Source organism: Cyprinodon tularosa, unplaced genomic scaffold (assembly GCF_016077235.1).
Source record: "Cyprinodon tularosa strain WSP-4 unplaced genomic scaffold, ASM1607723v1 ctg1710, whole genome shotgun sequence".
Classification (NCBI taxonomy): domain Eukaryota; kingdom Metazoa; phylum Chordata; class Actinopteri; order Cyprinodontiformes; family Cyprinodontidae; genus Cyprinodon; species Cyprinodon tularosa.
In genome coordinates this window covers 1-61,446 of record NW_024038542.1, presented here as the reverse complement: position 1 = coordinate 61,446, position 61,446 = coordinate 1, and the positions used below count along the sequence as shown (strand labels likewise).

General features: G+C 45.1%; 1 protein-coding gene across 6 annotated transcripts; it reads left to right on the top strand.

Moving 5' to 3' along the window:
* Positions 1–26,899: 26,899 nt before the first annotated feature.
* Positions 26,900–59,941, top strand: LOC119781130 (protein NLRC3-like). Of its 6 annotated transcripts, none has more exons than XM_038281517.1 (9): positions 26,900–27,028; positions 28,912–29,067; positions 31,634–31,789; positions 34,356–34,511; positions 37,071–37,226; positions 48,936–49,171; positions 49,359–49,381; positions 49,415–51,138; positions 59,723–59,941. In XM_038281517.1, exons 1-9 carry the CDS (start codon positions 26,940–26,942, stop codon positions 59,907–59,909), a joined length of 2,883 nt encoding a protein of 960 aa, XP_038137445.1. In that variant the 5' UTR covers positions 26,900–26,939; the 3' UTR covers positions 59,910–59,941. The 6 variants fall into 6 exon arrangements, with proteins under 6 accessions (XP_038137445.1, XP_038137444.1, XP_038137443.1 ...); XM_038281516.1 differs by having other exon boundaries at positions 49,356–49,381; XM_038281515.1 differs by having other exon boundaries at positions 49,359–51,138.
* The last annotated feature ends 1,505 nt before the right edge of the window (positions 59,942–61,446 follow it).

The window sequence follows — 61,446 nt, the reverse complement described above, 5'->3', positions numbered from 1 at the left end:
CAACTTATTTCATTCCAAACATACTTTCAGGACATAATCAGTGTTTTGCATGAATGCGTTCAATGAGCAGCGTTCACTGAATATGTTCATATTTTTATTGAACGCTGAACTGAACGGATCAGTTTTGAAGTAATTAACGTGAACGAGAGCGACGATCACTCTGAGAATAATGAGCGACACACACAGCTCACGTTGGCGTTCAGTTAATAACGAGACTTTTCATTGGATAACGTCAGGTTTTACGGCACTTATTACGGTAAACGGCCTGACAGAGCAGCATGTCTGCTGCTAGTACCAGTCTGCTCCATTCAGACTCATCTGCTGGGATTTCTGATGCAGAAAACTTCATCAACTAACAAGTCTGTACGTCAGTCACCTCCACCTCACATTTAAAGTGACACATGGAGTTAAAGCATCCAAGCTTTCTAGGGAAATATCTGCTACTGAATGAGGAACAGAAGAAATCTTTTTGATTCAGATATTTTCAGCAGAAGCTGAATGTTCCTGAATGTTCCTGAAGTTCTGAGTCATTCGGCTAAATAAAGGCTTCACTGCACATCCAGTAAACCTGGACTGCATCCAGGATTTTCCATTTCTTTCTATATATTATGATCACACATTTAAAGGGGGAAATATGAGCTTCTATTGTGGAGGATGGTGGCTTCATTTACCAAATAAACTTTAATTAGTTCATTTAGAGGTTTGAGAACTTGGTTCATTTTTTGAAAAACTGAACTATGAACTTTGAGCTCGTTCTTTTTAATTATGATCTGGAACAACCTTGAATATGCTGTGATTTCTCAGCTGATAAATGATGTGGGTCTACAGTACGTCTGCATAACTTTCCAGGCTGCTATTGAAGGTTCTCTACTGGAGAGCTGCTGTGATCGTCCCATCTTCTTTTACTCGCTGCTTCTGCCTCAGAACTTTACCTCAGTGTTCAAAGAAAGTTTTAAAATATAGTTTATTTGCTCATTAATATTTTAATTTTGTAGGAATATGTTAAAATAAAACCTGAACTCTCTACATTTTTCAACATCACTTTAAAAAGAAAACAAAAGACGAATAGATTTATCTCCTCATTCTGTAGGATAGTTTTATTTCTGTCGGGGTCAAAATTTGGTGTCTGGAGGGAAAAGGTGACCTCAGGGTCAGAGGTCAGCCTCTACCTTGGGTCGGGGGGGATGTAGGGAGAGCAGGATGGGCTGACTGAAGCGCGTTTATAAGGATTCTGGTGTTTCTCTGCTCTGTTGGGTTGGAAATCGTCCCTGCTGCTACATTCATGATCCAACCCTGACCTACAGCAATGAACCACCAGAATCAGATCCAAGTACATGAAATGGACATTTTCAAGACGTGTCCTGCTGGTAGGAGACCCTAAAGGTGACGTCTATCAATGTAAACAAATTCTCACAGTCTAGTTCCAGTTAAATCAGCCTTCATTGGTCTGTCTGCTGTTTCTAGCTGAAGAGTCTCACCTAACTTTGGCTCCACATCTCCCCTTTATCCAGAACCATCAGCGTAGTGCTACAGGGCAGCGACTGGAAGAACTCCTCCGAGTCCACCACAGTGCCGTCCTCCTCCAGGACCAGAGTCAGGAGGTTACAGCAAGACAGCATGAAGACCCTCGCTGCCTGGGACACGCCACCATGGAAGAACCCAGTAAAGCGGAGCGTTTAAAGGGGGAACATCCCAGAGGAACCTCCATGTTCACCTGCTCCAGCAGCTCAGGAAGCGTAGACGCCACCAGGCTCCTGCGCCGCCGCCGGCTGTGGGTGCAGACTTTATAGCAGCGAGGCTGAGGGGATGGCAGGATGTGGAGAGAGATGGTGGTGTGATGGATGTCAGGTGGAGAAGTTCATCTGAAACGAGGACGACTGAGAACTTCTTTAGAGAAGTGCATAAAAAAACTTCTTCCTGTCCTGAACTATAACCATTGTTCTTCATCATAGAGGAAGACTTTATCTGGAGCACAGCTGGTTATCTGGAAACGTTTCAACAATAATGAATCCATCACAGATCTGCATCAGATGCATTCAGGAAAATAGATGATAAACATTCATTCTGTCCTGAACAGAAGCAGCAGAACCGTTGATCATATCAAAGGTTAGTCCAGATTTCACAGAGAGGTTCTTCAGTCCATTTCCTGGTCTGAGCCAAAGAGGCTTTAATGAGCTGAAAGCTGCTGCAACAATGGCTGCATTTCCACACAGTTTAAGAAAAGGCTCAGTGGGTTGAAAAGGTCGCTGCTGCTGCAGGAGCAGACCTGAGGTCAGCTGCTCACATATAATGCAGATGTCAGCGAGTCATTTGGACTCTTTTCTGCAGGAGTTCTGGTCCGTTTATAGCGTTTTAAACTGGAAACCTTTGAGGGAAATATTCAGATTAATCCAGATCTGATCAGATCAGAACTCCATCGCTCTGATGGACCAAAACCAGTAGAGTTCATTATTCTCTGATTAACTATTTCATCTTTATAAAAACATGTTTAAAAAAAAAAATCTTCAAATCTCTTTGAGTGATCCGGTTTTGAACCAGAGCAGAGACCTGAATGTTTACTGGAAGAATTCTGGGTGGATCATCTCTGAGCTCCAGTCTGCATGTCTGCAGAGTCCAGGAATAATGATGCTTATCAAACTTTCCCCTGGAGAATAAAATCAAGCTGCAGTTTCATTAAGTCTAACTTTGAAACAGACTTTAGAAAACTTTCTGAACAAACTACAAATAATTTGGAAGCTTCTTAGTTAAAACAGCTTTAACTTTTAAAACAAAGACTCTAAATCTCCTTTCATATAAAGTTTTATTCTTTCTTTATTTTCAGACAAATACAGTAAAATATTCTATTTAACATCTTTAACTATTGACCCTTTAATGTTTACTTGCTGCTCTGTTAAAATTATTTACACCATCAGCAGATTTATAGCTGTCATTTATTTTGACCAATGTTCTTCTGCCTGGAAATAATGTTAATGTTTTAGATTAGGGTGATGGTCAGGAGGCCTTCCAGATTTAAAGCTAAAGAAAATTAATCAAAATGCCAGAATGGTCAGAAACCAAATATTTGCTGATCATAATATTTAATCTAGAACAAAACTTTTAGTAGAAAGAAAAGAAAAACAACCAGGGGTGTGAATAGTTTTAATCAAGCCTTCAGAAACGATGAGATGGTGCTGAATTATGAAGAGATTTGATTGGAAAGAATGAAATATTTTTATTATTTGGGGAGAAAACGACATTCTGCAAGATTTCAAACAAACCAAACTACATTTAAGCACAGCTGATTTAAGCTAAAATATTCTCAAAATACCAACCAAGCTTTCAAACTAAAATCTTCCCTCTCTGTTTCTGGGTGAAACATTTCTCAGCCCTTTACCCTCCTCATCTCTTCAGAGTTTCTGGCAGCAGCGTTTTGGCGTAATTCAGCCCAGACTGGATGGAGAGAGGAGCTAGCCTAGTGAACTAGCCCCACCCGCCAGCGGCCTAAATCATTTTTCTCTGTGAGTGGTCTAGCCTCGATCAATGCCCCAGGCCCTAGAACTGGTGGGCCAATCACAATCTCACATTTAGTCTGGTTTATCAGGCTAGAGAGGAGCCATCATGAAGTCTGCGGGTCAAAGAATTGGAAAAATGAGCAGCTCCAAACCAGGAGGTAGGTTCAAACACTGAGTGTCACCTTCTGAGGAAAACAAGCAGACCATTTAACAACAGTGGTGGCCTCTGATTGGCCAGCAATCAGCTCAGAAACCTGTCCATATGCTACCTGACCAGTGATCACCCACACAGTTCAAGAAGCTATTACTGAATCAGAGAATAATTCATCAAAATGTAAACATGAAGGAAAACAGAAAACCTAGAGATCAGTATTGTTTGATGAGAAAGAAAATCAAAATGAAAAAATAAAACCTCAAACCTTAATAATAAAATCTTTGCTGATAATATAGCAGATTTTTAAAGATACAGGGTGTAAAAATTACGTGGATTTACTGACACAATTGGTATATATAACCTATATGAGCCAGAGTTCTGAAGAAAATTAAAAAGAGAGATCATATCTCGCCTATCCTGGCTTCTCTTCATTGGCTTCCTGTTAAATCCAGAATAGAATTTAAAATCCTCCTTCTCACATATAAAGCCTTAAATGGCCAAGCTCCATCTGATATCAGAGATCTGATTGTTCCTTATGTTCCTAACAGAGCACTTCGATCTCAATCTGCAGGTTTACTAGTGGTTCCTAGAATTTCTAAAAGTAGAATGGGAGGCAGATCTTTTAGTTCTCAGGCTCCTCTCCTGTGGAACCAACTACCAGTTTTAGTCCGTGAGGCAGACACCCTGTCTACTTTTAAGGCTAGGCTTAAAACTTTCCTTTTTGATAAAGCTTCTAGTTAGAGTGGCTCAGGTTATCCTGATCTATCTCTATAGTTCTGCTGCTATAGGCTTAGACTGCTGGAGGACATAGGGACCCCTTTTTCATCATTCTGCTTCATTCTATCTCTATTCTCCCACTCTGCAGAATCTGTTAGTTCAATCTCTAACGTTCTGCTCTCTCTGCTTTTTCTCATAGTAGCTTCATCTGGTCTGTTCCTGTTTGGCTGTGACTCCATCCTGGAGAGAAATATCAGCTGTGCTGCTGCCATCAACACCTTTGTTTCTAGATGTTGGAGCTTGGCCTGTTTTCCAGTGTAGTTCTGTTTCTCTGACTGTGACTAACTGGATGTGCTCTCTTCATCCTCTGACATGGGAGCTGGTTTAGAGATGTTATCTACAGTAATTCATAGTCAAACATCCTTTTTGATTAATGATCAGAATGTTGAGATTAATTCTATTTTCTGTTAATATTGAATCTATTCCCTCACATAATAAGTTAGAAAGGTGAAAATAAAGTGCTGCAATCCCGTTACTTTGGTGAACTCAATGACAGTGTGTCTTTCCTGAATAAGTAAAATAAATATGTTTATTTTCTATGAATGACCTCTGCGATGTCTCACAGGTACTGTAGTTCGTTCTCTTTGCAGATGATACTAATTTCTTTCTGCCAGATGGGAAATTATTATCAGTAATAAAATCTGTTGATCAAGAAATTATGCTTTTATTAAATGGCTTTAAAGTTTGGAAATTGTCAGAATTTATTTTTTTAGGAGAACTCATGGAGGAGACTTTGAAATGGAAGTCACATGTTAAAAACTAAATGTGTTAAAAAATTCCCTTTCTGAGAAAATCCAAACATATTTTAAATGATCAGAGAAATCTTTACTGTTTGCTGATTTTGCCATATTTGATGTAATGATTGGAGGCGTGGGGCAGTAAATAGGCAATTAGTTCTTGTTGCCCATGTCTTTATTTACTGTAAAAAAGAGGGGAAGAAGAATTATTAATTGGTCTGCTCCAAAAGAGCATCAGGACTGTTGATGAAATCAAAGCGATTGAAGGACCTGATCGTTCTACAAACACCATGAGTTTAGCAGAGAGCAAAGTTTGGCCTCTGACCAGCTGGTCTGCAAACATTTTTCCCTGGAAACTGAGAAACTAGCAGAGACAATAATGACTTTAAATATATTTTTGTAAAAAAACAAACTCAAATGTGATTCTGTGGATGAAGTGAAAAACTTGCCAGATGTCTTTCAGAGGGATGCAGCAGTTTGGAAATTGCCAAGCTTTTGAAGCGGGATCATCGCACAATCAAGCGGTTCATGGCAAATAGCCAACAGGGGGGCAAGAAGCGTGTTGAAAAAAGAAGACGTGAAATAACTCCCCATGAAGTCAGAAGGATCGAGCGTGAAGCTGCCAGGAAGCCATTAGCCACCAGTTGGGCCATAGAAGCACAAGGTGCTCAATACTGAGGGACCTGGCCAAGGTAAGGAAAGCTGAAAAAAGGCCACCTTTGAACAAGACAGATGAGACAAAACGTCAAGATTGGGCCAAGAAATCTCTGCAGACTGATTCCTCCAAGGTGTTTTGGTCTGATGGAATGAGAGTCTAGATGGGCCAGATGGATGGATGGGCACCAGGCTGGATCAGTAAAGGGCAGCAAGTTCCTTATCCACTCAGACACCAGCAAGGTGGAGGTGGGGTAATGCTATGGGCTGCTATCATCAAAGATGAGCTTGTGGGACCTTTTCAGGTTGATGATGGAGTCAAGATCAACTCCCAGACCTACTGCCAGTTTCTGGAAGACACCTTCTTCAAACAGCGGAACAAGAAGAAGTCGCCATCATTCCAGAAAAACCTGATATTCCTGCAGGACGATGCTCCGTCACACGCATCAGAATACACCACAGCGTGGCGGCCAGAAAAAGGCTAAAAGGAGAGAAAATAATGACATGGCCTCCTTGGTCACCTGATCTGAACCCCATGGAGAACCTGTGGTCCTTCATGAAAGGTGAGATCTACAGGGAGGGAAAACAGGGAGGCTGTGGAGGCTGCTGCACGCCATGAGGATCAAAAACAGATCAAGACTCTGACAGAATCTATGGATGGAGGATTTAGAGCGTCATGGTGGAGAAAGGAGGCTATATTGGTCACTGATTTGCTTTGTTTTTTTATGTCGCAAATGTTTATTTATACATTTTGAGTTGTTATGCTGGTTTACCTGGTGAAAATAAACAAGTGAGATGGGTATATATTTGTTGTTTATTATTACGTTGCCTAATAATTCTGCACAGTAATATTTACCTGCTCACACAGACATCCTCATTAAATGGCTAAATGTAAAAACATTACATATGAAACTCTGATATTAAGGAGTCTTTTGGAAATGATCATCAAATACAACTCAACTAATAATCCTACAAACAGTGTATTCTCTATCCAGAACTCCTCAAGTGGAAAAGTTTTAGTTTCACCTGGTTTGATTTCACAATAATCTTCTTCAATGAACCTTTGGCTGTCACATTATTGATTGATTAATTGAAAAACTAATCTACAGATTAATTAATGTGTAAAATAATGGTTAGTTTCTGCCCTAGTTTAAAGTGATGTTTAAATATTCTTCAGCTTAATTAAAAATACAAACAAATCTTTTACATTTTATAAAAATTAGCTGTAAAAATCTAAAAGTAAAAAGGAGAGAAAAAAGAGAAGAAAGGAAAAGGGAATAAAAAAGAAAAACTGAGGATAATGTAGGAAAATATTGAGAACATTGTGTTTATATGTATATTTTCAAAGACAGAAAATTTGGATTTATAGATTTTAAAACATGAATGAGGCTGAAGTCAGTGAGAATTGTTCTTTTGTTGCATTAAATGTTTTATTGTCATTGTGTTTAAAGATTGTGAAACATATAACATTACTTTGGAAAAACTATAAAGAATAGATTTAATTAAATGAAAATAATAATTCTTTGTCTTATATCTTTAGTGATGAATGAACCGTTTGCAGCTGCTGCTTCAGACCTCTGAGTGATTTATTGGAGATTTTAAAAACAACTTTTAGTTGCAAAGTTGTTTCTTTCCTCTAAGAGCCACACCTGAAAAAAGGTGACTCACCTGTAGAAAGCTGCGCATGCGCACAGCGATGCGCAAACAACAGCTAATCGTGTGATCAGGTGAAACTGAAAGTATTTAAGTTTATTTCCTTCAGACTCCATTTTGACTGACGGACATCCAGCAGGGTGAGTCCTGACACTTTCTACTAAACACATTCTGAACTAATAAACAGAGAGGTGGGGGGAAGAAGGGAACTCTGTGGATGAGGAAGGATCCAGCAGGACAGAACCAGAACCCTATAGAGCGACATTTGGACCTTCTGTCTCACTGCGCTCAGGAACCAAACCGAGCGCAGTGAGACAACATGGCGCGCGCTGAAAAACTCTTTTCTCCAACCGCTGTCCTCGCGCTCACTTCCACCTCTGATCTCTATTTATTCACTGATTGTTAAAAAGTGAATCCACCTGCTCTATCTGCGCTTCATAGCCGTTTGCTCTGCTCATATAGAAGCCAGCATAACTGCCAGCACTTCCGGTGTCTGGTCGGCCTGACAGCTTATTACTGGATGGCAGGATGTATTACTGGCAGCAGCCACTAGGCTGACAGTCTGCCTCATCAGCTCCACGCTCACTGACAGCATTACTGCTGCTGCAGAAGCTGATTTTAGACACATAACTTATTTATAGGAGCTCTAAGTAGATTATTGTTTTAATGTTGGGCTTTTATTCTTTAATAAACTGTATTAAAACTTTTATAAAGAAACACTTACTTTATGGAATGAAGTAGTTTATCTGCCAATAAGAGGCCTCTGCTGGCACCTGCCACTACGCAGCCACTGTGATATAGATATATATGTTATTTGTCATTTTGTTTACACAAGTGTAAAACAAAAATTAAGCTCTCTGGGCAATTTTATCTTTTTTTAAAAGTGCAGCCTTGGAAAAAAAAAAAAAATTATATATATATATATATATATATATATATGTATATATATACATATATATATATATATATATATATATGTATATATATATATATATATGTATATATATACATATATATATATATATATATGTATATATATATATATATGTGTATATATATATATACATATATATATATACATATATATATATATGTATATATATATATATGTATATATATATACATATATATATATATATATATATACAAAAACGGTAATATAAACGTATGAATGTAAATTTACAATTCTAACGTTTTTTTTTTTGTTTTTATATATAGTTATAAAATATAATAAAAATAATAAAATACAATAACCCATTTTACACATCAGTTCCTCAGTGTGATGGCGGTGGGGAAGAAGCTGCTGCAGAACCTGCTGGTCCTGCATTGAATGCTGTGAAGCCTCTTCCCAGAGGGCAACAGGGAGAACAGTCCATGGTGGGGGGGTGAGGGGTCATTGATGATGTCAATGTGCACGGTTTGGGAAGCTTTTTGACCTGTAGGCTTATCCTCTCTGCTGGTGCTGCAGAATTTTGGTTGCATATCTGCTAATGTGATTGGAGAGACTCTACTCCTCTGGCCTGCTGCATGTTGAGCAGCATCGGTCATGATCTGACTTCCTCCTCTGGCCGAGTTATTTTGAGCAACATCAGCCTGTGGCTGACACCCTCCTGTGTCATGGAAAGAATGATTTTGAGCATTAGTGTGCTCTTTAACGTTGCACACTGCAGTAGCACGTGGTAAGTTTTGAAAATAATCGCCTTGTTCAGCAGCTGCGTCTCTTTGGCTGCAATCATCATTTCTGTATCCAAAGTCACCTACTATATTTAGCGTCCCAGTCAGCGATGGATGTATGCCAGAATATTTTAGCTCGTCTCCCTTTTCCTCTGATTGCCTTTTTATTTCCATGAGTTGTTTCTTTAACATACTCCTGTATTGTTTTCCCTAATCTCTGAAGAAATCTAAAATCTTTAGCTCAAGCTCTCGTTTTTCTCGTCTTTTCTTTGATTTATCTTTTGCCTTGTAGTCCGAAAACCTTATTTCCATTTCATCACACAGATGTGGATCAAAACTACCGTTTTCTGGCCAGGGTTGTGAGAGATGTTTGGTACGATTGTGCGATTTCTGAGACATTTTTGGAATTTGTGAGAAATATTCTGGATGCTTCAATCCAATAATCACTGTCGGCAGATTAGACATTTTGTTTTATTTTATTTATTTATTTATCGTTCTGTTTTACTTCAAAGGGTTTAAAGGTCCAAAAGTTGTAAGGGTTTAGTGATATCAATAGCCTTTTATTGTATAAACGCTAGGTTAAACTGTCATGCAGTACTTTAATGTTGCTACACGAGCCCTTTAATGTTCTAACTTAAACCTGTATTATAGATAAGGCCTTAGGAATGTGTAGTTATATACTAATTTTTGAAGTTCACAGTTAAAATAGGAATCACAGAAAATGAAACGATCACCCAGACATCGAGCCAACAATGAAAGCTTGCAATTAAAATGAAAAAAATCTTTGTCTGCAATTTAGGTTCACACGATGGAGCGCTGTGTTCAAAAGTTATTTACCACACACAATATCTTTATAAGGTTAAAAAAAAAAGAAGGATCCCAGCAAGCTTCTGTATTTGAGAAGGGAGGGGGAGAGAGATGATAACCTGAAACTTAGAGGTGGGAGGCGGGTAAAAGAGGAGTGGTGAGGTAGGGGAGGAGAAAGAGACAGAGAGACTGGGAGGAGAAAAGGTGGGTAGAGCGAGAGAGAGAGAGAGAGAGAGAGAAAGTGGGAGGAGAAAGGGAGGAGAAAAGGTGGGTAGAGCGAGAGAGAGAGAGAGAGAGAGAGAAAGTGGGAGGAGAAAGGGAGGAGAAAAGGTGGGTATAGCGAGAGAGAGGGAGGAGAAAAGGTGGGTATAGCGAGAGAGAGGGAGGAGAAAAGGTGGGTATAGCGAGAGAGAGGGAGGAGAAAAGGTGGGTATAGCGAGAGAGAGGGAGGAGAAAAGGTGGGTAGAGCGAGAGAGAGAGAGAAAGGAAGGAGAAAAAGGTGGGTGACTGTTAAAAAAAAGAAAAACTTATGATTCTTCGCTGTAACTTAAAAGAACCAACTTTGTTATATCCACAGCGTATGTGGGAATTCGCTTTCTAATATTTGACAACTGTTCAACCCAAAATGTTTAAACATAGTTAACCCTTAGTTGGAACGAGCAAATGCACACCCCCTTTTTCACAGCAGTCAGGCACATACAAATTTAGAAAATGTGACGCAGTAGCCAATACAAGGTGAAGCAGACGTCTTTTGCAAATATAATAGTGATCACTTTATTTCTTAGTTTAATCTTAAATGTTTTTTAGATTTATTTATCCAATTCTTTTCTCTGTTTACTTTATTTCCTTATATTTTAGACTCTTGAATACCAACCTTCATGTCCTCGGGACACTTTTTTCAGACGGATTAAATTACAGTGAGTGATTGATCAGATCCGATAACAGATCTGATAGAAGTTTTAAATTTGAGCAGATGTTTTAGTGCGCATTTAGATTTCTTATCACCAAACACTCTTGCAAACAGCACCGGTCATACAGAGTCACACGTTCACCTCAGAGCTCTTTAGACATTCATACCATTAAATGCCATGGCAATTAGTTATTTGTGCACATAATTCTTTATCTTCATAGACCCAAGCAGCCAATTTAAACTAATTTGCATGCACTTTTTTTAACTCTTCTTTATCAACTTTTTTGGTCTGACAACATCAACACAGAGCCAAGCTGCCCGGTTGTTTATTTCCCCGGAGATGTCAACTTCAACAACTGAGATCTCAATACAGTCCCTCTAGACTCAGGCTTTTTTTCAACAACACAGCCCTTCAGGCTCAGTCGAACTGCATCTCGGAGACATATTCTCGGAAAAATGAATTTCCTCACTACAGTAAGATATCAATTATAGTCGCATCATTCATAATGATATATCAATTATAATCCGTGACCGCTAGTTTCCACCAATTTCTAACGTTATGGTGCAATTTCGCTTCAGCAGATTACTGTTAATGATTAAATAATCCGAGCCAGTTCTTGACAGCTGCTTTTTATCTCAAGATGCAAATTTATGCTGCAGCAAACATCTAGTGGCAAACAGATAATCGTCTGAAATAGTTAAGTATGGGTAGTTTCCAGACAGCTTAGGTGATCTGCTTATATCAGTCATTAAAATAGGAGCACAAGATTTAACCGTCTCCTGATGACTGCCCCGCAGCTCACTCCTGCTGGCCAGAAGCCTCCACACGGTAATGGTCCCGGTTCTTTTTTCAACTCGGCCGAATGCACCAAGTGTGGTGGCTTTGAATGGTAGAATCTCAAAAATCAGGACACCTTCAGTCGATCATCTGATTGCCCCAGGACGGGAGAAGAAGCATTTATTTTATGTATCAAATTGACATGCTGTCCTCAGTACACGTATCACAGTGCTGAACATTTCATCAGAACATATCTGCTGCATTTCTCAACCCACATTCCATTCCACTCCGTCTTATAGTCTCAGTTTCGCACTGTGTGTATGCACATGCACAACGGAATATTGTGTCGACATCTTACTCGAATTCACGTGTGCTGATCTGCGTCAAAGTCACCTTGACCCTCGAATGTTTATACAGATGTTCTCTGTTTTGCCAAACCCCCTCATACATCATCTAATTGCGTACGAAGCAGCCTTAGAGACCATAATGTTACCAAGACTCACACTTGACCTTTAAGTTTTGTTGCTAAGAAAGTGTACGACCATGCAACAAGTCAATATAAGGCGATAGCCTGCTTCAACAGTGGCTGCATAGTGGCAGGTGCCAGCAGAGACTGTCAGCCTAGTGGCTGCATAGAGGCAGGTGCCAGCAGAGACTGTCAGCCTAGTGGCTGCATAGTGGCAGGTGCCAGCAGAGACTGTCAGCCTAGTGGCTGCGTAGCGGCAGGTGCCAGCAGAGACTGTCAGCCTAGTGGCTGCATAGTGGCAGGTGCCAGCAGAGACTGTCAGCCTAGTGGCTGCGTAGTGGCAGGTGCCAGCAGAGACTGTCAGCCTAGTGGCTGCGTAGCGGCAGGTGCCAGCAGAGACTGTCAGCCTAGTGGCTGCGTAGCGGCAGGTGCCAGCAGAGACTGTCAGCCTAGTGGCTGCGTAGCGGCAGGTGCCAGCAGAGACTGTCAGCCTAGTGGCTGCGTAGCGGCAGGTGCCAGCAGAGACTGTCAGCCTAGTGGCTGCGTAGCGGCAGGTGCCAGCAGAGACTGTCAGCCTAGTGGCCGCGTAGCGGCAGGTGCCAGCAGAGACTGTCAGCCTAGTGGCCGCGTAGTGGCAGGTGCCAGCAGACTGTCAGCCTAGTGGCCGCGTAGTGGCAGGTGCCAGCAGACTGTCAGCCTAGTGGCCGCGTAGTGGCAGGTGCCAGCAGACTGTCAGCCTAGTGGCCGCGTAGTGGCAGGTGCCAGCAGACTGTCAGCCTAGTGGCCGCGTAGTGGCAGGTGCCAGCAGACTGTCAGCCTAGTGGCTGCGTAGTGGCAGGTGCCAGCAGACTGTCAGCCTAGTGGCCGCGTAGTGGCAGGTGCCAGCAGACTGTCAGCCTAGTGGCCGCGTAGTGGCAGGTGCCAGCAGAGACTGTCAGCCTAGTGGCTGCGTAGTGGCAGGTGCCAGCAGAGACTGGCTGCATAGTGGCAGGTGCCAGCAGAGACTGTCAGCCTAGTGGCTGCGTAGCGGCAGGTGCCAGCAGAGACTGTCAGCCTAGTGGCCGCGTAGCGGCAGGTGCCAGAAGAGACTGTCAGCCTAGTGGCCGCATAGCGGCAGGTGCCAGCAGAGACTGTCAGCCTAGTGGCCAAGGGCGGATCCAGGATTTTTCAAAGGGGGGTGCGCACCTAACGGTCATGGGGTCACGGGGTCAAGGGTCACGGGGTCACAGGTCAAGACAATGTGAGGCTAAAAGACCAAAGAATACCATCTTCACTCTTTCACACTACCCTAATTATTCATCCAAGGGTTTTTAATTGATCATTTTAATGGATGAACATAAGTAGAATTAGCATGATTACATTATTGTATTTAAAAAAGGATCTCTCGGTTTTTAAAGCATGCAAAAGGTTAAAAGGTAGTTTGAAGAAAAGAATGATCCTTGTCAACAATTAATCAAACAAGGAGTTTCTTTATTTCCAGAAATGATATTTACACAGAACATGAAATAAAAAAACCGAAGGACTTGGGTTCAAGTATGGTTCAAGTAAGACAAAGGAGTTTTGAATATATTTTTAACAAGATGAACTGTTGAAAAACAAAAAAAAACAAAGTTAAACCACACAAAGAATATTGTTCTCTACTACAAACTTTATGATGATGATAATGGGTTTACAAATGTCAACCTTCTGGGATGCTTCTGGGCAAATATGTGTATGATTTTGTTGATGTCTAACTGAATGTCCTTGTGCTCATACAAAAGTAGCAAAGCCACAAACCTTTCCTGTACCATTGTTGACCTCAGCAAAGTTTTCACTGCTTTAAGACCCGAGTTACCACTTTCTACAGAAGCACTGGTAACAGGTATGACTGACAGAAGGTGAAGAATCATATAAATATTTGGGTAGCACTTCATATTTGTTATCTTTAGAATTTCAGGGAGAGAGCTGGGTTTTTCCACTGAGGATGACCACTTTGTGTGCCACAACTTCACTTCCTGCCTGAATGTTGATCCAGACGGTAGATCATCTTTATATGATGTAAAAATGATAAAAAAGTCATACTTGTCCAGCCAGTCCCTCTGGCATGTTCTTTTGGTCACCCCACTGGCTCTTCGGTTGTCTTTAAATTCTCTGGCAGGGAAATTGAAAGATTTAGGTGGTTTTCTGGTCTGAAGAAGTTCCAGAGTCGTCCATTTCACTAATCCGGTCCTTGGCCCTTTGATATATCTGTAATAAGATTGATATTTACATTGTCAATTTTGTATGGGTGCTGTTGAAGTTGTAAATCTGCCTACATGAAGCTTTTGTATAGTCTTGCTTTATCATGAAATAATTATTATGAAGTCAATCGTGTAAAACAAAAACAAAATTAGTTGTTTTGACATTGAAAAAAATACAACTATTACTAACCTATGTCATAAGTTGTTTGGGGCAAAGGCGCTTGGTTGAGCGCCGGCTCTTCAGTTGTCTTTACATCGAAACACATCGAAAAGAAAATAATTGATCAGGTGAACCTTGTAATCTCAGGAGGAGCCACAAAACAATTTAATGTTGTGTTTTATCGTAAATTATTAAATTCACTGAACACCTTTCACCAGGTGCACAAAACTTAATTTACTTAAAAGTAAATTGTATTTTTATTGTAAAATATTAAATGCACTGAAAACAAATAACACCAGATTTGTAGTTATCATATCACAATGCTAACAAGACTCCCTTAGACTCCAAGCATGTGCTTAGAGCATTCATTGATTTGGATCCTTACCCATTTATAAAAGATAAGATAAGATAATCCTTTATTCGTCCCACAGTGGGGAAATTGCAGCGTTGCATCACAGTACAGTAGGAAAAAAGAAGAATACAGAGAATAAAAAATATTTAAAAATATATAAAAAATATATACATTAAGTATATACAGACAAGGCAACACTGGTATAAAGTGACAACAGTAAAGTTCTGTGCAAATGATTGATTGTATTAAATTATTGCAGAGTTAGATAGGTATGAGTGAAGTATACAATAGATATGCAATAATAACAGGTAAAGTGACTGTGGACATATGGTTGATACGGAGCTAGCATTGTTGGTTGTACAGTCTGACAGCAGCAGGAAGAAAGGATCTGCGGAATCTCTCCTTTATACAGCGAGGGTGTATCAGTCTTTCACTGAAGCTGCTCTCCAGAGCAGAGAGAGTGTCCTTAAGGGGGTGGTCCTCATGGTCCAGCATAGACATGAGTTTGGACAGGGCCCTCCTGTCCCCCACCTGCTGTACAGAGACCAGAGGACAGCCCAGGACTGAGCTGGACCTCTTGATGATCTTGTCCAGTATTTTCCTGTCCCTCTCCGTGATGCTGTTGCCCCAGCAGGCCACACTGTACAGGATGGCTGATGCCACCACAGAGTCGTAGAAGTACTTCAGGAGTGGCCCTCTCACCCCAAAAGACCTGAGCTTCCTCAAGAGGTAGAGCCGGCTCTGGCCCTTCCTTTACAGAGCCTCCGTGTTGTGAGTCCAGTCCAGTTTGTTGTTGAGATGAACACCCAGGTACTTGTAAGTGTCCACCCTCTCAATGTCCTTTCCCTGGATGTTCACTGGGGGAGGGACGGTGGGACGGCGTCTGAAGTCCACCACCATATCCTTGGTCTTTCCCGCGTTTATGAGGAGGTGGTTCAGCTGACACCAGTCCACAAAGTCCTGAATAAGTCCTCTGTACTCCGCGTTGTCATCATCTGTGATGAGGCCAATGAGGGCGGAGTCGTCGGAGAACTTCTGCAGGACGCAGCTGTCCGTGTTGTGTCTGAAGTCTGCAGTGTAGAGGGTGAAAAGGAAGGGCGCTAAGACCGTTCCCTGGGGGGGCCCCCACACTGCAGGTCCTGATGTCAGACACACAGTCTCTCGTATTCACAAACTGGGGCCGGTTTGTGAGATAGTCCAGGATCCAGTCGGCCAGGTCACAGTCCACTCCTGCAGTCTCCAGCTTGTCTCTCAGGAGTCTCGGCTGGATGGTGTTGAAGGCGCTGGAGAAGTCAAAGAAGAGAATCCTCACAGCGCTGCCGGGGCTCTCCAGGTGGGACAGAGAGCGATGCAGGATGGAGATGATGGCGTCCTCCACACCAATGCCAGGTCGGTAAGCAAACTGCATGGGGTCCATAGCAGAGCTTACTGTGGTGCGGAGGTGACTGAGGACGAGCCGCTCCAGGGTCTTCATCAGATGAGACGTAAGGGCCACTGGTCTGAAGCTGTTGAGGTCACTGGCGTGCGGTGTTTTTGGCACAGCAACCACACATGAGGTCTTCCACAGCGCAGGGACGACACTTTGCTCCAGACTCAGGTTGAAGACTTCATGTATGACTCCACACAGCTCATCTGCACAGGACTTGAGGAGGCGCGGGCTGATGTTGTCTGGTCCTGCTGCCTTCATCTGTCTAAGGCGCCTGAGTTGCTCTCTAACCTGGTCTGTTGTGAGAGAGATGGAGGAGGATGATTCCCCGGACGAGTTGTGGGGAGGAGGTAGGTGAGAGGTGGGGGTGGTGGGCTCAGGCACAGGCTGCTGAGCAGGGGGAGTGGTGGGGGGATGTGGTGGTGTCACCTCAAATCTCAGGAAGTGTGAGTTGAGGTCGTTGGCTCTCTGTATATTGCCCTCTGACTGTGTCCTGGGGGGGTTGAAGCCAGACACAGTCTTCATTGCATTCCACACCCCACGGATGTTTTGCCTTTGGAGCTGTTGTTCTATCCGCTTCTTGTAGGCAGCTTGGGCCCTCCTGATATTTCTCCTCAGCTTCCTCTGTGCCTCCTTCAGAGCCTGTTTGCTCCCTGACCTAAAGGCTCTCTTCTTCTCCTTCAGCAGAGCCTTTATGTCCCGGTTGATCCACGGCTTGTTGTTAGGAAAACACCGTACCGTTTGAGTGGGTACAATGTTTTCGTAGCAGTTAGTAATGTTTTCATAAAGGATACCATTCTTATTTTTAACAGTACAACACATGTGGTACAGGTTTAGACCCAAAAATACACACTACAAAATAACAACTTGTATGCATGTCAATGGCAACTAATGTTGCTTATTTTTGTTAATTGTACATTCTTTTTATTACTTATCAAACACTGCAATTTTTATAACTTTCCCGTTACTGGTTAAAGTATTCCTACAATTGCATTACTTTGCAACTTTAAACGACTTGTTTATCAACAATCAACAATGTTGATAATGTTTTCTCATTATCAACATTTTCTAGCAATCATCATACCTTTTATCTGTGTGTCTCCAATATCTGAACGTTCATACAGGTCAACGCTGTGGTCATTTTCTGTAGTTATGCCAGGTCCACTGAAGAATAGAAAACAAGATATAAACATTTCAATCTGTGTTATTTAGATTATAGACATAAGCCTATAGAAAATAAAGTGATAAAGTTGGTTTCTACTTACCCTTCTGTTGGATTGGACCAGAATCTAAAAAGAGATGGTTGTCTGGTTTTCTTGTTTGGCCCTAAATCTTCCAGGTCTCCTCGTGCTCACAACGACGGCATTGTAGTATGGCAAGCCGATTGGACCAATAATCGTCCGTACAATAACGCACAGTTCCAACCCGTATTTTACGCGAGTGCGCCTTTTTTACGTCACCGCACGTTCTGGCTGGAAACGCGCGGTGACGTAAAAAATGCACGCTCGCGTAAAATAGGGGTTGGAACTGCGTGTTATTGTACGGACGATTATTGGCCCAATTAGCTTGCCATATCCCAAAGGGGGGTGCGCGCGCCCCGCACGCCCCCGCCTGAATCTGCGCCTGGTGGCTGCATAGTGGCAGGTGCCAGCAGAGACTGTCAGCCTAGTGGCAGGTGCCAGCAGAGACTATCAGCCTGGTGGCAGCGTAGTTGCGGGTGCCAGCAGAGACTGTCAGCCTAGTGGCTGTGTAGTGGCAGGTGCCAGCAGAGACTGTCACCCTAGTGGCTGTGTAGTGGCAGGTGCCAGCAGAGACTGTCAGCCTAGTGGCTGTGTAGTGGCAGGTGCCAGCAGAGACTGTCACCCCAGTGGCAGGTGCAAGCAGAGACTATCAGCCTGGTGGCAGCATAGTTGCGGGTGCCAGCAGAGACTGTCAGCCTAGTGGCTGTGTAGTGGCAGGTGCCAGCAGACACTGTCACCCCAGTGGCAGGTGCCAGCAGAGACTGTCAGCCTAGTAGCTGCGTAGCGGCAGGTGCCAGCAGAGACTGTCAGCCTAGTAGCTGCGTAGCGGCAGGTGCCAGCAGAGACTGTCAGCCTAGTGGCTGTGTAGTGGCAGGTGCCAGCAGAGACTGTCACCCCAGTGGCAGGTGCAAGCAGAGACTATCAGCCTGGTGGCAGCATAGTTGCGGGTGCCAGCAGAGACTGTCAGCCTAGTGGCTGTGTAGTGGCAGGTGCCAGCAGACACTGTCACCCCAGTGGCAGGTGCCAGCAGAGACTGTCAGCCTAGTAGCTGCGTAGCGGCAGGTGCCAGCAGAGACTGTCAGCCTAGTGGCTGCGTAGCGGCAGGTGCCAGCAGAGACTGTCAGCCTAGTGGCTGTGTAGCGGCAGGTGCCAGCAGAGACTGTCAGCCTAGTGGCCGCCTAGCGGCAGGTGCCAGCGGAGACTGTCACCCTAGTGGCAGGTGCCAGCAGAGACTATCAGCCTGGTGGAAGCATAGTTGCAGGTGCCAGCAGAGACTGTCAGCCTAGTGGCTGTGTAGCGGCAGGTGCCAGCAGAGACTGTCAGCCTTGTGGCTGTGTAGCGGCAGGTGCCAGCAGAGACTGTCAGCCTAGTGGCTGCGTAGCGGCAGGTGCCAGCAGAGACTGTCAGCCTAGTGGCTGCGTAGCGGCAGGTGCCAGCAGAGACTGTCACCCTAGTGGCAGGTGCCAGCAGAGACTGTCAGCCTAGTAGCTGCGTAGCGGCAGGTGCCAGCAGAGACTGTCAGCCTAGTGGCTGTGTAGCGGCAGGTGCCAGCAGAGACTGTCAGCCTAGTGGCTGCGTAGCGGCAGGTGCCAGCAGAGACTGTCACCCCAGTGGCAGGTGCCAGCAGAGACTATCAGCCTAGTGGCTGCGTAGCGGCAGGTGCCAGCAGAGACTGTCAGCCTAGTAGCTGCGTAGCGGCAGGTGCCAGCAGAGACTGTCAGCCTAGGGGCTGCGTAGCGGCAGGTGCCAGCAGAGACTGTCACCCTAGTGGCTGCGTAGCGGCAGGTGCCAGCAGAGACTGTCAGCCTAGTGGCTGCGTAGCGGCAGGTGCCAGCAGAGACTGTCAGCCTAGTGGCTGCGTAGCGGCAGGTGCCAGCAGAGACTGTCAGCCTAGGGGCTGCGTAGCGGCAGGTGCCAGCAGAGACTGTCAGCCTAGTGGCTGCGTAGCGGCAGGTGCCAGCAGAGACTGTCAGCCTAGTGGCTGCGTAGCGGCAGGTGCCAGCAGAGACTTTCACCCTAGTGGCAGGTGCCAGCAGAGACTATCAGCCTGGTGGAAGCGTAGTTGCGGGTGCCAGCAGAGACTGTCAGCCTAGTGGCTGCGTAGTTGCGGGTGCCACTGGCCTTATTGGCAGACGAGCTACTTCATTCCATAAAGTAAATGGAACTTTATAAGAGTTTGAATGCAGTTTATTAAGCAATAACAGCACAATATGAAAACAACATTTAGAAATCAACAATTAGAGGTACTATGAATAAGTTATTTGCTGAAAACGGCAAGAAAAAATGAAATGAATAAATGATTTGTTTGGGGGGCTGAATAAACCTGTAACTTTTCTGCATTTGGCCACGTCCTCCAGTGCCTCTGTTTTTTTGTCTGTCTCTGCGCCGCATTTCCTATTCCCTTTAATGCGTTCTAAGACCGAGTCCATCGCTTCTTATCCTTACTTGCACCGCTCACTAGCTACGATGGAGGAGGATGATTCCCCGGACGAGTTGTGGGGAGGAGGTAGGTGAGAGGTGGGGGTGGTGGGCTCAGGCACAGGCTGCTGAGCAGGGGGAGTGGTGGGGGGATGTGGTGGTGTCACCTCAAATCTCAGGAAGTGTGAGTTGAGGTCGTTGGCTCTCTGTATATTGCCCTCTGACTGTGTCCTGGGGGGGTTGAAGCCAGACACAGTCTTCATTGCATTCCACACCCCACGGATGTTTTGCCTTTGGAGCTGTTGTTCTATCCGCTTCTTGTAGGCAGCTTGGGCCCTCCTGATATTTCTCCTCAGCTTCCTCTGTGCCTCCTTCAGAGCCTGTTTGCTCCCTGACCTAAAGGCTCTCTTCTTCTCCTTCAGCAGAGCCTTTATGTCCCGGTTGATCCACGGCTTGTTGTTAGGAAAACACCGTACCGTTTGAGTGGGTACAATGTTTTCGTAGCAGTTAGTAATGTTTTCATAAAGGATACCATTCTTATTTTTAACAGTACAACACATGTGGTACAGGTTTAGACCCAAAAATACACACTACAAAATAACAACTTGTATGCATGTCAATGGCAACTAATGTTGCTTATTTTTGTTAATTGTACATTCTTTTTATTACTTATCAAACACTGCAATTTTTATAACTTTCCCGTTACTGGTTAAAGTATTCCTACAATTGCATTACTTTGCAACTTTAAACGACTTGTTTATCAACAATCAACAATGTTGATAATGTTTTCTCATTATCAACATTTTCTAGCAATCATCATACCTTTTATCTGTGTGTCTCCAATATCTGAACGTTCATACAGGTCAACGCTGTGGTCATTTTCTGTAGTTATGCCAGGTCCACTGAAGAATAGAAAACAAGATATAAACATTTCAATCTGTGTTATTTAGATTATAGACATAAGCCTATAGAAAATAAAGTGATAAAGTTGGTTTTTTACTTACCCTTCTGTTGGATTGGACCAGAATCTAAAAAGAGATGGTTGTCTGGTTTTCTTGTTTGGCCCTAAATCTTCCAGGTCTCCTCGTGCTCACAACGACGGCATTGTAGTATGGCAAGCCGATTGGACCAATAATCGTCCGTACAATAACGCACAGTTCCAACCCGTATTTTACGCGAGTGCGCGTTTTTTACGTCACCGCACGTTCTGGCTGGAAACGCGCGGTGACGTAAAAAATGCACGCTCGCGTAAAATAGGGGTTGGAACTGCGTGTTATTGTACGGACGATTATTGGCCCAATTAGCTTGCCATATCCCAAAGGGGGGTGCGCGCGCCCCGCACGCCCCCGCCTGAATCTGCGCCTGGTGGCTGCATAGTGGCAGGTGCCAGCAGAGACTGTCAGCCTAGTGGCAGGTGCCAGCAGAGACTATCAGCCTGGTGGCAGCGTAGTTGCGGGTGCCAGCAGAGACTGTCAGCCTAGTGGCTGTGTAGTGGCAGGTGCCAGCAGAGACTGTCACCCTAGTGGCTGTGTAGTGGCAGGTGCCAGCAGAGACTGTCAGCCTAGTGGCTGTGTAGTGGCAGGTGCCAGCAGAGACTGTCAGCCTAGTGGCAGGTGCCAGCAGAGACTATCAGCCTGGTGGCAGCGTAGTTGCGGGTGCCAGCAGAGACTGTCAGCCTAGTGGCTGTGTAGTGGCAGGTGCCAGCAGAGACTGTCACCCTAGTGGCTGTGTAGTGGCAGGTGCCAGCAGAGACTGTCAGCCTAGTGGCTGTGTAGTGGCAGGTGCCAGCAGAGACTGTCAGCCTAGTGGCAGGTGCCAGCAGAGACTATCAGCCTGGTGGCAGCGTAGTTGCGGGTGCCAGCAGAGACTGTCAGCCTAGTGGCTGTGTAGTGGCAGGTGCCAGCAGAGACTGTCAGCCTAGTGGCAGGTGCCAGCAGAGACTATCAGCCTGGTGGCTGCATAGTGGCAGGTGCCAGCAGAGACTGTCAGCCTAGTGGCAGGTGCCAGCAGAGACTATCAGCCTGGTGGCAGCGTAGTTGCGGGTGCCAGCAGAGACTGTCAGCCTAGTGGCTGTGTAGTGGCAGGTGCCAGCAGAGACTGTCACCCTAGTGGCTGTGTAGTGGCAGGTGCCAGCAGAGACTGTCAGCCTAGTGGCTGTGTAGTGGCAGGTGCCAGCAGAGACTGTCACCCCAGTGGCAGGTGCAAGCAGAGACTATCAGCCTGGTGGCAGCATAGTTGCGGGTGCCAGCAGAGACTGTCAGCCTAGTGGCTGTGTAGTGGCAGGTGCCAGCAGACACTGTCACCCCAGTGGCAGGTGCCAGCAGAGACTGTCAGCCTAGTAGCTGCGTAGCGGCAGGTGCCAGCAGAGACTGTCAGCCTAGTAGCTGCGTAGCGGCAGGTGCCAGCAGAGACTGTCAGCCTAGTGGCTGTGTAGTGGCAGGTGCCAGCAGAGACTGTCACCCCAGTGGCAGGTGCAAGCAGAGACTATCAGCCTGGTGGCAGCATAGTTGCGGGTGCCAGCAGAGACTGTCAGCCTAGTGGCTGTGTAGTGGCAGGTGCCAGCAGACACTGTCACCCCAGTGGCAGGTGCCAGCAGAGACTGTCAGCCTAGTAGCTGCGTAGCGGCAGGTGCCAGCAGAGACTGTCAGCCTAGTGGCTGCGTAGCGGCAGGTGCCAGCAGAGACTGTCAGCCTAGTGGCTGTGTAGCGGCAGGTGCCAGCAGAGACTGTCAGCCTAGTGGCCGCCTAGCGGCAGGTGCCAGCGGAGACTGTCACCCTAGTGGCAGGTGCCAGCAGAGACTATCAGCCTGGTGGAAGCATAGTTGCAGGTGCCAGCAGAGACTGTCAGCCTAGTGGCTGTGTAGCGGCAGGTGCCAGCAGAGACTGTCAGCCTTGTGGCTGTGTAGCGGCAGGTGCCAGCAGAGACTGTCAGCCTAGTGGCTGCGTAGCGGCAGGTGCCAGCAGAGACTGTCAGCCTAGTGGCTGCGTAGCGGCAGGTGCCAGCAGAGACTGTCACCCTAGTGGCAGGTGCCAGCAGAGACTGTCAGCCTAGTAGCTGCGTAGCGGCAGGTGCCAGCAGAGACTGTCAGCCTAGTGGCTGTGTAGCGGCAGGTGCCAGCAGAGACTGTCAGCCTAGTGGCTGCGTAGCGGCAGGTGCCAGCAGAGACTGTCACCCCAGTGGCAGGTGGCAGCAGAGACTATCAGCCTAGTGGCTGCGTAGCGGCAGGTGCCAGCAGAGACTGTCAGCCTAGTAGCTGCGTAGCGGCAGGTGCCAGCAGAGACTGTCAGCCTAGGGGCTGCGTAGCGGCAGGTGCCAGCAGAGACTGTCACCCTAGTGGCTGCGTAGCGGCAGGTGCCAGCAGAGACTGTCAGCCTAGTGGCTGCGTAGCGGCAGGTGCCAGCAGAGACTGTCAGCCTAGTGGCTGCGTAGCGGCAGGTGCCAGCAGAGACTGTCAGCCTAGTGGCAGGTGCCAGCAGAGACTATCAGCCTGGTGGAAGCGTAGTTGCGGGTGCCAGCAGAGACTGTCAGCCTAGTGGCTGCGTAGTTGCGGGTGCCACTGGCCTTATTGGCAGACGAGCTACTTCATTCCATAAAGTAAATGGAACTTTATAAGAGTTTGAATGCAGTTTATTAAGCAATAACAGCACAATATGAAAACAACATTTAGAAATCAACAATTAGAGGTACTATGAATAAGTTATTTGCTGAAAACGGCAAGAAAAAATGAAATGAATAAATGATTTGTTTGGGGGGCTGAATAAACCTGTAACTTTTCTGCATTTGGCCACGTCCTCCAGTGCCTCTGTTTTTTTGTCTGTCTCTGCGCCGCATTTCCTATTCCCTTTAATGCGTTCTAAGACCGAGTCCATCGCTTCTTATCCTTACTTGCACCGCTCACTAGCTACACACACCACACCCCTTCCTCCACACACTGCTGTCTGTGTGACTGATACGGACTGTTTGGGCCGGTGTTAATTGAAACAAACGATTCGTCTTTCCCATCTGGCCTTAGTGGCCTGGCCTGCCTCTCTGACAGGCTGCTGCATTGACATATTTTTTTTTTAAAGAAGAGAGAGACCCGGGCTGGCGCTTTAGGAATACTCCCAGTTCTCCCTATGGCCAGTACGGGTATGGAAGTTGAAATCCTACTGCTCAAAAACACTTTGGTAGGAGTTAGAGGATCAACTTAAATGTTGTACTAAAGTATAAGTGTCTAAAACTACCACTTTTAAAACTACCTAAATGATAAAAGAAAAAGTGATGCATCAAAAACATGTTAAGAACAGAAGCTTTAAACCTCACACAGGTTACTGCAATACTACTGCTGCACAATTGACCATTTTTCTACAATTCTGGATGATAACTTTCTTAGACTTCATTTTCTTAGTTTTAAACTAATGGTAACAGTGTCACACTTAACTTTGCATCATCTTGAAAACTACTTATTTTGGTTTGTGGTGAACAACAAGGTGGGGCGGCACAGAGTCCAACCACAGAGAATTTAATTGTCTGGATGAAACTAATTATTTTGATGGTTTTTATTCTTTTAAATACCAACAGACCATAATGAAAATTAGCTTAAATGAAACAAAATAAACCATTCTATTTTAAAGGAAAAGGCTGGTCAGCAAGGAATAATCAATGAATCATTATTTATATCTAAAACTAGTAAATTTGCGGTGATTTAACTAATTTAGCTGTAATTGGTAAAAAAAATGTTCATTGCGATCACCAAGTCTGGAAGCGGCCATTTTTGCCCAAATATAGTAACCCCTCCCTCCTGCCATCTTCCAGCAGTGACGTCACGGTGCGGTAAGCCTAGCGCCATTCTCCCCGCTTTACAAGCTAAATCAATGGGAACTACTAGACACATCTGCAATCAACAACAATTATTGAAGATTTCCAGAGGACTTCACCATTGAAATTCACCAGAGCTATAGTGAAACTGACAATGCCCACGTGCATGGCAGCTGGATGCTGGAATACATCGGGTTCTTCTGAACTGCTGCATCAGCAACATCACATAGAACTAAATTTTCTAGAGCTTTCTTCTTTGCTGTTCATTAGTGGGGAAAAAAGCAACATCCTTGCTGACATATAGCACCTGCGCCCTCTAGTGGAGAAATTCTTCTACAGTTAAACTAGTATAATGGCAAAATTTAGCATGTAAAACAAATCTACTTTGGGTTCAAATAATAATTTAACTGTAATTGTATTATATTTATTTGACTGTCTAATTTATTCAATTCTGTTTGTTTAACTTATGAACTTATTTTTCTGTGAACCATATTGTAAGAACATTCCACAGTGTCTCATCTCTACAGAAGATTGAATATAAACAGTCAGATTTACTGAGATTAGAATCAGATTCCTGCTCTACAGGACAGACCAGTGGTTGCTAACAATTTAAAGTGCATTAATGCCACCTGCTGGTAAGGATTGTGTAACAAAATGACAGTTTACTAACAACTAAATGTAGCTACTTTATATCAATAAGATAATAACTCATATCCTCCATCATCATCTGATATAGTTATTATTTACAATATCTTATGTTCCAGATGCTCCTGTCTTATGCTTGGCTTGGTGCAGCTGATGACAGGCTATGAATCAAATGAGTTTCTCTACTGTTGGAATGAAGTTTTCTTCTCTTTCTTCTTCCTTTTGCTTTTGTTCCTGATTCTGAGCCTGATTCATTTCTCCTTCCTTTGTCCTTGAACTCTCCTCTCTGCTTCTGCAAACCTTATATTTTTTGTTGATTTAGGCCCCGTCCACACGAAGTCAAAACGAACACGAAACGCTAATATTTTCCAAAACGTTTGTCGTAAAGACGGAGACGTAAAATAAATGTGATCGTCCACACGAATGCATGAAAACGCTGCAAAATGTATGCCAGGCCTGTAAGTGGCGCTGTGGTGCCAAAGCAAAAAAAGACGACGAAATGTTGGGCATGCGCACTGATATTTATACATGGTTGCCCTGCTGGTCCATTTTCGTGGTTCAGTCAAATTCAGGTGCTGAACTATGTGGTCGATATTGCTCTGTTCTTCCTGGAGATATTCCAGAAGAAGAAGATTCTGTTGTAAGCCCGACAGCAGGGTGAGTAGCATGAGCAGCAACCATTCAACACAGTACGGCGCCATTGTTGTTGTGATACTGTGTCGCGCATGTGTGTTTAGAGGCGACGCTATGACGCATGCGTGTAAGAAAAAAAATGTGGTTAGAGCTTAAAGATGGAAACGCGAAAACGGCGTTTCAAAATCTTCCCACTCTGAAGGCTGAATAAAAAAAAGATCGTTTACAGACCCCCGAAACGCCGTTTTCGTATGGATGAGAGGCTGGTTTGGTGAAAAATTTGTGCGTTTAGGCCAGGGTTTGGCTTCGTGTGGACGGGGCCTTAACGTGTTGTATTTCCACTGTTTCCTTTCTCTCCTCATCCTCCATAGTTAACTCAGTGCTGGCCTCCACAGCTGCAGCACCTTTCTCCATCTTCTTCCCTGCTCTCCTCCATTCTGGGTTCTTCTCTGCATTTTGAACATCTTTGCTTTCCCCTACAAACTGCTGCCATGTGTCTGTAGCTCTGACACCTGTAGCACCTGAGAGGAGGGGAAGGAACAGCCTCACTGGGAAACTCATAAAACCATTTTGACTGGTAAATGACTCTGGTTCTTGGGTTTTCTAGTTGATCAGTTCTAGACTTTGGATTTTGTCCTTTTATTTCTTCATTAAATTTTGCATTAACTAATTTCTGCCTCTTCAGTTCTGCATTTAGGTCCTGAACAACATCCACCCACCCTGACACAATCCTAGAAACTCAGACAGACTTTCTGTTGCTCTGATTCGTCTGTTCAGACTCTGTTATGTTCCTCAGAGTCTATACTGTATAGAATCAGCATCCTGCTCTACAGGACAGGCCAGAGAGCAGCTAACTGGGAACACTGGGACTGAACCACATGTTAACTGAAAGTCTCTGTTTTCCTCTCAGATTGACTTCGTGTCTGCAGAGAACAACAGTGATAGTTATGAACACAGAGGAGAACAGAGCAGAGTCTTCGTCACCCAGCTGTTCTCCTGAAGGCTTCAGTAAAGATCCTGGACCCTCAGAGCAAAGGTGAGGCATAGGGGAGTTTCCTGGACCTGGGAACATTGGGGGCGGAGCTTACCCCCTTTTTTGGGGGAATCTCTGGGAATTTACCAGGGAAAAGGGGCCTTTTATAGCATCTTGCACCTTGTCTGAAGCCAAATGCTGTAATATGTACATTCTGCTGTATATAAACCTCTACAGGTTTATATACACTGATACACCTGTTTGAGGTCATTAGCTGCTTAAAGACACCTGTCCACCCATACAATCAGTGAGAATCCAACTACTAACATGGCCAAGACCAAAGAGCTGTCCATAGACACTAGAGACTAAACTGTAAACCTCCACATGGCTGGAAAGGGCTACGGGGAAATTACCAAGCAGCTTGGAGAGAAAAGGTCCACTGTAGGAGCAATCATTAGAAAATGGAAGAAGCTAAACATGACTGTCAATCTCCCTCAGAATGGGGCTCCATGCAGGATCTCACCTGGTGGGGCCTCAGTGATCCTTAGAAAGGTGAGAAATCAGCCCAGAACTACATGGAAGGAGCTGGTCAATGACCTGAAAAGAGCTGGGACCACCGTTTCCATGGTTACTGTTGGTAATACACCCAGACGTCATGGTTTGAAATCATGCATGGTAGGAAGGTTCCCCTGCTTAAACCAGCACTGGTCAAGGCCCGTCTTCAGTTTGCCAAGGACCATCTGGATGATCCAGAGGAGTCATGGGAGAAAGTCATGTGGTCAGATGAGACCAAAATAGAACCTTTGGTCATAATTCCACTAACCGTGTTTGGAGGAAGAAGAATGATGAGAACCATCCCAAGAACACCATCCCTACTGTGAAGCATGGTGGTGGCAGCGTCATGCTTTCAGGGTGTCTTTCTGCACATGGGACAGGGTGACTGCACTGTATTAAGGAGAGGACGACCAGGGCAATAAATTGTCCCGTATAGATTAGATTTTGGGGAATAACCTCCTTCCCTCAGTTTGACCATTGAAGAATGGTGGAGGCTGGGTCTTCCAGCATCACAATGACTTGAAGCACACAGCCTGGATAACCAAGGAGCAGCTCTAGAAGAATCATATCAAGGTTCTGGTGTGATCTATCCAGTCTCCAGACCTAAACCCAGTAGAGAATCTCTGTAGGGAGACAAACTCTGTGTTTCTCAGCAAAAGCCCAGAAATCTGAGTGATCTAGAGAAGATCTGTGTGGAGGAGTGGGCCAAAATCCCTCCTGCAGTGTGTTCAAACCTGGTGAGAAACTACAGGAAACATCTGACCTCTGGAATTGCAAACAAAGGCTACTGTAGCAAATATAAACATTGATTTTCTCAGGTCTTCACATATTTATTAGCAGCTGTTTCATAAAAATAAATAGGTAAAAAATTAGATATTGTAATTTCTGGATTTATTTTTTCCATTATATCTCACACAGTGGGCATGCACCTATGATGACAATTTCAGATTCTTCCGTGGATTCTCATTGGGAGAACTTGCACAATAGCAGGGTGTTCAATACTAATTTTCTTCACTGTATATTAAACACCTGCTAAAGGGGGAATAGATGGAGAATGTCCTGCTTCCCAGAATCTGATCCATCATCTGCAGTGTTTTCCAGCCTCCTGTCTTCATCCATGTCTCTATCAGGGCTTTTCCTCTTCTTCCTCTTTACACTTATGACTGCCATTATCCTGTCCCTCTGCATCAGCTCCATGACCAGGACTGACTTTCTGATTTACTGATGTTCAGACACTGTTTGCTATCAGCTGAGGAACAAACAAAACATGTTTCCCAGAGTTTTACACAGAATAGGATCAGCTTCCAGCTTTACAGGACAGATCAGAGAGCAGCTAACTGGGAACACTGGAGCTGAATCATGTTAACTAAGCGTCTTTGTTTCCTTCTTAGATGGGCTTCAGGCTGGAACACACAGAGGAACATCTGGAGGAACACAGAGGAGAACAGAGCAGAGTCTCCATCACCCAGCTGTGTTTCTATGAAGAGTGACTGGTCCAAAGGTGTTCCTCCTGTATTCAGTAATGATCCTGGAGCAGCAGATCCAAGGTGAGTCATCTGTTACTAGCTGCTATAATCATGTTTAAACATCATCAATCTCTGATAGATGGAAACTAAGTCGGACTGAACTTTAAGCTGAGAAGTTCAGCTGCAGAAAAGAAGCTTCAGGACGTCCAACCAGCTCCAGGAACGTTCTCTGATGAGAGGGAAGCTGCAGCATCATGCTGCCACCAGTGCAGAGCTTGATCAGCTATCAGAGCTGTTAAAAATACTGATTGATCTCCTCTAATTGAGTACGACTAAAACATACATGTTCTAGATTGAGGTTAAGTACAAGAGTAAAATCATTTTTGTCCTTAAATGAAATAAAATAACTTAGACAACTCTATCTTTTCAGATCTAGCCACAGATAATGAGTTGGTTTTTCTCCTTTTCTCACTGTGTTGATTGAGAAGCAATGAAATAAACTGACTCTGTCTAGTTTTGTTCTGAATTATAATTCCAGACAGGATGATAGAAACTAAACTGAACCTCAGTCCTTGATGAACATCTGAATACTTTTAGAGCTCTGATATTTACAGCATTAAAGCTGCAAATAGAATTAAAATGAAAATAGAAATTTAAAGATAATCATTACGTACAATGAGGACAATAAGTATTTGAGCATCCTGGTATTTTGTGCCTTCTTCCACTTAGAAATCATGAAGGGTTTTGAAATTGTCATCGTAGGTGCATGTCCACTGTTTGAGGCAAAATCTTAAAAAAATTCAATCAAAATAAAGGATTTTTTAACTATTTATTTGTATGATACAGCTACACATAAGTATCTGAACATCTATCAGCTAGAATTCTGACCCTCAAAGACCTGTTAGTCTGCCTTCAAAATGTCCACCTCCACTCCATTTATTATCCTGCACTGATGCACCTGTTTGAGGTCATTAGGTGCTTAAAGACACCTGTCCACCCATACAATCAGTGAGAATCCAACTACTAACATGGCCAAGACCAAAGAGATGTCCATAGACACTAGAGACTAAACTGTAAACCTCCACATGGCTGGAAAGGGCTACGGGGAAATTACCAAGCAGCTTGGAGAGAAAAGGTCCACTGTAGGAGCAATCATTAGAAAATGGAAGAAGCTAAACATGACTGTCAATCTCCCTCAGAATGGGGCTCCATGCAGGATCTCACCTGGTGGGGCCTCAGTGATCCTTAGAAAGGTGAGAAATCAGCCCAGAACTGCATGGAAGGAGCTGATCAATGACCTGACAAGAGCTGGGACCACCGTTGCCATGGTTACTGTTGGTAATGCACCAAGACGTCATGGTTTGAAATCATGCATGATAGGAAGGTTCCCCTGCTTAAACCAGCACTGGTCAAGGCCCATCTTCAGTTTGCCAAGGACCATCTGGATGATCCAGAGGAGTCATGGGAGAAAGTCACGTGGTCAGATGAGACCAAAATAGAACCTTTGGTCATAATTCCACTAACCGTGTTTGGAGGAAGAGGAATGATGAGAACCATCCCAAGAACACCATCCCTACTGTGAAGCATGGTGGTGGCAGCATCATGCTTTCAGGGTGTCTTTCTGCACATGGGACTGGGTGACTGCACTGTATTAAGGAGACGACGACCAGGGCAATAAATTGTCCCGTATAGATTAGATTTTGGTGAACCATCTCCTTCCATCAGTTTGACCATTGAAGAATGGTGGAGGCTGGGTCTTCCAGCATCACAATGACCTGAAGCACACAGCCTGGATAACCAAGGAGCAGCTCTAGAAGAATCATATCAAGGTTCTAGTGTGGCCTATCCAGTCTCCAGACCTAAACCCAGTAGAGAATCTTTGGAGGGAGACAAACTCTGTGTTTCTCAGCAAAAGCCCAGAAATCTGAGTGATCTAGAGAAGATCTGTGTGGAGGACTGGGCCAAAATCCCTCCTGCAGTGTGTTCAAACCTGGTGAGAAACTACAGGAAACATCTGACCTCTGGAATTGCAAACAAAGGCTACTGTACCAAATATAAACATTGATTTCCTCAGGTGTTCACATATTTATTAGCAGCTGTTTCATAAAAATAAATAGGTAAAAAATTAGATATTGTAATTTCTGGATTTATTTTTTCCATTATATCTCACACAGTGGGCATGCACCTATGATGACAATTTCAGATTCTTCCGTGGATTCTCATTGGGAGAACTTGCACAATAGCAGGGTGTTCAATACTAATTTTCTTCACTGTATATTAAACACCTGCTAAAGGGGGAATAGATGGAGAATGTCCTGCTTCCCAGAATCTGATCCATCATCTGCAGTGTTTTCCAGCCTCCTGTCTTCATCCATGTCTCTATCAGGGCTTTTCCTCTTCTTCCTCTTTACACTTATGACTGCCATTATCCTGTCCCTCTGCATCAGCTCCATGACCAGGACTGACTTTCTGATTTACTGATGTTCAGACACTGTTTGCTATCAGCTGAGGAACAAACAAAACATGTTTCCCAGAGTTTTACACAGAATAGGATCAGCTTCCAGCTTTACAGGACAGATCAGAGAGCAGCTAACTGGGAACACTGGAGCTGAATCATGTTAACTAAGCGTCTTTGTTTCCTTCTTAGATGGGCTTCAGGCTGGAACACACAGAGGAACATCTGGAGGAACACAGAGGAGAACAGAGCAGAGTCTCCATCACCCAGCTGTGTTTCTATGAAGAGTGACTGGTCCAAAGGTGTTCCTCCTGTATTCAGTAATGATCCTGGAGCAGCAGATCCAAGGTGAGTCATCTGTTACTAGCTGCTATAATCATGTTTAAACATCATCAATCTCTGATAGATGGAAACTAAGTCAGACTGAACTTTAAGCTGAGAAGTTCAGCTGCAGAAAAGAAGCTTCAGGACGTCCAACCAGCTCCAGGAACGTTCTCTGATGAGAGGGAAGCTGCAGCATCATGCTGCCACCAGTGCAGAGCTTGATCAGCTATCAGAGCTGTTAAAAATACTGATTGATCTCCTCTAATTGAGTACGACTAAAACATACATGTTCTAGATTGAGGTTAAGTACAAGAGTAAAATCATTTTTGTCCTTAAATGAAATAAAATAACTTAGACAACTCTATCTTTTCAGATCTAGCCACAGATAATGAGTTGGTTTTTCTCCTTTTCTCACTGTGTTGATTGAGAAGCAATGAAATAAACTGACTCTATCTAGTTTTGTTCTGAATTATAATTCCAGACAGGATGATAGAAACTAAACTGAACCTCAGTCCTTGATGAACATCTGAATACTTTTAGAGCTCTGATATTTACATCATTAAAGCTGCAAATAGAATTAAAATGAAAATAGAAATTTAAAGATAATCATTACGTACAATGAGGACAATAAGTATTTGAGCATCCTGGTATTTTGTGCCTTCTTCCACTTAGAAATCATGAAGGGTTTTGAAATTGTCATCGTAGGTGCATGTCCACTGTTTGAGGCAAAATCTTAAAAAAATCCAGTCAAAATAAAGGATTTTTTAACTATTTATTTGTATGATACAGCTACACATAAGTATCTGAACATCTATCAGCTAGAATTCTGACCCTCAAAGACCTGTTAGTCTGCCTTCAAAATGTCCACCTCCACTCCATTTATTATCCTGCACTGATGCACCTGTTTGAGGTCATTAGGTGCTTAAAGACACCTGTCCACCCATACAATCAGTGAGAATCCAACTACTAACATGGCCAAGACCAAAGAGCTGTCCATAGACACTAGAGACTAAACTGTAAACCTCCACATGGCTGGAAAGGGCTACGGGGAAATTACCAAGCAGCTTGGAGAGAAAAGGTCCACTGTAGGAGCAATCATTAGAAAATGGAAGAAGCTAAACATGACTGTCAATCTCCCTCAGAATGGGGCTCCATGCAGGATCTCACCTGGTGGGGCCTCAGTGATCCTTAGAAAGGTGAGAAATCAGCCCAGAACTGCATGGAAGGAGCTGATCAATGACCTGGAAAGAGCTGGGACCACCGTTTCCATGGTTACTGTTGGTAATGCACCAAGACTTCATGGTTTGAAATCATGCATGATAGGAAGGTTCCCCTGCTTAAACCAGCACTGGTCAAGGCCCGTCTTCAGTTTGCCAAGGACCATCTGGATGATCCAGAGGAGTCATGGGAGAAAGTCATGTGGTCAGATGAGACCAAAATAGAACCTTTGGTCATAATTCCACTAACCGTGTTTGGAGGAAGAAGAATGATGAGAACCATCCCAAGAACACCATCCCTACTGTGAAGCATGGGGGTGGCAGCATCATGCTTTCAGGGTGTCTTTCTGCACATGGGACAGGATGACTGCACTCTATTAAGGAGACGACGACCAGGGCAATAAATTGTCCCGTATAGATTAGATTTTGGTGAACCATCTCCTTCCATCAGTTTGACCATTGAAGAATGGTGGAGGCTGGGTCTTCCAGCATCACAATGACCTGAAGCACACAGCCTGGATAACCAAGGAGCAGCTCTAGAAGAATCATATCAAGGTTCTAGTGTGGCCTATCCAGTCTCCAGACCTAAACCCAGTAGAGAATCTTTGGAGGGAGACAAACTCTGTGTTTCTCAGCAAAAGCCCAGAAATCTGAGTGATCTAGAGAAGATCTGTGTGGAGGACTGGGCCAAAATCCCTCCTGCAGTGTGTTCAAACCTGGTGAGAAACTACAGGAAACATCTGACCTCTGGAATTGCAAACAAAGGCTACTGTACCAAATATAAACATTGATTTCCTCAGGTGTTCACATATTTATTAGCAGCTGTTTCATAAAAATAAATAGGTAAAAAATTAGATATTGTAATTTCTGGATTTATTTTTTCCATTATATCTCACACAGTGGGCATGCACCTATGATGACAATTTCAGATTCTTCCGTGGATTCTCATTGGGAGAACTTGCACAATAGCAGGGTGTTCAATACTAATTTTCTTCACTGTATATTAAACACCTGCTAAAGGGGGAATAGATGGAGAATGTCCTGCTTCCCAGAATCTGATCCATCATCTGCAGTGTTTTCCAGCCTCCTGTCTTCATCCATGTCTCTATCAGGGCTTTTCCTCTTCTTCCTCTTTACACTTATGACTGCCATTATCCTGTCCCTCTGCATCAGCTCCATGACCAGGACTGACTTTCTGATTTACTGATGTTCAGACACTGTTTGCTATCAGCTGAGGAACAAACAAAACATGTTTCCCAGAGTTTTACACAGAATAGGATCAGCTTCCAGCTTTACAGGACAGATCAGAGAGCAGCTAACTGGGAACACTGGAGCTGAATCATGTTAACTAAGCGTCTTTGTTTCCTTCTTAGATGGGCTTCAGGCTGGAACACACAGAGGAACATCTGGAGGAACACAGAGGAGAACAGAGCAGAGTCTCCATCACCCAGCTGTGTTTCTATGAAGAGTGACTGGTCCAAAGGTGTTCCTCCTGTATTCAGTAATGATCCTGGAGCAGCAGATCCAAGGTGAGTCATCTGTTACTAGCTGCTATAATCATGTTTAAACATCATCAATCTCTGATAGATGGAAACTAAGTCAGACTGAACTTTAAGCTGAGAAGTTCAGCTGCAGAAAAGAAGCTTCAGGACGTCCAACCAGCTCCAGGAACGTTCTCTGATGAGAGGGAAGCTGCAGCATCATGCTGCCACCAGTGCAGAGCTTGATCAGCTATCAGAGCTGTTAAAAATACTGATTGATCTCCTCTAATTGAGTACGACTAAAACATACATGTTCTAGATTGAGGTTAAGTACAAGAGTAAAATCATTTTTGTCCTTAAATGAAATAAAATAACTTAGACAACTCTATCTTTTCAGATCTAGCCACAGATAATGAGTTGGTTTTTCTCCTTTTCTCACTGTGTTGATTGAGAAGCAATGAAATAAACTGACTCTATCTAGTTTTGTTCTGAATTATAATTCCAGACAGGATGATAGAAACTAAACTGAACCTCAGTCCTTGATGAACATCTGAATACTTTTAGAGCTCTGATATTTACATCATTAAAGCTGCAAATAGAATTAAAATGAAAATAGAAATTTAAAGATAATCATTACGTACAATGAGGACAATAAGTATTTGAGCATCCTGGTATTTTGTGCCTTCTTCCACTTAGAAATCATGAAGGGTTTTGAAATTGTCATCGTAGGTGCATGTCCACTGTTTGAGGCAAAATCTTAAAAAAATCCAGTCAAAATAAAGGATTTTTTAACTATTTATTTGTATGATACAGCTACACATAAGTATCTGAACATCTATCAGCTAGAATTCTGACCCTCAAAGACCTGTTAGTCTGCCTTCAAAATGTCCACCTCCACTCCATTTATTATCCTGCACTGATGCACCTGTTTGAGGTCATTAGGTGCTTAAAGACACCTGTCCACCCATACAATCAGTGAGAATCCAACTACTAACATGGCCAAGACCAAAGAGCTGTCCATAGACACTAGAGACTAAACTGTAAACCTCCACATGGCTGGAAAGGGCTACGGGGAAATTACCAAGCAGCTTGGAGAGAAAAGGTCCACTGTAGGAGCAATCATTAGAAAATGGAAGAAGCTAAACATGACTGTCAATCTCCCTCAGAATGGGGCTCCATGCAGGATCTCACCTGGTGGGGCCTCAGTGATCCTTAGAAAGGTGAGAAATCAGCCCAGAACTGCATGGAAGGAGCTGATCAATGACCTGGAAAGAGCTGGGACCACCGTTTCCATGGTTACTGTTGGTAATGCACCAAGACTTCATGGTTTGAAATCATGCATGATAGGAAGGTTCCCCTGCTTAAACCAGCACTGGTCAAGGCCCGTCTTCAGTTTGCCAAGGACCATCTGGATGATCCAGAGGAGTCATGGGAGAAAGTCATGTGGTCAGATGAGACCAAAATAGAACCTTTGGTCATAATTCCACTAACCGTGTTTGGAGGAAGAAGAATGATGAGAACCATCCCAAGAACACCATCCCTACTGTGAAGCATGGGGGTGGCAGCATCATGCTTTCAGGGTGTCTTTCTGCACATGGGACAGGATGACTGCACTCTATTAAGGAGACGACGACCAGGGCAATAAATTGTCCCGTATAGATTAGATTTTGGTGAACCATCTCCTTCCATCAGTTTGACCATTGAAGAATGGTGGAGGCTGGGTCTTCCAGCATCACAATGACTTGAAGCACACAGCCAGGATAACCAAGGAGCAGCTCTGGAAGAATCATATCAAGGTTCTAGTGTGATCTATCCAGTCTCCAGACCTAAACCCAGTAGAGAATCTTTGGAGGGAGACAAACTCTGTGTTTCTCAGCAAAAGCCCAGAAATCTGAGTGATCTAGAGAAGATCTGTGTGGAGGAGTGGGCCAAAATCCCTCCTGCAGTGTGTTCAAACCTGGTGAGAAACTACAGGAAACATCTGACCTCTGGAATTGCAAACAAAGGCTACTGTACCAAATATTAACATGGATTTTCTCAGGTGTTCACATATTTATTTGCAGCTGTTTCATACAAATAAATAGGTAAAAAGTTAGATATTGTAATTTCTGGATTTATTTTTTCCATTATATCTCACACAGTGACCTATGATGACAGTTTCAGATTCTTCCATGGTTTCTAATTGGGAGAACTTGCACAATAGCAGGGTGTTCAATACTAATTTTCTTCACTGTATATTAAACACCTGCTAAAGGGGGAATAGATGGAGAATGTCCTGCTTCCCAGAATCTGATCCATCATCTGCAGTGTTTTCCAGCCTCCTGTCTTCATCCATGTCTCTATCAGGGCTTTTCCTCTTCTTCCTCTTTACACTTATGACTGCCATTATCCTGTCCCTCTGCATCAGCTCCATGACCAGGACTGACTTTCTGATTTACTGATGTTCAGACACTGTTTGCTATCAGCTGAGGAACAAACAAAACATGTTTCCCAGAGTTTTACACAGAATAGGATCAGCTTCCAGCTTTACAGGACAGATCAGAGAGCAGCTAACTGGGAACACTGGAGCTGAATCATGTTAACTAAGCGTCTTTGTTTCCTTCTTAGATGGGCTTCAGGCTGGAACACACAGAGGAACATCTGGAGGAACACAGAGGAGAACAGAGCAGAGTCTCCATCACCCAGCTGTGTTTCTATGAAGAGTGACTGGTCCAAAGGTGTTCCTCCTGTATTCAGTAATGATCCTGGAGCAGCAGATTCAAGGTGAGTCATCTGTTACTAGCTGCTATAATCATGTTTAAACATCATCAATCTCTGATAGATGGAAACTAAGTCAGACTGAACTTTAAGCTGAGAAGTTCAGCTGCAGAAAAGAAGCTTCAGGACGTCCAACCAGCTCCAGGAACGTTCTCTGATGAGAGGGAAGCTGCAGCATCATGCTGCCACCAGTGCAGAGCTTGATCAGCTATCAGAGCTGTTAAAAATACTGATTGATCTCCTCTAATTGAGTACGACTAAAACATACATGTTCTAGATTGAGGTTAAGTACAAGAGTAAAATCATTTTTGTCCTTAAATGAAATAAAATAACTTAGACAACTCTATCTTTTCAGATCTAGCCACAGATAATGAGTTGGTTTTTCTCCTTTTCTCACTGTGTTGATTGAGAAGCAATGAAATAAACTGACTCTATCTAGTTTTGTTCTGAATTATAATTCCAGACAGGATGATAGAAACTGAACCTCATTCCTTGATGAACATCTGAATACTTTTAGACCTCTGATATTTACAGCATTAAAGCTGCAAATAGAATTAAAATGAAAATAGAAATTTAAAGATAATCATTACGTACAATGAGGACAATAAGTATTTGAGCATCCTGGTATTTTGTGCCTTCTTCCACTTAGAAATCATGAAGGGTTTTGAAATTGTCATCGTAGGTGCATGTCCACTGTTTGAGGCAAAATCTTAAAAAAATCCAGTCAAAATAAAGGATTTTTTAACTATTTATTTGTATGATACAGCTACACATAAGTATCTGAACATCTATCAGCTAGAATTCTGACCCTCAAAGACCTGTTAGTCTGCCTTCAAAATGTCCACCTCCACTCCATTTATTATCCTGCACTGATGCACCTGTTTGAGGTCATTAGGTGCTTAAAGACACCTGTCCACCCATACAATCAGTGAGAATCCAACTACTAACATGGCCAAGACCAAAGAGCTGTCCATAGACACTAGAGACTAAACTGTAAACCTCCACATGGCTGGAAAGGGCTACGGGGAAATTACCAAGCAGCTTGGAGAGAAAAGGTCCACTGTAGGAGCAATCATTAGAAAATGGAAGAAGCTAAACATGACTGTCAATCTCCCTCAGAATGGGGCTCCATGCAGGATCTCACCTGGTGGGGCCTCAGTGATCCTTAGAAAGGTGAGAAATCAGCCCAGAACTGCATGGAAGGAGCTGATCAATGACCTGACAAGAGCTGGGACCACCGTTTCCATGGTTACTGTTGGTAATACACCCAGACATCATGGTTTGAAATCATGCATGATAGGAAGGTTCCCCTGCTTAAACCAGCACTGGTCAAGGCCCATCTTCAGTTTGCCAAGGACCATCTGGATGATCCAGAGGAGTCATGGGAGAAAGTCACGTGGTCAGATGAGACCAAAATAGAACCTTTGGTCATAATTCCACTAACCGTGTTTGGAGGAAGAAGAATGATGAGAACCATCCCAAGAACACCATCCCTACTGTGAAGCATGGGGGTGGCAGCGTCATGCTTTCAGGGTGTCTTTCTGCACATGGGACTGGGTGACTGCACTGTATCAAGGAGACAACGACCAGGGCAATAAATTGTCCCTTATAGATTAGATTTTGGTGAACCATCTCCTTCCATCAGTTTGACCATTGAAGAATGGTGGAGGCTGGGTCTTCCAGCATCACAATGACCTGAAGCACACAGCCAGGATAACCAAGGAGCAGCTCTGGAAGAATCATATCAGGGTTCTAGTGTGGCCTATCCAGTCTCCAGACCTAAACCCAGTAGAGAATCTTTGGAGGGAGACAAACTCTGTGTTTCTCAGCAAAAGCCCAGAAATCTGAGTGATCTAGAGAAGATCTGTGTGGAGGACTGGGCCAAAATCCCTCCTGCAGTGTGTTCAAACCTGGTGAAAAACGAAAGTTACGTATGTAACTACGGTTCTATGAATCCCGGATGACCGCCAGAGGGCGGTGCTGAAAGCACTGAATGTTCCCTTCGGGCATGCGCAGTTCGAGTAATTATACCAACAGAGTCACACCTGTGACACCGGATGACCACTCAGAAGCTATATAGCCTGGTGTCATCCTTTGCTCTGCTCCTACAGAATCTTCTCGCAAAAGCAAGGATTCTGAGCGTCTCAGATTGGCGGTGGCTGCAATGTATGCCTCCAACGCTCTTACTGGGCACAACAACTCAGACTCATTCTCAGTTGTACCAGATTGAGGCTGAAATCGAGCCAGCCGCAATGGCTGGCTACGGTGAAAAGGAGACAACACCTTAGGCACAAACGCAGTATTAGGCCACAGGGTAACACCAGAGCCATCTGGATTCCACCTGATACACCTAGGGCTGACAGAAAGAGCATGTAGCTCGCTGACCCTCTTAGCTGAGATGATAGCCATCAGGAAAGCAGTCTTGCAGGAAAGCCACTTGAGTTCTGCTTGTGCCAAAGGCTCGAATGGAGGGTGGCACAGAGCTGTGAGAACCAACGGCAGATCCCAATCTGGGGCTCGTGGAGCGGGCCGCTGGCACAACCTACGAGCACCACGCAGAAAAAGTGAAACCAGTTCATGGCGCCCCACTGTACGGTTGTCAACAGATTGGTGAAGACATGAAATTGCTGCAACATACACTTTAAGGGTCGAAGGAGAGCGGCCCTTATCAAGGAGAGACTGGAGGAACTCCAAGATAGTGGGCTCCGAGCAGGAAACCGGGTTCTCATTGTGGGCAGAGCACCACTGAGAAAAGAGGCACCATCTGTTAGCATACTGCAGCCGAGTGGAGGAAGCCCTAGCACTCAATATGGTGTGTCTCACAGTGTCTGAACACCCAGTCAGCCTCCCAGGGGCCATGCCCACAGCTGGAGACGTTGAGGGTTGGGGTGCCATATCTGTCCCCCCAACTGAGACAGCAGATCCCTCCTTGCTGGAAGACGCCATGGAGTACCGTGACACAGACTCCAAAGCAGCGGGAACCACGGCCGCGCTGGCCAGAACGGAGCTACCAGCAACACTCTGTGGCCCTGCTCGAGAACCCTCCGTAGAGTCGGCCAAATCAGTGAGAGGGGTGGAAAGGCATACAGGAGAACCTGCGGCCATGGATGAGCCAGTGCGTCCTGGCCCAGTGCGCCCGCCACCCCGGTTAGGGAATACCATAGGGGGCAATGGGTCGACTCCTCTGTGGCGAACAGATCTACCTCTGCCTGCCCAAAGAGGTTCCAGATTATGCGCACTACGTCGCGGTGAAGAGACCACTCTCCCGGAGCAGGTGCCTGGCGGGATAGAGAGTCCGCAACCTGGTTCAGCCGTCCTGGCAGATACGCTGCAGGCAGGGTACAAAGACGGGGAAACGCCCATTCCAGGAGATCCCTTGACACCTTCAAGAGACGCGCTGACCTGGTGCCCCCTTGGTGGTTTATATGATATACAACAGAGGTGTTGTCTGTCCGAATCAGCACATGCCTTCCCTCTAGGTGGGGCAAAAGGCACCGGAGGGCCATGTGCACAGCCCGCAGCTCCAGCACATTTATGTGTTCGGTGCGCTCCCTTGGGTCCCAGAGACCCCGAACAGCTCTGTGTTGCCACACGGCACCCCAGCCCATGAGGCTGGCATCCGTGGTGACCACCTCCCTTCGACACACTACTAGCCCCATTGGAACACCACTGGACAAAAGGGTCCCCTCTCGCCAAGGAGCTAGGGCATGGAGGCAGCTCCTGGTCACCATCAGCCTGCGATGCCTATGCAGCCTGGCGTCTAGGCGAAAGCTGTTGAGCCATCGCTGCAAAGGACGCAGAAGGAGAAGCCCTAAGGGCACGACACGAGTGACTGATGTCAGTTTGCCCAGCATTCGCAGGAAGATTATGTCCAGTCTGAATCGACGGACAAGCTGGAGTATGTCGTCCACCCTGTGAACAGATGGACGGGCCATCATGGTAGCGGAGTCCAGATGCATCCCAAGAAAGGTGGTTGTCTGAGATGGAACCAGACAACTCTTTGCCAAGTTGACTTTGAGGCCTAACAGTGACACGTGAAGTAGAAGCTGGGACGTATCCCGAGAGGCAGCTACCTGAGAGGGAGCACAAAGAAGCCAATCGTCCAGGTATGGCAGAATCCTGACTCCAGAGGCCTGTAGAGGAGAGAGGGCTGCTTTCACGCATCGAGTAAACACCCTCAGGGAAAGGGAGAGCCCGAATGGGAGCACCCGGAATTGCCAATGGCGCCCCCGATAGGCGAACCTGAGAAAACGGCGATGTTCTGCCGCAATAGGCACGTGAAAGTAGGCGTCTGTCAGATCTATTGATGTAAACCAATCTCCCGCCACAATGGTCTGAAGGACCTCTGTTATGGTGAGCATGTGGAAGGGAAGGACCTTCAGGTACCGATTCAGTCCCCTTAGATCTAAAATGGGGCGAAAACCACCGGTCTTCTTGGCCACAAGGAAGTATGTTGAGTAGTAGCCTCTGGGTTGCCACAGAGGATCTACAGACTCGATTGCCCCCTTGCCCAGGAGGGCAGAAAGCTCCTGGTCTAGTGCCTGAGATTTCACCGGGTCTGTGATGACAGTCATTTTGACCCGGTGTGAGAGGGGGGGCCGCCGTCAGAACTGGAGCCTGTAGCCATTGGTTAAGGTGGCAACTACCCATGGATCTACGGCATGAGCAGCCCAGAAATTCAGCTGCTGATGGGAAAAATGTCAGACGGCTGGCCCGTTGGCATCATCATCTATCCCCACGGCCCCTGGGGGCTCTGGGGGGAGGGCGTCCAGGATTTGAGGCCCGGGTCTGTCTAACAGGGCGGCAGACTGGCTCACGAAAGTCCCTTCTCGGTCTCTGCCGCACATCATGGGGATAGGAACCAACAGGTCTGCTACCAGTCTGAGGTCGGGGCTGAAGGCTGGTGGTAGTGACAGGGCGGCCCAAACGCTGGGGAAAGGCAGGTATGCTCCTGCGAAGGCCGGAAAGCTGCTGGCTAGTCTGACGTGCCTGAGCAGTCCGTTCCAGCGCCTCCAAGGCAGCTGATCCAAACAGCTCCCCTGGTACGACCGGGACACCCCTGAGGGTCCTACGGCATGCTTCAGTCAGAGGAGACTGTGCCAACCAGACCTGTCTACGAGCTTGGACAAGGAAAGACATGACCCGTCCAAGCTCTCTGGTCATCAGCGCGAAGGCCTGCAGCGCTGCGTCACTATAACCAACCGCCGCACTTGCACCACCAGTGTCCTGAACAGATGCAGAGAGGGCAAACATGAGGTGCGCCAGGGAATTGCCAAGGCGGCCAGCACGCGCTCCTGCATTGTACGCCTTACAGAGGAGGTCATCTGTAACCCGACATTGAGTCTGCAGGCACCGGACATCAGGACGCAGGGCTTCATCTGGTGACACAATCAGTGAAGCAACAGCAGGTTCAATTGCTGGCATACGGTCCAGGCCGGCCTTCACCGACTCATGCATGGCAGCTAATACGCGACCATCCGAGGAGAGACGCGACAGCGCTCTCGGTTCCCGCCAACAGGCGTGTAACTCCTTCAGGTACTCCTCTGATGGAGGTACAGAAAAGGGAGTAGGAGCCCTTCCACGTCTGAAAAAAGCACTCCCGGAGCTGGATGCCTCTCCTTGTGGGAGTTCCAGCTGCAGCTGCTTCAGGGCCATAGACATGACCTCCCGCATGGAACCGTCGCCGGCCTCTCCAACCGCACTCTGAGATGAAAATGAACCAGCCTCAGAGGCTTGAGAGGACCCTGCCTCCTCCTCATCTCTAAAATGGGAAGCGGAAGCAGCCAGAGAGATAACGTCATCCTCTACAACCAGCTCGGGCATTGGTGGGGAAGACAGCCCAACCACTGGGAGCGAGGGATCAGATTGCCGTGTCTGCAACAAGGACTTCATCTCTGCCAGCTCTGCTGACAACTGCTCCACCCTTGTGGACAGGCCCTGGTCAGGTTTGGCCCGCTTCGTCCGGGGGAGGGGCACAAATGCTGTGGTCCCACCACGGCGCTTAGAACGCTTGGGGGGAACCACCTGCCCAGAGGGCGGAAGGTCCGAGCCCTCCTGGGGGCACAACTGGGCCAACCGAGCCACCCTCACTGCATGGGGCATAAAGCTGCAGTTCATGCAGGGGTTCTCAGACAGCGCCTCCAAAAGGTGCTCATGTCCAAGGCAGGTAGGGCACAGGTCGTGGCCATCCTCTGCCTGCAGGGCAGCCCCACAATCCATGCAGCTGTGAGAGCCATCCATGTCTAAGGCCGACAAGGCTCAAAGAACAGAAAGTATCGAAAATCGGGAGAGGGGGCGCAAACGCAGCCGTCACCAATTACAGCAGAGAAACGAAAGAGGCTGCGAGCACAAGGCAGCCGATACTGGGAGAGGGGGCGAGAACCGCTACCGTCACCAGGTATATGACCAATATACCAAAACAGCTAACAACGTTAGCTGTATGGAAACTTAAGTTGGGAGTAGGAGCGAACAACGCTGCCGTCACCAATTATAGCGGATAAAACAAGAGAGGCTGCGAGCACAAGGCAGCCGATACTGGGAGAGGGGGCAAGAACCGCTACCGTCACCAGGAATAAAACCAATAAACCAAAAAAGCTAACAACGTTAGCTGTATGGAAGCTTAAGTTGAGAGTAGGAGCGAACAACGCTGCCGTCACCAATTATAGCGGATAAAACAAGAGAGGCTACGAGCACAAGGCAGCCGATACTGGGAGAGGGGGCGAGAACCGCTACCGTCACCAGGAATAAAACCAATAAACCAAAAAAGCTAACAACGTTAGCTGTATGGCAAGTTAAGTTGGGAGTAGGAGCGATAAACGCTGCCGTCACCAATTAAGAGAGCAGACCAAGGAAAAGACTGCCAAAAAGGTCGATATTGGGAGAGGGGGTGAAAAACGCTGCCGTCACCATTTATAACAAAGCAGACGATGAAGAAGGCTGCAAAAGTAGGAAATATACTGGGAGAGGGGGCGAAAACCGCTGCCGTCACCAGGTATAACACCAACAAACTAAAGAAGCTAACTACGTTAGCCGTATATACTTCGGCAGTGAAGTTATTCACACTGGGAGTAGGGGCGAAATCGCTGCCGTCACCAGTTCGAAACAAAACAGCACGAAGCTGTAGGTAAAAAGCTAAAGCCGTGAGCCGGGAGAGGGGGCGCGGACGCTACCATCACCAGCAAACAACTCACTTACCTTCCGTAATCCTCAGAATCGACCCGTTGCAGCCCTGGGAGGGCGGAGAATAACTGCAACTCCAGTCAAGAGACAGGGGCTTCAGACAACGGGGAAGTTAGCGAACCGCTTGCGAGAAGAAAAAAGGAGCAGAGCAAAGGATGACACCAGGCTATATAGCTTCTGAGTGGTCATCCGGTGTCACAGGTGTGACTCTGTTGGTATAATTACTCGAACTGCGCATGCCCGAAGGGAACATTCAGTGCTTTCAGCACCGCCCTCTGGCGGTCAGTAGGGATGAAATAGAACTACAGGAAACGTCTGACCTCTGTAATTGCAAACAAAGGCTACTGTACCAAATATTAACATTGATTTTCTCAGGTGTTCACATATTTATTTGCAGCTGTATCATACAAATAAATAGGTAAAAAGTTAGATATTGTAATTTCTGGATTTATTTTTTCCATTATATCTCACACAGTAAACAAAGGTGTCAAGTAACAAAGTACAAATACTTTGTTAAAGTACTTAAGTAAACTTTCTGATATCTATATTTTACTCCATTACTTTGTTTTCTTCCTTCCTCTGACTTCTACTCATTACATTTTCACACAAGTATCTTTACTTTCTATTCCTCACATTTTTAAAACAAACGTTAGTCATTACTCTTGGCTTCGGTTTAATGCAGAGGTCAGGGATTAGCCGTCTCCGCCGCTTCCCCTGTTACCCTGAAATCCCTCATCCTCCATCTCCGCTCCGCAGCATCCAGACCTCCTGCTCAAAGCAAAGCCTACAGCCTCCGCTGTTCCTCCCATATTGCTGAGCTCCGACTTATCCTCAGAGCTCGAGGAGAGCATGCATGATATTACCATTAAATTCATAGGAGCAAAACATGCTAAAATTAATGCTTAATTTAGTATGAAATATTTAAAAAATCCCCATCAGCATCCAGCAGATGTGCAGTTTCTGATGAGAAATCTGCTTCCTGGTCTGTTGAAGGACCAATAGTTTGCATCCAGTATTTTAAATAAACGGTGTTAGTTTTTTTGAAATATATAACAATCAAGCTCTAATTTGTAATTACTGATCTGTTACCGGATCTTCTTGGTGTTCTTTTTCCTGTTTGGTGCGATTGCAATAGCGGATCTTGACCTGGCCGGGCCGGACCATGCTTGCCATTCTCAAGCATGGGGAAAAAGCCATGCTTGAGAATGGCTTAGTCTCCATTTAAACCCAGGTTTAAAGCCTTGCAGGGCAGCCTAAAGCCCACTGCCAACATTAAGACAGAAAAAATAAGGAAAATAACAAATGATCAGTTCAGGTGTCTGAGAAAATATGGGAATCAGGAAATTGTCTATAAACCAAACTGAACGATTGTTGTTCTCTACTTCAAAAAACACTTTAGATTTTAATATGGAAATATTTTCTTTTTTTTTTATATTTCTGTATTTAAAAGTTCAATGTATAACATGGATGCATAAACACCTAATTTTATTTCATTGTTAAATTCTGTTTGATTTAATTAATTAAAAATGTCTCCAGACCTTTACTGGTTGATGATTTTCTTTTTTCGGACCCAACTGGTTTTTAATTGGTTCCCCCTGTTTTAATGTTTCTAAATCTTTATTTCCCGTTATGTGCTCCATCCAATGCAGATCATTGGCTCCACCCACATCTAGTGAAAACTAGTGTGATTGGATGAGTCATAGAACGCAAACACTCATTGGTTAGCTAAAGGAAACCATCAGAAGCCAGCAGGTGTTCTTCAAACTGCTAACGTGAATTGTCTATGCCATGCTACAATGTGGGATTCAGAAAAAGATGCTGAAATGTCTGAAAGGTCGGACACAGGCGAGAGCGTATCGGGAGACGGAGACCAACCAGACCTCCCTCATCCTTGGCCCTATCTCAGAGAATTTATAGACATAGTCCAAAAATTGAGCTTTCAGTTCATATAGTGGCATCTGGCTGTTTTCTAAAGCTTACTTTTATTCTTTAAGTAGATTTTAGAGTACATAGATTTTGCACTTTTACTTGAGTAAAGAGGTCAAGTTGATACTTCAACTTTTACCAGAGTGTTTTTAAACTGCAGGATCTATACTTCTACTGAGGTAACTAATGTGTGAACTTTAGACACCACTGAAACTAAGTCAGACTGAACTTTAAGCTGAGAAGTTCAGCTGCAGAAAAGAAGCTTCAGGACGTCCAACCAGCTCCAGGAACGTTCTCTGATGAGAGGGAAGCTGCAGCATCATGCTGCCACCAGTGCAGAGCTTGATCAGCAATCAGAGCTGTTAAAACTACTGATTGAACTCCTTTAATTAAGTACAACTAAAAAGTACAGTTACTACATTGTAGTTAAGTAGAAGAGTAAAATCATTTTTTTCCTTAAATGAAACAAAATAACTTAGAAAACTCTACTTTTCAATTCTAGGAACAGATATGAGTTCATTATCCTCCTTTTCTCCCTGTGTTGGTAGAGAAGCAATGAAATAATCTGACTCAGTCAAGTTTTGTTCTAAATTATAATTTCAGACAGGATGATAGAAACTGAACCTCAGTCCTTGATGAACAGCTGAATACTTTTAGAGATCTGACATTTTCAGCATTAAAGCTACAAATAGCATTAAAACAAAAATAAAACTTGAAACATAATCAATACGTATATTAAACACCTGCTAAAGGGGGAATAGATGGAGAATGTCCTGCTTCCCAGAATCTGATCCATCATCTGCAGTGTTTTCCAGCCTCCTGTCTTCATCCATGTCTCTATCAGGGCTTTTCTATAACTGGGATCCAGTTGGACAGATTCTCTTCTTTTTTTCCTGCATGACGAAACACTCTGGAGATAATGAGGGAAATGTTCAGTTATTTTTGTTCAAATGCAGCGAGTAAAAGAGAAAAGTCCACAAATAAATAAATACTCAACTAAAGTACAGATATTGGAAAAGCTACTTGCGTACAGCAACAAACTATTTACACTTAGTTACCTCACACCTCTGTCAACAATACCAGCAGGCAGCTGTTAGTGCATCTGCCACACAGCTGGTCGCAGACTTTGAGATAGCTTTATCATCGACAGGGTGTCTGCAGACATTTGATTTTTAATATAAAAAAATTGCATGTCTTATTTATAATTTCTTACTTTCTTACTTATAATTCTTACTTATAATTTCTCAAACCTTGCAAGAGAGAACATACAGTCTTGCCATTGCTCCTTTCTGTTCTGGTCACACAGGATTTTACAAACTACTTAAAGCCTGCAAAAAGCTGTGAAGGTTTTTCACGTACAGTTAATCAAAAACAAGTTACAGACAGCAGAAGAAAACAATGACATGTTGAATAAACCTTGAGAGGAAGGAGTCTGGCCAGAATCCTCACCCATCTGATTTGCAGGGTACATATTCCACCTAGAGCCTTTGTTATAGATCCATAGGGACTATCATTTGAGGAATAAAAGTACCAGAAACATCAAACAAACCCCTAATGACTTTTCTAAAGCCATTATATCATTTCAAGGCACAAGTGAAGAAGCAGAAAGGTGTTTAGGAATTCCTTGTAAAAGCTGTCAATGACATTAGGGACAACTTTCTAATTTAATTTAGCTAATTGTGAAGGAGGATGATCAGTGATGCAGCTTAAAGGGAAGCCATGCATGGATGGATGGATGGAGCTGAAGTTGTGTCCATTCTAGGGATGCAGGATATATTGATGTTGGCATTGGCTGTTATTCATCATTTTTATACATTAATGTTTTATGAGCCCTTTATAGAATAATGCACTAAAGGCAGGCATCTGTCTATAACTATAAATACCACACATGTACTGTGGTACTATTGTGTTCTCAACAATAGTAAAGCATTCAATAAATATATGTTTGAGCTCATTTTTGGAAAATATAAACCCTATTGAAAGCGTTCAGGTTGAGTAGCTGTAGGTCCATCAGCCCCCACCCTTAGAGCGCCCCCACCAACTTTTATTGTAAAGTTACACCCTTGGATTTGGGCCAAACTGACATAGGCATGGTGACGGTGGTGCGTGGGTCCAGCTGTCTCAATACGCCAAGCGATGCTGAGCTGCAAAGGCTGTCCAAGGCTCCTTGTGGCTTTAATTTCATATCATCATTTTACAGGGTTTTTTTTTTTTTTAGATTCTATTCAATGTTTTAAAATGCATATTAGCATGAAAGCTTTGTTGTAATGCCTGTGAGCGTGCAATGTGACTTATTTAGAGTATTTATTTTGTCCATCTCATGATATAAACATTTACCTTTTTTCCATGAACAAAAAACAAAACAGAAGAAATAATCTTATAGTACCTGTAGTTATTATAAAAACAAGACAATGTACTTAAAACCCAGACAGCATCAATGATCTGAGGTTCCATTGTGATCCAGCTTCTGATACTTTTTCTGTGATGGGCCTTCATTAACATCTGTAGTAGGACAGAACCCCCCCGACCCCCCCCCCCCCCCACACACACACACACCCACCCTCCCTGTTGGTAGTGAACTATTTCAGTGATGAACAAATGTCTCCACAGACGGAGGAAGAGGAAAAGTGTTAGTGAAGAGGAGCAGCCGTCCTGCTGTGCTCTGTGTCAAAACCTGCTGATGGATCCTGTCTCTACCAGCTGTGGACACTGGTTCTGCAGACAGTGCATTGGGTCTCACTGGGCCCAGTCTACTTCATCAGAACCCTCCTCCTGCCCCCAGTGTGGAAAAAGACCTAGAACTGGAGATGGATCTCTGACAGCCAATCAGAGCAGCTTTGCAACAGGTAAGATTGACCATCTCCAATCAGAGCTTCCTTCTATCGTCCCTGTTCAACCAATTCTGTCTTTAGTTGGATTTGAAGTTTCAAGCTTTTCAAAGTCTTTCTGAGATCAAATATTCTAAATAAATTTCTGCATTTTAATCTGGGAAATCACAAATCTTCAGTCGTCTTTTCTTCTGTGTTTCAGCAGATGTTGGTCTGCAGGAGGTTCTAGATGAACATAAGATCAGTCTGAGGAGGAGATGTGAATGTGTGACTGAAGGAAGCGATCAAACAGGAAGTAGAACCCTCCTCAACAGGATCTACACTGATCTCTACATCACAGAGGGACAGAGTGAAGAGTTTAATACCCAACATGAGGTGAAGCAGCTGGAGAGAGCTTCAATGATCCAGAACCTCCATGATTCTCCAATCAGGTGCCACGACATCTTCAAAGCCTTCCCTGACCAACATGGAGCCATCAGAGTGGTTCTGACCAACGGCGTCGCTGGTGTTGGAAAAACCTTCTCAGTGCAGAAGTTCACTCTGGACTGGGCAGAGGGCTTGGAGAACCAAGATGTCAGTGTGGTGGTTCTGCTTTCCTTCAGGGAGCTGAACCTGATCAGAGATCAGCAGCACAGTCTTCTCACGCTGCTCCATGTTTTCCATCCAACCCTCCAGAAGCTCCCAGCAGAGAATCTGGCTGATTTGAAGCTTCTCTTCATCTTTGACGGCCTGGATGAAAGCAGACTTTCTCTGGACTTCAACAACAGTCCGCTTGTTTCTGACGTCACACAGAAGTCATCAGTCAACGTTCTGCTGATGAACCTCATCAAGGGGAACCTGCTTCCCTCGGCTCTGGTCTGGATAACTTCCAGACCTGCAGCGGCCAATCAGATCCCTCCTTCCTGTGTTTCCAGGGTAACAGAAGTACGAGGCTTCACTGACGCCCAGAAGGAGGAGTACTTCAGGAGGAGGTTCAGCGATGAAGAGATGTCCAGCAGGATCATCTCCCACATCAAGACCTCCAGGAGCCTCCACATCATGTGTGGGATCCCAGTGTTCTGCTGGATCACTGCTACGGTTCTGGAGAACCTGTTGACCACAGAGCACAGAGGAGAGCTGCCCAAGACCATGACTGACATGTATTTACACTTCCTGCTGGTCCAGACCAGGAGGAAGAAGAAGTACCATGAAGGACATGAGACGAATCCAGAGGAGCTGATGGAGGCTGACAGGGAAGTCCTCCTGAAGCTGGGGAGGCTGGCCTTTGAACATCTGGAGAAAGGAGACATCATGTTCTACCAAGAAGACCTGGAGCAGTGTGGTCTGGATGTCACAGAGGCCTCGGTGTACTCAGGCGTTTGTACAGAGATCTTCAAAAGAGAGAACTTGATCTTCCAGAAACCAGTCTACTGCATTGTTCATCTGAGCATCCAGGAGTTTCTGGCTGCAATCTACATGCTCCACTGTTTCACTAGCAGGAACACAGAGGTGGTGGAGAACTTTCTGGAAAAAAAATATAGTGAAACATCAATGATGGACTTCATGAAAAAAGCCTTAGAGAAATCCCTCAGAAGTAAAAATGGCCACCTGGACCTGTTTGTTCGCTTCCTTCATGGCCTCTGTGTGGAGTCCAACCAGAAACTCCTGGGAGGCCTGCTGGGTCAGATAGAGAACAGTCCACAAACCATCCAGGAGATAATCAACAATCTTAAGAGGAAAAGAACCCAGCCAACTCCTGATGGACACATCAACATCTTCCAGTGTCTGATGGAGATGAAGGACCTCTCACTTTATCAGGAGATCCAACAATTCCTGAAATCAGAGAAAAGATCAGAGAAGCTCTCTTTGTCCCAGTGTTCAGCTCTGGCCTGCATGCTGCAGATGTCAGAGGAGGTTCTGGATGAGTTCAACCTGAAGGAGTACAAGACAACAGCAGCAGGACGACGTAGACTGATTCCAGCTGTGAGGAACTGCAGAAAGGCTCGGTGAGTCCAGATGTCTTCATTCTGATTCTGATTTAGCTCTGTTGTTCTCCTGGTTCTTCTTCATGGTTCAGTTGCCTCAGGATGTTTTTGAGCCTTTAATTAGAACCATGTTCTTCCCTGCATCATCTGCAGAATTTCTAGGCTTACTGTGTTCAAATCCATTAACATTATTAATCCTCCTAATTTAACTCTTCATACCCTTTGTCAATTCATCCCTCCTTCTTCCACCTCTACAGGTGAAGCATGTTAGAAACCATCAGTAACCTTGAGGCAACAAGTCTTCACTCTTTAGAGTATCCTCGCTGTGACTAGACCTGCGCATTTCTGGTCTTTTGGGTGTGTCCTGTTTAGCCAGTATTGCTCTGGAAATCAATGTCCTAAAGCTAGCTAGCCCAACAGCTTTGCTTACACAAGCAGAACAGTATGACTTGCCATAAGGTTCTGCTTGATACTTTCATATTAAACTTTGAACATTATTTAGGAAGTAAAATCATATCAAACGATCATGGAAAGGAAGGTGAGAGAGAAAGGGGGGATAAGAACTAGCGGAGAGAGAGACAGAGACTAGAAAGATGTGGATGAAAAGAGAGAAAATAAAACAACGTTTAAACGTTTCCTTTGGAGGAGTTCTGGATGGAGAATATTGACAGACAAAAACTTTTTTTTTTTTTACTTCTTAAATGCTAATATTTTTTTACAATCTTGGTATAATTCCTGCTCTAAGTGGGTTGCTCTGTCGGCTAAAGGCACATTTTAGTGGCTCTATACTCCAGTTTACGATTAATCAATTACTAAATTAGTTCACGATTATTTAAATAATTTGTTAATATGATTAATTGTTTCAGCCATAGATAAAATACATGAAATTAGCTACACAGAGTAACTACAGCCCAGATGTACAACTTCTAATATTAATATTTTAAATGCTCAGTGTCAGTTCCTCTTCTAGTTCCAGTGCACATGTAAATACAATACATTTATTTTCCGTCCCTTGGATGTATTATTTTGCATGATCCAGAGAGAGCATATTAGATAAAAAAAAATAAGAGTGGGTTTTACCTCTGCACAATTCTCTATCTTCAGAAGAAAACACAGGATAAATCCACATATTATAGACTATATTTGGTTAAACAGACACTGTCTTAGTTGCAGGTACATTTAAATGCAATCCTTTTCAAAGTGGAAAAAGTCCTAATTCTACATTCATCAGAGCCAGTTATGCTTTACATATTGATAAACAGCATCTAGAGCATGTAGTGCTTATAAGATTTGTATTAATGTAGCAAGAAATGCTGCTGTTCTCTTTAAACAAAATGAGCCCTGAAGCTCACATTAAGCATAAAAAAAGAGCATGCATATTTTTGCAAAGGACCAATGAAACTGAAGAATAGTGTCCCTACCAAAGTTGAAATCAAACCTACGCCCTTGTCTAAACGAAATGTATTTTTGTTTACAATTCTGTATAAAAAATAAATCTGTCTAAGTCATTAGTAATTATTGGCTTTTATATGCTTATAATAACAATGAAAAAAGAAAAAAAAAAGAAAAAAAAAAAGAGTTTAGCACTTTTTCCCAAAGTAAGAGTTGCAGTGTGAACTAGATAAGGTTATCTGTTTATCCTACTAGTTTGGAGGCACTACAGTGATCTATAGCGTAGTCATTGTTCATTTTATACTTAATCTAACAATAAAATAGAGCTGACATTTGTCATTTAGGCTTTGGTAAATTCCTGAGAAAAGTATTTCAAATCCAATAAATGTGATATGAAAGACATGAGATGAGATACACATGAAATGAATTTGATAATAATTCACCTCTCCTTGGTGATGCTTTTGAATCTTTTCCTCTGATTATTTTGCAACTTTCAGACGGTCCCTAAAAGCAATTTCAGAGGAGTGAGCTCTGCATAGGGTTTAAACATTTAATCATGAATGCTTATTACACTTAAGCCCACGCAGTACTTTTTTATAGTGGGCTAATACTCTTAGAACCCATGTTGCCATACAAGGCTTATAGAAGACTTTTCCTTTTTTTGGCTTAGACAGATTTATTTTGTCATTGTGTATACACAAATATAAACAAAAAGAAATTTCATTTAAAACAGCTCTAGACAATTTCATTTATTAAAGTGCAGCCTTGAAAAACATTAATAAATGCATAAAAAAATAGTAAATATAAATATGACTGTATATTTACAGTTCTACAGTTTGTATTTTTTCTATTTTTTATTTTTCATGAATAAAATAACCCATTTTACATAACAGTTCATCAGTGTGATGGCGGTGGGGAAGAAGCTGCTGCAGAACCTGCTGGTCCTGCATTGAATGCTGTGAAGCCTCTTCCCAGAGGGCAGCAGGGAGAACAGTCCATGGTGGGGGGGTGAGGGGTCATTGATGATGTCACAGGCTCGGGACACACAGCGCTTGGATGAAATGTCTTTAATGGAGGGAAGAGGAGCCCCCGTGATCCTCTCTGCTGTTCTCACCTTCTTCCAGTCTGAGGCGCTGCAGCCTCCACACCACACAGTGAGACAGCTGCTCAGAACGCTCTCTATGGTGCTTCTGGAGAAGGTGGGGAGGATGGGGGGGGCAGGTGGGCTCTCCTCATCCTCCACAGGAAGTCCAAGCGCTTCTGGGCCCTTTTGACCAGTGAGGTGGTGTTTCCAGCCCAGGTGAGGGTGTCTGTGATGAATGTGGTGCTGCTGACCACCTCTACAGCTGAGCTGTTGATGAGCAGTGGAGCGTGGTTAGGCCGGCTCTTCCTGAAGTCCACCATGATCTTCTCCACCTTCAGGATCAGGCTGTTATCTCTGCACCACCAGCTGCTCCACCTCCTCTCTGTAGTCCAGGTCGTTGTCGTCTCTGATGAGGCCCACCACCGTGGTGTCGTCTGCAAACTTCACCATGGGATTGGTGGTGAACCTGGGGACGCAGTCATGTGTTATCAGGGTGAACAGCAGGGGGCTCAAGACGTAGCCCTGAGGGGAGGGGCTTAGACTGATGACATCAGAGGTGTTCTGTCTGACCCGGACTGACTGAGGTCTGTTGGTGAGGAAGTCTAGCAGCCAATAGCAGAGGGGTGTATTGAAGCGCAGCTGTTCCAGTTTGCCCATCAGATGCTGTGGGATGATGGTGCTGAAAGCTGAACTGAAGTCCAGGAACAGCATCCATCGTGGGTGTTCTTCTCCTCCAGGTGTGCCACGCTCAGGTGGAGAGCAGCAGAGGTGGCGTCCTCAGTGGAACGGTTCCGTCGGTAGGTGAACTGGAACGGGTCGAATGTTGGCGGCAGACTGGAGATGATGTGTTCTTTAACCAGCCTTTGGAAGCACTTCATCATGATGGGAGACAGGCCGCTAATCATTGAGGGAGGTGACCTGAGGCTTCTTTGAATTATGGAGGAAGACTTGAAGCATGCTGGGACAATGGATTGGTCCAGCCAAGTGTTAAAAATGTCTGTGAGGACACCAGCCAGCTGATCTGCACACTCCTTATACACCCGCCCAGGTATTTTATCAGGCCCTGGGGCCTTTCTTGGGTTGAATCTCCAAAGAATGTTCCATATGTCAGGTGTGTCAAGGCAGAGTGCCTCCTTTCCCTGATGGAGAACACATTTCATTGCTGGAGCGCTGCTGAGTGCCTCAAACCTTCCAAATAAGTTAAGTCTATTTAGGAAGTCATCATCTGCTACTTCTACCAGGGGGGAGGGTCTGCTGTAGTCAGTTATCGCTCATATGCCTAGCTACATCCTCCTGGTGTTGCTGGCATTGTGGTAGAGATCTTGGATTTTCTGGCTGTGGCTCTGCTTTGCTGATCTGATGGCAGGGTTCAAGTTGGATTGCGCTGTCCTCTGTGCCTCTCTATCACCAGACTTGAAGGCTGAGTTCCATGCTTTTAGCGATTTCTGAAACTCCCCATTCATACAGGGTCATGAGTTGATATTCTTTGTGATGCTGACGTCCTCAATGCATTTGTTGATGTAGGCTGACACAGTCATGGCATACTCATCTATATTAATCTTGTTCTCATTTATTGCTGCGGCTTCGAACATTTTCTAGCCAGAGCATAGTCCCCTCAGTCCACACCCTCACCTGCTTTACTGTAGGTTTAGCTCTGATAAGCAGGGGTGTGTATGCAGGTATTAGCATAACAGATAAGTGGTCTGAAGAGCCGAGGTGGAGGCGGGGGGGCTACTCTGAATGCATATTCTGGCCAAGGAAGAGAGATGGTTTAAGCAAGAGGTTAAGGAAGCCATATTTGTTAACCTGTGATCTATAATAAACCAACTTGGTGTTAAAATGGGCTCACACCAACTCTGACCCATCTGCACAGATAGGCACTTTTTGGACACAGGAAACTTCTTGAACCGCCACCTTAACGTGGTGGAGGGGTTTCGGTGCCTGGGTGATCCCAGAGGCTATGTTGTCGGGGGCTAAATGCCCCTGAAAGCGTCTCCCAAGGCAAACAGGCTCTGGGTGACAGGCCAGACGAAGAGCAGTTCAAAAACCCTTATGACGAGGACTAAAACGAGGCACGTGACGTCGCCCGGTACGGCGGAGCCGGGACCCCACCCTGGAGCCAGGCCTGGGGTTGGGGTTCGTCGGCGAGCGCCTGGTGGTCGGGTTCTTCCCCGCGGGACCCGGCCGGGCCCAGCCCGAAGGAACGACGCGAGGCCATCCCCCAGTGGCCCCACCACCTGCAGGGGGAACCATGAGGGACCGGTGCAAAGGGGATTGGGCGGCAGCCAGAGGCGGAGACCTCGGCGACCTGATCCGCGGGCGCTTAAACTGGCTCTGGGGACGTGGAATGTCACCTCACTGGCGGGGGAGGAGTCAGAGCTTGTGCTGGAGGTGGAGCGATACCAGCTAGAAATAGTTGGGCTCTCCTCTACACACAGCCAGGGCTCTGGAACCCAGCTCCTTGAGAGAGGCTGGACTCTCTTCTACTCTGGAGTGACCCGCGGGGAGAGGCGGAGGGCGGGGGTGGGGGTGGGGCTGCTTGTCTCCCCCCAGCTCAGCCGTCTCGTGTTGTAGTTCACCCCGGTAGACGAGAGGGTCTCATCCCTTCGCCTTCGGGTTGAAGGGAGGACTCTGACAGTTGTTTCGGCCTATGGGCCGAACGGCAGTACGGAGTACCAGGCCTTCTTAGCATCCCTGGGGAGGGTGTTAGAAAGAGCCCCTCCCGGGGATTCCATCATTCTGCTGGGAGACTTCAACGCCCACGTGGGAAACGACAGTGACACCTGGAGGGGCGTGATTGGGAGGAAAGGGCCCACAGCTCTGAACCCGAGTGGTGTCTCATTATTGGACTTCTGTGCAAGTCACGGATTGTCCATAATGAACACCATGTTCAGGTATAAGGATGTCCATCGGTGTACTTGGCACCAGGACACCCTAGGCCGAAGGTCGATGACCGACTTTGTAGTCGTATCTTCTGATCTTCGGCCGCATGTCTTGAACACTCGGGTGAAGAGAGGGGCGGAGCTGTCCACCGACCACCACCTGGTGGTGAGCTGGATACGCTGGAAGAGGAGGAAGCCTGAAAGACTCGGCAGGCCCAAACGTGTAGTGAGGGTCTGCTGGGAACGTCTGGTGGAGCCCTCGGTCAGGAACGTGTTCAACTCCCACCTGCGGGAGAGCTTCTCTCAGGTTCCGAGGGAGGTTGGAGACATGGAGTCCGAATGGGCTGTCTCCTCTGCCTCCATTGTCGATGCAGCTGCCCGTAGCTGTGGCCGTAAGGTTTGCGGTGCCTGTCGTGGTGGCATTCCCCAAACCCGGTGGTGGACACCGATAGTAAGGGATGCTGTCAAGCTGAAGGAGGAGTCTTATCGAGCCTGGCTGGCTTGTGGGACTCCTGAAGCAGCAAGCAGGTACCGTGAGGCCAAGCGTGTCGCGGCCCGGGCGGTTGCAGAGGCAAAATCTCGGGCCTGGGAGGAGTTTGGAGAGGCCATGGAAAAAGACTATCAGTTGGCCTCAAAGCGATTCTGGCAAACCGTCCGGCGTCTCCGGAGGGGAAAGCAGTGCTTCACTAACACTGTTTTCAGTGGGAGTGGGGAGCTGCTGACCTTGAAGGAGGATATTGTCGGGCGGTGGAAGGAATACTTTGAGGATCTCCTCAACCCGACAGACACGCCTTCCGTGGGGGAAGAAGAGACGAGGTGCTTGGGGCTGGATTCGTTCATCACCCAGGCTGAAGTCACCGAGGTAGTCAAAAAACTCCACGGTGGCAAGGCTTCGGGGGTGGACGAGATCCATCCTGAGTATCTCAGAGCTCTGGATGTTGTCGGGCTGTCATGGTTGACACATCTCTTCAACATCGCGTGGAGGTCGGGGACAGTCCCCCTGGATTGGCAGACTGGGGTGGTGGTTCCCCTCCACAAGAAGGGGGACCGGAGGGTGTGTTCCAACTATCGGGGAATCACACTTCTCAGCCTCCCCGGAAAGGCCTATGCCAGGGTGCTGGAGAGGAGAGTCCGGCTGATTGTCGAACCTCGGCTGCAGGAGGAGCAGTGTGGTTTTCGTCCTGGCCGTGGAACGGTGGACCAGCTCTACACCCTCTGCAGGGTGCTTGAGGGTTCATGGGAGTTTGCCCAACCAGTCCACATGTGTTTTGTGGACTTGGAGAACGCATTCGACCGTGTCCCTCGTGCTGCCCTGTGGGGGGTGCTCCTGGAGTATGGAGTCGGGGGCCCTTTATTAAGGGCCATCCATTCTCTGTACAAGCGGAGCAGGAGTCTGGTTCGCATTGCCGGCATTAAGTCGGACCTGTTCCCAGTGCATGTTGGACTCCGACAGGGCTGTCCTCTGTCACCGGTTCTGTTCATAACTTTTATGGACAGGATTTCTAGGCGCAGCCAAGGACCAGAGGGGGTCTGGTTTGGGGAACAGCGGATCTCGTCCCTGCTTTTTGCGGATGACGTAGTTCTGCTGGCTCCCTCCTGCCAAGACCTACAGCGTGCGCTGGGGCGGTTCGCAGCCGAGTGTGAAGCGGCCGGGATGAGAATCAGCTCCTCCAAATCCGAGGCCATGGTTCTCGACTGGAAAAAGGTGGCTTGTCCCTTTCAGGTTGGAGGAGAGTCCTTTCCTCAAGTGGAGGAGTTCAAGTATCTTGGGGTCCTGTTCACAAGTGAGGGAAGAATTGAGCGGGAGATCGATAGACGGATTGGTGCGGCTGCTGCAATAATGCGGACGCTGCACTTGTCTGTCGTGGTGAAGAGAGAGCTGAGCGAAAAGGCAAAGCTCTCAATTTACCGGTCGGTCTACGTTCCTACCCTCACCTATGGTCATGAAATCTGGATCATGACCGAAAGAACGAGATCCCGGATACAAGCGGCTGAAATGAGCTTTCTCCGCAGGGTGGCTGGGCTCTCCCTTAGAGATAGGGTGAGGAGCTCGGTCATTCGGGAGAGGCTCAGAGTAGAGCCGGTTCTCCTCCACATCGAGAGGAGTCAGTTGAGGAGGCCCAGGGGACGACCCAGGACACGCTGGAGAGACTATGTCTCTCGGCTGGCCTGGGAGCGCCTAGGGCTTCCCCCAACAGAGCGGGAAGAGGTGTCTGCGGAGAGGGAAGTCTGGGAGTCTCTGCTTATTCTGCTGCCCCCGCGACCCGGTTCCGGATAAAGCGGGAGACGACGAGTACGAGTACGAGGAAACTAGAGACTAGATGGTGACTGAGGTGCAGAACTCAGGACAGATTGTATCATGATTTCTCATTATTTTCTGCATTTTCTATAATCATAGATCTTCTTTGTGCTGCCCTGCCACAGACAAAGGTTAATAAAACAGTTTATAATCAAAATGAATGTCAGCTCAATGTTTAAATGTTTCTTCACCATCACACTCTTCTCTCAGATTGTTTTGCAGCAACATGTGGAGCATTTATTGGCTAAACAATCAGAGATGCTGTAGGTCCACAGCAGAATGGACTTCCTGCTCTCAACAGTTTCTGCTTGATGACAGATATCAAGTATTTTCAAACTAAATGGCTCAAGTCCAGAGTGTAATGTCAGCAAACCGAGTCAAAAGTTATTATAAAGGAACTAAAGTCTGACCTGAATCAGAGCAGTTTATTCTTCTCTCTAGATTCACCAGTAGTTTCCTTCATGCAGCTCATTTGATTTAATCCCATCATTTATTACAGTTAGGGCTGAAATAATGAAGATAAATCAATTATTTAAATAATCATCAACTAATATAGTGATCAATTAATCATTAACTGGAGTATAGAGACTGTAATACTTGTTTTTAGCAGACAGAGAGACCCACTTAGGGCAGGAATTATACCCAGATTCTAAAAAAAACAACAAAACAATATATCTGCCAATCTGCTCTATCCAGAACTCCACAAGTGGAAAAGTTTGAGTTTTACCTGGTTTAATTTTTTCTGTAAGAAATCTTTGGCTATATGATTATTAATCGATTAATGGAAAAAAAATAATCGATAGATTAATTGATTTTCAAATAACTATTAGTAGCAGCTCTAATTACACTAATAAATTTTCACTGTTTGCTCATCATGTTTTAGTCTGTGTTTATCATCCAGATTGTCTGATTTCATTAGAACTGACTTTATATCTCCTCTAATCACAGACTTGGTGGCTGTTCTCTCACTAAGACTGACTGTGAAATCGTGGCCTCAGTTCTGAAGTCCAACCTTCATCTGACTGAAGTGATAATAGATGAGATCAGTGGATGGAAAACCTTTGGAGACTCTGGAATGAAGCATCTGTGTGAGATTCTGGAGAGTTCAATCTGCAAAGTGAAGAAACTGAGGTGAGTTTTCTCTGTTTATTCAAACGTCATCATTCACTGACAATTTAAATCTGATTTTAAGCCATTTTATTCTAATATATTCTCTTTATAAACAGCTGCTCTCTAAATGTCAGAATATAATTTAAAATACTTTTAAATTACAGATTAATTATTTTCCTGTCATACATTCTAAATATTAAACTTTATTTTCCTGTTCTCTGAACTTTAAAATTATTTCAACTAATGGAAAAAAATGAAAAAAGGTATTGAAGATGTTTCTCCCTTTATTTGGGAAAGATTCAGATGACAAGATGAGATAAGAGAGCTTTATTTCTCATTTCTTATCCATATCTTTACATCTAGTATGGTGTTTGTTTCCTCTAAAGTAGAACCATAACCACAGACATGTTGGAACAGTTATAATGATATAAGATTATCTAATTATTATTATTTATAGTGATTTATAAGAAGACGACAATTACAAACATAAAAAGTGGACGTCTGGAAGCAAACGCAGTAGACGTTGCATCAGAGCCCCTCTCCCACCTTAATCTAAAAAATCCAGTTCAAAACCTGTTAATATGCTCACATCGAGCTGTAAAATATCAATATAGATGCTCAAATCTCAAAACACAGCGCGTGCATCGCCCACCAGACTCACTAACAGTGCTTGTATTATCAATTTTCTGGAATTTTCCACAAAAGAGAAGATCTTAGGAGAAGTTTGGGCAAGATCCAGGCAGGCTCTTCAAATATGCTGTAATGGCCCCAACAAGGGCGAGGTTGTCCCAACAACTGGGTTTATTAGAGTCAGAATGAGCTGCTATTCCTGAAGCTGCAGCTCAGGTCTCCAAAAATCAAAACTGGAACACACAGCCGATCGTTTCATTGCTAAACCTGCTCTCAACTCTATCTACCTCCGGGCCTGGAACTGCTGCTGCCCTGATCCCCCCCCCCCCACACACATCACATGACGGGCCTATCACATGTGTGCAGGAGTCAGCAGAGTCAGATAGAGTCCTGCCCAAGATCTTGGCTAAAGAAACTCCCTCCCCAGCTAGACCATTGGTGGGAAGTCATGGAGGAGATTCACTCTATGGCAAAACTGGCATATATTTTATATATAAAAGGACATTCCCACAACAAAAGCTGGTTTAAATTACTGAGATACAAGAGCAAGGAAGCATAACATCTATAATGTTTTTTTTTCCTTTTTCCCATTTAACTATGAATCAGTGCCCCAAGTTCTCTGTGTGTCGTATCTTTCATTGTAATTAAACATGTTACCTAAAGAGTATAAAAAAAGGAAAAATAAAAGCAATAAAACCCTGATGGCAGCAGCAGGTTCCTCCTCCTCAGCTTTGTCCTGAAGCTGCTGTTCTGTTGGACCGGGTCAGAGAGAACCTGTCCTCTTTAATCTGACAGCTGTCAGAGAGGGTTGGAGCCATGTCTCTGTGAGCCAATGATGCTTCATCAGGGGACTCATCAGGAACCTTAGAGCTGATTCAGAGTTCCTCCATCTTGGTTCTGATGATCTTATATAACCCAATATTATCGGTGTA

Excerpts from the sequence above, each read along its gene's own strand:
- LOC119781130 (XM_038281514.1), top strand. The coding sequence starts at position 26,940 with ATGAACACAGAGGAGAACAGAGCAGAGTCTTCGTCACCCAGCTGTTCT. Across the intron at positions 34,512-37,070 it reads CCTGGAGCAGCAGATCCAAG|ATGGGCTTCAGGCTGGAACA; the intron begins GTGAGTCATCTG and ends TTTCCTTCTTAG. Across the intron at positions 51,139-59,722 it reads AGGAACTGCAGAAAGGCTCG|ACTTGGTGGCTGTTCTCTCA; the intron begins GTGAGTCCAGAT and ends CTCTAATCACAG.